The 52,500-nt window shown below is 41.6% G+C and overlaps 1 protein-coding gene across 1 annotated transcript; it reads left to right on the forward strand.

The window, feature by feature from the left end:
- Positions 1-5,025: 5,025 nt before the first annotated feature.
- Positions 5,026-24,523, forward strand: LOC145418784 (uncharacterized). Its single transcript, XM_080287117.1, has 3 exons — positions 5,026-5,095; positions 12,350-12,502; positions 24,321-24,523. The coding sequence occupies exons 1-3, from the start codon at positions 5,026-5,028 to the stop codon at positions 24,521-24,523; spliced, it is 426 nt and encodes a 141-aa protein (XP_080143243.1).
- Positions 24,524-52,500: the final 27,977 nt, after the last annotated feature.

Raw genomic sequence — 52,500 nt, forward strand, 5'->3', positions numbered from 1 at the left:
CCTCACCCCTACCCTGCCTGCCTCACCCTGTCACCTGCCTCACTCGACCCTGCCTCACCTTGCCTTCCCTTACTCTGCCCTCACTCTGCCTTGCTTTACCCTTCCTGCGTCGCCTTACCTTGCCCTGACACCCTACCCTGCCTCACCCTGCCCTGCCCCTAACCCTACTTTGCCTTACACTACCCTGCATTACCCCTACCCTGGCACCCTACCCTGCCCCACTCACCCCTGCTTTGCTCTACCCTACCCCGACCCACTGCCCCTCTCTCTCTCTTCATCCCTCATTATCCTACTGTGCCTCACTTTGACCTAACCTACCTTGCCCCTGCCCTAATCCTATCCTGCCTTACCATGATTTGTCTCACTCTGCTTTGCCTTACCCTGCCATGCTTCCACATTACCTACTTCATCCCTACCCTGCCCCTCACCCTGCCTTGCCTCGCCTTACCCTACCCTCACCCTTCCCTGCCTCCCTGCCCTGCCTCACACCTGTCTCACCCTACCCTGTCTCACCTACTGCCTCAACTTGGTGACTGGCTTCTTTTTCTGAGTGTTCATTTTGTGTTTCTTTCCCTGTTTTTCCTCTGTACAGTATTTCTCTCTAGAAGTTTCCCCCTGCATTATAAGTAGTCGTATTCAGGGCTTTCTCCCGATTGGTCTTTACTAGTGTTTTTTTTTTTTTTTTTTTTTTTTTTGCTTTGCTGTCTTGGCTTACAGCACACACACATACATGCCCACGTGCATTACACACACACACACACACACACACACACACACACACACACACACACACACACACACACACACAGATACATAGAAAGATAGATGGATGCGGTAGAAATAATTTTGAGGTACGTCGAGAGGGAGGATAGTTTGATCCGAATGTGTGTGTGTGTGTGTGTGTGTGTGTGTGTGATGGTCTTTTAACTCCATACTCAACTTACGTTTGCCACTCTGCACCACACACCACACTGACTCGTCCATAAACTGTATTTCCATGTGTGTGTGTGTGTAATATTCACCGGGTCGGTCAGGATCACTTGATGGTCAGTGATCGTCAGCTTTTACCCTCCCGGAAAAAGAGAGCTGATAGCTCATATAGTCCGAAACCCCTAAGGGCAAGAGCTGTGAGCCTTCACACACGCACCCGTCCCCTTGCTCTAGGGGGACAGTAACCACCCACTTCGTCAGTGGAAACTTTTCGCAACCTGAGGCAGAGGCGCTTGAACTCCCGTCCACCAGATGGCGAGCGAGAACGCTACCACTGAGCCAGCAGAGCGGTGTGTGTGTGTGTGTGTGTGTGTGTGTGTGTGTGTGTGTGTGTGTGTGAGAGAGAGAGAGAGAGAGGAGAGGAGAGAGAGGTGACTGCAGTATGTCTGTGTGGGTGCCAATGTATGTGCGTGGGTCCGAGGCAGGTAGGTAGGCTGTGTACTGTATGTTATGTGTGTAGATAGGTATATATGTACTGATTTTCCACCCTCACACACACACACACACACACACACACACACACACACACACACACACACACACACACACACACATCCACGTCAGGCGATAAGAATGCCTAGAATTTTACGGGCTCTGAATTTCGCTTACCCCTCTCGTGGTAGGCACAACTCTATTTTCTTTTCCCACCGCCAAAACCAGACGATTTTATTCAACTAAGAGTGAGTCGTAGGAGCCTGAGAGAGAGAGAGAGAGAGAGAGAGAGAGAGTCGTGGGATTTTGAAGTGTTTTTGACTTCGACTTTGACCCATATTCCTGTCGGTTAAGGAAACCCCTAACACCTCTTCCCAGGCGATTTATTTTGTTATTCCACATCGTTTCTCACGAAGTGGAATCTTAGGCTAGGTCATATCCTTCCGTCCGTCCGTCCGACCGTACATCCGTTCGTCCGTTGCACGCTGGATCTCAGAAACCATTCGCAGGAATTTTCTCATGTTTTGTATGACTGTAGGGCCATATAGGATGATGATGCCCGCCTCTTCGAAAGTTTGAAAAAGTCCAAGATGACCGAGTTATGACCAATTTTCTTGTTTTGAAACTTAAATCCTTTATATCTCCTTTACGTTAACAGGTTTACAGGTTGTAATAAACTTATACAGGAAGTCGTGTATCGTGAATCTAAAAATGATGTCAGATTTCACCTGTGATCTTTCTTTGAAGGTCATCTTCAAGGTCGAATGTCAGTTTGGACAAATGATAATATTAATCGTCTCAATATTACTTCCCTCATATTTACTGGGAATTTTAGTAAATGTGGCATTGACAGACTCCGTCAGGTTGAATCTATTGTCCAATCCTTTGGCATGAACCAGTTTGTAAGCCAACACAGACATCAGCAGGAATAGTAGATCTGCTGTTCACCAGTATCAGAGGTCCTCACTGTTCCACTGTATTTTACTGATCAGCATATGATTGGTTTAGGATTTTAGATTGTTGATGAATATTGTTATATATTTATATTTATACAAAACAGTGGTAACCATGAATAAATTTGTTTGCATAATTACAGTCTGTTATAAAATTAATTACATGTGCAAATAATATGAGATAAAATAGTCAAAAATTAAAAGAGAATATGTAGAAGAAAATTAGTCACAAAATAAAATATTTATAAAAAACACATGTAGATACTGAAAGAGGTGGAGTTTGTAATGGACGGCCACCACAAATATCTTAAAGTCCTGGAAAATATATAAACATCAAGTTCATTTAAGTTTATTGTTAGATTGAAAGACAGATATAGAAGAATAGCAACTGTAACAACAACATTACCAGCATGCTCAAAATAACGGTACAAGCCTGTTTAACTGTTCTCCATATAATTGACTGGGTTGCACTGACACAATACAGTGATTCATCAGTTTTTCTATGAAGTGGATATAGTCTCTCTGGCATTTGTTTTTTACCCCTGACTTTCCTTTTCTGTTTCTTATATAAATCCTTCCAATATCGCCACACACTGCATAAATGTTGTACAGAAGGATACTAATAACCAGCTGTATCCAAAAATAAATCGCAAAGAAAGAGGTGTTAGGGAGGCTTATTACCTGACGAGAAGACGGGCCAGTGTCTTGTACAGTACCACGTCACCTTAGCAAAGTATGAAGAGCTACATATTTCCTCCGTCTCTCTCTCTCTCTCTCTCTCCCCTTCGATTTTTTTTTACACTTTCGCTTACTCTGTTCATTTCTTTTTTCTTCGTCTTCTTCGGACAGGCTGTGATGGCGGGTCGGTGGCTATGGGCGGCCCTTTCTACCCTGCTGGTCACACTGGCACTGCAACTAACGCCGGGTAAGTAAAGAAGAAAAAAAGGAAAAAATCCTAGGTTTCTCTCTCTCTCTCTCTCTCTCACCTGCGTCCAAGAACCAGGTTAATGGGAGTAACGTAAGCTGGACTTGCTTTTGCTCTGGATTTTGTTATTGTTGTTGTTGTTGTTATTGGGGAACTTTGGGAAATAATATTCAAGTACTTAATAATAACAAAACCAATTTTCATGGGTTATGCTTGCCTGGTACTGCCTCCACCTCACCCCCACCCTCTACCTCCCCCCGTCCCACCCAACCCCATCCCTCACCCTACCCTACCCTACCCTACATTACTCTTACCTGCCCCACCCCGCCCAGATACTTTCATTCTTGTCATAATATCAAGACTAAAAACAGCCTCACCTGTGTGGGGCTCAGACCCACCTCGGCACTGTATGTTTAAACACACACACACACACACACACACACACACACACACACACACACACACACACACACACACACACACACACACACACACCTATGATCTCCAGTCTTTTAAACGCAGTTTGTTCAGGCATCTCGAAATGTACGGAGCTTGAAGTTACCTATCTGGTTATTTTGTTTTTATTTTCTTGGAGGGAACAACCTTGCAGGTTTGTGGCCTTTGGTTCCTTCTTCCATTAAAAAATCTGGGATAAATTGACTCTGGTTATTTTTTTTTTCTTGCGGGACGAATCTTCCGGGCAGGCCTTTGGTTCCTTCTTCCATGCATTAAAAAAAATCTGGAATACCTGACCCCCAGATCGATAAATTCCAAAATAAATGAAAATCTCGATAAAGAAAGAAAAAATTATCAAAAATTATGAAATACGTCATCTAAGGAAAGAGAAAAAATAAAAGATCCTTCTAAGCAATTTGAATATTTGTGAGCCTCCATGAATTTGTTGACGTTTATGAGGCAGTGAAAGAAAACTATTGAATCAGTTTGTATATATATATATATTTTTTTTCATTGTTTAAGATTTCGATATTGGTAATAAGGTCCATACAGGGGGGTGGAAAAATCTGGAAACTGATGGCTGTGAAAATTCCTCTATGTATCATTACTTTATTTCTTCACTACATCTCTTCAGACATGGCATTCTCTCTCTCTCTCTCTCTCTCTCTCTCTCTCTCTCTCTCTCTCTCTCTCTCAGCTATACTCCTTTCATCTTAACTTGGCCCAGATTTTCGTCCTTTTGCAGCTTATATCACGAAGATCACTGGCTTAAGGACATTGATACCACTTCCTCGTGACTAGCATCATATTCTACTGTCGCTATATAAGGTAGTGTTCAAGATGGAGGGATGGCAGTTTTAGGCCAAGTTAAAGTAGAAATAGTATGGAAGTATAACAATGATACGGGTTACCTCAAAATATTTACACACACACACACACACACTTAAACACACACGCCTACACACAAACAGCGCATAAACACACACACACACACACACACACACACACACACACACACACACTTCAAAACACACAAACAGCGCATAAACACACACACACACACACACACACACACACACACACACACACACACACACACACACACACACACACACTGTAAATATATGAAATACAGGCTAACGCATCTGACACGTACAATTCTAACTTAAATTTCCTCCATCGATTTTTTTTTTTTTTTACTTTCGCTCACGCTGTTTTGCGAAGAGAACATTACATTTCTTTTTCTTCGTCTTCTTCGGACAGGCTGTGATGGCGGGTCGGTGGCTGTGGGCGGCCCTTTCTACCCTGCTGGTCACACTGGCACTGCTACTAACACCGGGTAAGTAAAGAAGAAAAAAAATTAAAAGAAGAACTAGGTTTCTGTGACTCTCTCTCTCTCTCTCTCTCTCTCTCTCTCTCTCTCTCTCTCTCCAATTTTCACACCCCTAAGTTTCCATAAAATTTTCACCCCCTGTATGGACCTTATTACCAATGTCGAAGTCTTGAAGAAAGAGAATATATATATATATATATATATATATATATATATATATATATATATATATATATATATATATATATATATATACACACACACACAGCACGATCCAACAGTTTTCTTTCACTGCCTCAAAAACGTAAAAAAAAATCATGGAGGCTCAAAAATATTTAAATTGGTAAGAACGATTTTTATTTTTTTTCCCCTGGCTTTTCGTGGCGTATGTAATAATTTGTAATAACTTTTTTCTTTCTTTACCCAGGCGATTTTCATTACCCGTTTCCGGCCCGGAGGGGCTCAGGAACGGGTATTGTTTTCACTCGGTTTGTCTGTTTGTATGTTTGTCTCTCGGTCTATCTGTCTGGCTGGTAGCAACTTTACGCGAGAACTATTGGTGCGATTGTGACTAAAATTACAGTGGTGATGGGCTATGACTCTCTGATCACCTGATTAAATTTGGGGCCAAATTGGGCCAAGGCCCAGACTGTAGGGCCAAAGAATGTAAAAAACAATGTAAAAAATGCGTTTTTCGTCATAACTACTTTCAAATCTGTTATATCGACATGACACCAAAACCTAAAGAAGCATCTTTCAAATATGCATCCTATAACTTGCCTTATTACATCAGGGGGGTCACCCCCCAGTTAGCGATAGGGAGGGTCAGTGTCACGTGGGTCGGGCCTAAAATTTCTAATGGACATAAAATCGTCAATTTTCACCCGATTTATTCCAAATTTGATATGTGACATCTTTGACTAGATATCCTGTTGTTTATACGTCAGCACTAAAATGACTGCCGGGGATGGGTTTGCTGTGCCTTGGCACCGCATCTTGTTTATTTTAGAATTTATCGATTTGGAAGTCAAGTACTGGTATTCCAGATATTTAAAAATCAAGGAAGAAGGAACCAAAGGCCTGCCGGGAAGATTCCCTCTCCACCCAAAAAAAAACAAACCAGAGAGCCAATTTATTCCAGACTGTTTTAATGGAAGAAGGAACCAAAGGCCACAAACCCACAAGATTGTTCGCTCCAAGAAGAAAAGATAAACGTAATAACCAAATAGACAAATTCAAGATCCGTACATTTCGAGACGCCTGGACACACTGGATTTAAAAGACTGGAGAGCATAGGTGTGTGTGTGTGTGTGTGTGTGTGTGTGTGTGTGTGTGTGTGTGTGTGTGTGTGTGTGTGTGTGTGTGTGTGTGTGACAGAAAAAGAGTCATAATTACGTGACGGCCATACATCTTTTAGAACTACAGTGCCGAGGTGGGTTCGAGCCCCACACAGGTGAGGGTGTTTTGATATCGATATAATTGGAAGAATGAAAGTGTCGGGGTGGGGTGGGGTAGGGTATGGTAGGGTAAGGTAGGGTGGGGGGAGGTAGGGGGTGGGGGTGAGGTGGGGGTAGGACCAGGAAAGCATACCCCCTTAAAATAGGTCTTGTTAAGTACCGTACTTGAGTGTTATTTCCCAGACTTCCCCAGCAACAACAACAACAACAATAACTAAATCCAGAACAAACACAAGACTAGCTCACGTTCCTCCCATTACCCTGGTTCTTGGACGCAGGTGTGTGTGTGTGTGTGTGTGTGTGTGTGTGTGTGTGTGTGTGTGTGTGAGAGAGAGAGAGAGAGAGAGAGAGGAGAGGTTTAAAGTAATTTGAAGACATGTTTAAGGAAGAAACTAGAGAGAGAGAGAGAGAGAGAGAGTCATCAATCATGCACCAGCCCGAGGTGTTCCGGGCACAGATTGAAATCCCAAAGAGTCTGAGAGTAATGGAGTAGGAAGAGCAAAGGTACTCTCTCTCTCTCTCTCTCTCTCTCTCTCTCTCTCTTAGCTGAATAAAATCGTCTGGCTTTAGCGGGAATAGGTTGCTCGAGTAGGCGAGCATGAGAGGACGAAGACCCGTATTTTCGTCGGGTAAGGAGGCTCCCTAACACCTTTTCCTTATCGATTTATTTTTGGATATGACTGGTTAATATCCTTTTATAGGTTTATGCAGAGTATGACGATATTGGAAGGATTTATTTAACACAGAAGAGGACAGTAATGTGTAATAAGCAAAATAAATCTCTTAGGAAAAAGATGTATGGGAGTTTCCTCAAAAGAGGTGAGTAAGATGTATTAAGCAAACCCGATCGCCTAGGAAAAGGTGTTAGGGAATACGGGCCTAAGTATTATCCTAGTATTCATCAGCATCTTAGTAATTATTCAAGTTAGGTAAAGAAGGAGATTAATCCGAATGTGAATAACTGAGGCCTGCTGAATAATGAATGGCAATGTGTGTGTGTGTGTGTGTGTGTGTGTGTGTGTGTGTGTGTGTGTGTGTGTGTGTGTGTGTGTGTGAAGTGAGCCCGTGGAAAGTTGTTACTGTCACCACCACCACCACCACCACCACCACCATCACTACCACCTCCACCAGCACTACCACCACCACCACGTTCCCCCGTCTTTATGAGTTTTATATGATTTTCCTGTATTTTATCTCGTCTTTATGCTCTTTTTTAATATCACCCGACGAATTTATTATAACTAGAATATTTTTTTGATGATGCCCTGTTCTTTACGATGCCACCTCTCGCCTCTGTTATGTCGTATGTTCCCTGTCTTTCTGAGGTTTATGTGATTGTGTTGCTTTTTTCTCGCTTTTTTTTTTTATATCACCAAACGAATATATTATACCAGATTCTTATTTACGGTGTCCAGTGCATTAACTATATCACCTCTCACGACTTTATGTCGTACGTTCCCCGTCTTTCCGAGTTTTATGCGATTTTCCTGCATTTTTTGTCTTTTTTTTAATACCACCAGACGAATTTATGATAAGTATAATTTTTTTTATGGTGTCCAGTGCAATAACGATGTCACCTCTGTTTGTTGTACGTTCCCCACTGCTATGATCTTGTTTGAATTCGCTACATTTCCTTTCTTTCTTTCATTTTGTTTGTGTGTGTGGATAAACTCGTGTGCAGACAGTAAGAGTTTCACGATGCCGCCTCTCACCTCTATTTGTAATGCCTCTCCCGCTGCTCTGAGTGTATTTGAAGTAGCTATGTTTGTTGCTGCTGTGTGTGTGTGTGTGTGTGTGTGTGTGTGTGTGTGTGTGTGTGTGTGTGTGTTTGTATTTTCGTGTATTTTTGTATGAAGCATTCCCATTGACGAATTTGGATACAACCCTGGGCAGCCGTGGCCTTGCCACTCCCACCTGTCATAAGTTCTCCTGCAGTCCGTGCCAGATCCATTTTCCCAACAGCCCAGAGGACATCGAGGACAAGGCAAGGATAATGAACATGACCTTACATCGGCCTGCTACCATATAAGCCTTTGTTTTGACTCCTCTGTAACCTAATGATGACTTCTCATTAAAGTCTGTCTCATCCTAGCCAGCAGAGGAAAGGGACAAGTAGAGGTGAAAATAGGTGAACTTTTATTACAAGCGAGGGCGAAGCCCTTCCGAGTCTCTCGTCAAGTAGTGGCCTTTTTCACACGTGAGAGGCCCAACCCGGCCTGGCCCAACCCAGCCCGGCCCGGCCCAACCCAGGCCGGCCTGGCCGGCCAATCCCGGCCCGACCCGACCCTGCCTGACCGTAACGCTTTTGAGAAGCTTATAACTCAGCAGTCACAGGGCCGATCACTGCGTGGTTTGCACCATATGATAGCCCAGTTCTTTAAGATTTGTTGTTGACAGGTTTCATCTGTCAAAAACACACATTGCTCGTGAAACGCGCTAAGTGCAGCATATGGAAAATCTTCAGAAGAGGGCCACAGGCCAGACAGTTTATTGTAAAGGCATGAAACTTGGTAGGTAGACAGCCATCAATATACTCTAGGCATCCTCGGGGTGTAAGGCGAACTTCAGTGTTTTTGGATTTAAATGGCCTGCTCTTACCTCGCCGACAAAGGCGTTTTACTGGTATATATGGGCCGAGAATTATACCAAGCCTCTCGCAGCTTAGCAACAATAGCCAGCAGAGGAAAGTATGAAATAGAAGAGGTGAAATATAAGGTGACCATTTTTTGTCTACATTTGTACCTTGGATGTGAGTTTCTCTCTCTCTCTCTCTCTCTCTCTCTCTCTCTCTCTCTCTCTCTCATTCTGTTTAACCCAAATTAAGTGAAAGAAGACCCACTTTCTTTTCTCCCTCTCTCTCGACACACACACACCACGTCACATAATCAAGCAGCCAAATATATTCAGTGACTTAATTGTTTGCCTTCTTGCTTGTGACCCCGCGTTGCAAAGAGCCGAAGCGGATGATTGACATTTGCAACTCTCAACTAATCTGCATTTTGCCCCAGCACACGCACACAGAGACAAGCGAGCACGCACACGTACACACTGACTCAGACACACACACACACACACACACACACACACACACACACACACACACACACACACGCACGCACGCACGCACGCACGCACGCACGCACTCACACACACACACACACACACACACACACACACACACACACACACACACACACACACACACACACACACACACACACACACACACACACACACACACACACACACACACACACACACACACACACACAGTACTGAGGTCCCTTTAAACATGCACACACAAAGCTTACACGCAGTATTGCCTGCCTTTTACGCACACACACACACACACACACACACACACACACACACACACACACACACACACACACACACACACACACACACACACACACACACACACACACACACACACACACACACACACACACACACACACACACACACAGCCGTACGAAGCTCCTTTAAAACTCCTCTGGACAATTACTCCGAAAATCGTCTTTTAGTAGCAAAAGAAAATGAACGTCCTCCTCCTCCTCCTCATCATCATCATCATCCTCATCATCATCATCATCATCATCCTCATCATCATCATCATCATCATCATCATCATCATCATCATCATCATCATCATCAGGGTTAGTCAGACTAATGCAGAGCAAAGGCCTCTCCCATATTTTTTTTCCTCTCAGCCTGTTCCATCCAGTCCCAGCGAATCACCGAATTATATTATAGGTTTCGGTAATTCTTTCTTTATTACATGGATCTTACCGTCTAACAACAGCAAGAATTAGTAATCAAGGAGACACGCCGTTGTGTTTAAGTAGCTGAAATATTCAGAACAAATTAGAATATACTTAACCCTGCGTATAGTCCCCAAATCCTGGCAGTTGTAGTAGCTGTAATCCCAGGCTTATCTGAACGTGAACCCGGTGGACTGCAGGCTTAAGTTCCCCTCCTCTTGCAGTCCACCATCCTCCTTTCGGTGGACAAGCGTGGAGTTGAGTTTTTTTTTATAACCAAGCAGCAGAGCCAACTATACTCGTTTTACTCTAACTTGGCCAGAATTTGCATCTCTCCATCTTGAATTCCAAATTGTAGCACCATATTAACAATGGATTATGATGCTAGTCACGAGGAAGTGTTATGGAATGGGTGTAGAGTCGTAATATTGTCTTTTTCAACCACTGACCTTCGTGAAATAAGCTACGATAGGACGAAAATCTGGACCAGGTTAGTGTGAAAGAACTGTAGTCATATGGGTGCCACCGCGAGAAGGCTCCCACTCCAACGCCAGACACGCCATGCAGTAAATCAAGGTGTTTATTATTGTATGCGTTTAAAATTCAGTTATTCTAAATTATTTTAACCTTCTCTTTTAATCCCCAAGCTCTAAGGAGAAATAAACCCGTGCAACCTGGGCGTGTGTTGCAGAGCCTTGCCTGTGTTCCAGAAGGCGGAGTCCCTTTTTCTCAGGCGCTTAATTCCTCCCTTTGTCCTTTGCAACGAGGTAAAGGGCCCGGCTTTCTGGACCTGCAGTTTACATTACACTGAGCCTTGTGATTATCTGGGCAAGGGGTGAGGCTGCTGTTTAGACGAAGGCAGTTTTTTTATTGTGTGAGATGGGGGTGGGGGATAGGGAGGGGGATGTGGAAGTGGAGGGATAAGTGTGGGGGTTAGGGTGGGGGTGGGGTGAGGGAGAGTGGGTGTGGATGGGGGATGGGGGAATGTGCGTGGTGTTTGGGGGGGAATGTGTGTGGTGTTTTCGGGGGAATCGTGTGTGTGTGTGTGTGTGTGTGTGTGTGTGTGTGTGTGTGTGTGTGATACGAAGCGACAGTTCATCATCATCATCATCATCACCATCATCATCATCACCATCATCATCATCATCATCATCATCATCATCACCATCATCATCATCATCATCATCATCATCACCATCATCATCATCATCATCATCATCATCACCATCATCATCATCATCATCATCATCATCATCATCATCATCATCATCATCACCTCTCCTGAATTTCCTTCCTCATTTTCCTTCCCTCCAGGCTTCAGCGTGGAGTGTTTCCTCTGCAGCTACGCCTCCCGAACCATCACCATCATCTTCACCACCACATTATTCCTGATGTCCTACCCAATTTTCTTACCATATTTTCCTGATGTCCTACCCAATTTTCTTACCATATTTTCCTGATTTCCTACCCAATATTCTTACCATATTTTCCTGATATCCTACCCAATTATCTTACAGTATTTTCCTGATTTCCTACCCAATATTCTCGCCATATTTTCCTGATTTCCTTCCCAATATTCTCGCCATATTTTCCTGATTTCCTACCCAATATTCCTTCCATATTTTCCTGATTTCCTACCCATTTCTCTTACCATATTTTCCTGATTTCCTACCCAATTTTTCTTACCATGTTTTCCTGATTTCGTTCCTCATTTTTCCTACCAGATTTTCCTGATTTTCCTCCCCCTCAGGCCTCAGCGTGGAGTGTTTCTTCTGCAGCAACTTACCCCAAATAATCATCGTCATCAAATTTTTCCTGATTTCCTTCTCAGTGTTCCAACCCAATTTACCTTCCTGATTTTCCTCATTTTCCTGCCCCTCCAGGCTCAGTGTGGTGTGTTTCCTCTGCAGCTACTCTCCACAAATCACCATCACCATCATCATCATCATCATCATCATCATCACATTTTTCCTGATTTCCTACTCAATTTCCCTGCCCCATTTTCGTAGCTGATTTTCCTCCTTTTCCTGCCCCTCCAGGCCTCAGCGTGGAGTGTTTCCTCTGCAGCTACTCTCCTCGAAGCAACAGCTCGAGGATAGACGGCTGCATGGACGCCAACTTCACTGAGGAGCAGATCGAGTCCGGATCCTGCGACTTGGGCTGTGAATCGGTGACCGTCTACGATATTAATGGTGAGAGTGGAAGCTAGCTCTAATTTCTCTCACACTGGACTCTCGATAGATAGATGGACAGATTGACAGAAAGATAGATAGATAGATGGATAGATAGATAGATAAACTTCATATTGCTTGGCTGATCTTCATTGTGAGTTTCTGAACCATATATGAGACCGGATGAGACAGTGAACTCTCTCTCTCTCTCTCTCTCTCTCTCTCTCTCTCTCCAGTCCACACTGAGCCTTGGCGTGGTGCGGACGTCTCTGCCTGCCTCTCTTAGTCAGACCTCATTTTGGCATTTGAAGCAGAGAATGCAGGGGCTTCGGGAGGGGCCTCCTTACCACTACCTCCCATACCTAATTCGTTGACGACCTCTGAACCGCTTATGGACACTTCTCTTGATGAACACTTACCAACTACATCAACTATGCCTACCGACTACCATACTACACCCGCCGTCGCTGTCTCAGTTGCTCCCCCTGTATCCAACCCTTCCAACATTGCCACTCTACAACCTTACGAACCCTTCTCTGCCTCGACACCGAGCTCCTCTGTTTCAAATCTCCACCACCCAAAGTCCACTGCTACTGTTTTTTCCTCACGCATTCGTCCTTCCATTTTATCTAAAACCAGTCATTCATTTTCATCGTCGTTATTTGACCCCCAGAACTGGACCAAATATTTCACCATTCCCCCTCATGCTTCTCTAGCCTCAGATGATTTGGAGTTCCATCTACTTTTACTCCGTCATGTTGGGAAGGATGTGACATTTCGTTCCCTACGTGATGGATCTCGTATAGTTACTGTTCAGAATAAAGCCCAGGCTGATGCCATGACTACCTCATTATATAACACTGGTGCTCCCATTCCGACTTCCAGGGATTTACGCCTAAATTCTGTTGTTGGTACTGTCGCTGTCCCCCCATATGTACGATTAGGTGACAGGGAATTTTCTGATTGTTCGTCACATATCCAAGCCGCCCTTCAGGAGTTGGGGCATGATGTTCAGTCTGTCCTATGTTACACCATTCCACTGAGAGGAAACCGTACACGTCCAGTTAATATAGCTAAGGTCACGTTTAATTCACGATCTCTCCCTGAATATGTGATTATTGGTGGTATTAAGTTATGAGTGAGAGAGTATATTGATTCTCCTCGACAGTGCCGATCATGTTGGCGCTATGGCCATCCCAGTAAGTGGTGTCGCTCCGTGGCTGTTTGCCCCAGGCGTGCTCAGCCTGATCATGCCGAAGCAGACTGACCTGCTGCTGCATGTCGTTGTCCCAGTTGTGGAGGTGGCCATCCCGCCTACATACGTTCTTGTCCCACATACCTATTTGAGTGCGAGGTTTCTCGTACTCGTGCCCGTGATCCAATGTCACGTAGGGAGGCCCGCCAGATTGTCCGAAGTATGGGATTTGATGATTGTTCCACGTATGCAGGCCATATCTGTTGGTCGATCAGGATCCCTACCTGCTCCTCGACCCTTGCTCCTAGTACAGCTTCACATGTACCAGCATTGACTTCCTCTGTCGCCACAACTGTCCTCTCAACCCCTTCGCCCGTTGCCCAGAATTGTCCACCTTCTACCTCACCGACTTTGTCTACAGATGGCCAATTGCTTATGGCCACCAACGGAGTTCACGCTCAGCCTGCCATGTTCAGTCGATCCTTGTTTGTTCCACCGAAACAATCTCTCCGCCCTCCCCGTCATGTCCCCCCTTCCCTTGTTTCATACTCCAGTAAACAGCCTTCTAACCACCGTTCTGGTACTACTCGAATCCCTCATTTTCACCCTACCTCATCCTTGTCCTTTGCCCTTCGCTTGCGACCTGGTTTTTCCCGGACAACAACACCTCCCTCTCTAAACAGTCTGAAACCGCAGTGTTCGCCGTGTGAGTGTGTTTCTCGACCCACCAAGTCTAGTATGGGGGTATCATCTGTCAGAAGTTCTACTCAAAATTTGTCTCCCCTCAACACCAGTTGTTTCGGGGTGTTCTTCACGGGTCATACAGACATGTGTGGAGGTACATCCAGTGCCAGATCCCCTACCACCTACTCCTGTTCCTCCCTCCCCTAATCCGTCGATAATTCCCTCCCTTTCTGTTGTTTCCAATGACGCTCCTCCAGTCATTTTGCGTTCCCCCACTTCTGTTCCTTCCCCCATACTATCCTGTCGCTAATTGTGATTGCCCCTCCCTGGTTATTGTGTTCCACAATTAGTTTCTGATGTCCTTGGTTTTACCTTTATTTTTTAGTGCTTTTATATTTGTTTTATTGGATTTTATTTTATTTTATCTGTTAGTATTATGGCTTCCGTACTTCAGTGGAACATTCGAAGTTTTAATATGAATTGCTTTGAATTTAGATGCCTCCTTGCCAAGTATTGCCCATTGGTTGTGTGTCTCCAAGAAACCCGTCTTTCCATCCCTCCTGCTCAAATCCCAGGTTATGTTTTCATTAGTACGCCTTCTTCGATTTCTGAATCATCGATCCTCATTCACAGTACAGTCCCCCATGAACCTTCTTCAGTTTCTTCGTCACTTAAGTGCACTATAGTGAGGGTTTTCTTCCATCGCTGGATTACTATTATTTCACTCTATTTGTCACCTTCCTTCCCCATAGATTTCCCCGGGCTTTCACGTCTTTTATCACTTGTGCCTCCGCCTATATTGCTACTGGGCGACTTCAGTTGCAGGCATCCCTTATGGGGTGATAATGCCATTTCTGCTAGAGGCTGCCTACTTGATTTTTTTCTGTCTAATCATGACCTCCACATTCTTAATTCTGGCTCATTTACACATCATGATCCTCGCACTCATACATTTTCTTGTCTTGATATTTCTCTGCTCACCATCTCTGTCTTTAGATTTTACCTGGTCTGTACTGGATACCTGTTTGGTTAGTGATCACTTTCCCATTTTACTCACTAGTTCATCCTGTTCACCTGTTTGTCGTCCCCCGCGCTGGCTTTTTGACCGTGCGAAATGGGATGAGTTCTCTTCATTTTTCCACTCACTTTTAGTCCCCTCTTCCGCCCCAAGCGTGAATGATATAGTTACCTATTTTACAGACCTGGTGCTGGCTGCCTCATTGGAATCCATTCCCCAGACTACACGCCCCTTTGCGTCCAAATGCGTTCCATGGTGGTCCCCTGATTGTACTAGAGCCCTTCGGATCAGAAGGGTTCGATGGAGAACGTACCGATGAAGAAAGCATACTCCAGGCCGCCAATCTGCCTTCCTTGCATTTAAACGGGCTGATGCCATTTTGCATAGGACAATAAAGGCTGTCAGAAAGGCAGGTTGGTCGTCTTATGTGTCCAATGTCACGTCTTCCACGCCGGTTACTGTCCTGTGGAATTATATTCACAAAATTTCAAGCAAATACTCTCCCCCACCAGCTCCAGTACTTCATGTCGATGGTGAGTCTGTTGCTGATCCTTCTAGGGTTGCAAATATACTGGGAGACCATTTCAGTGAGATCAGCAAGGGAGTCCATCTCTCTCGGGAGTTCCATCACTATAAACACGAGGTTGAACGTACCCCAGTGCGTTTTACTCTGTCATCTGCGGAGTCATATAATGTTCCATTTTCTATGTCCGAGCTTCTGTCTGGGATCCAGTCTTGTGGCAACACTTGTGAGGGCCCCGATGGTATTCATTACCAAATGATAAAACACCTACCCCGACCAGTATTATCCTTTCTCCTGTCACTTTATAATACGATCTGGACAGATGGTGAGTTCCCTGACGCCTGGCGCATGGCATATTTGCTTCCCTTTTTAAAACCTGGTAGGACCGGTCACTCTCCACAGGATTACAGACCTATTGCTCTTGTCAGCTGCTTTGGTAAGTTACCGGAATGGATGGTCAATGCTCGTTTGATGTGGTATTTAGAATCTAAGAATCTTCTTTCCGATTTCAATATGGGTTTCATAAGGGGCGTAGTTCTTTAGATCCCTTAGTGAAGCTAGAGTCTTATATCCGTCAGGCTTTTCGTTGCAAGCAATCAGTTCTCGGTGTCTTTTTTGATCTTGAGAAAACATACTACACTTCGTGGAAGCATCATATTCTCTGTACTTTAGTCCATTTTGGAGTAGTTGGTAATATGGGTGTTTTTCTCGACAATTTTTTGAAAGCTCGAACCTTTCGGGTGCGTGTTTCTGGCAGTTTATCGGCCACCTTTCCACAGGTGGAGGGCGTTCCACAGGGGTGTGTTCTGAGTACGACTTTGTTCCTTGTTGCAATAAATGGTATTTTCTCTTCCTCCTAGAGTCCATGCTTCCGAATATGTAGATGATTTAGCAATTTACCTTGCTAATGCTGGCCCTTCTCGTCTCGGTCAATGTATGCAGTCAGCTGTGAGTGTTGTGTCGACTAGGGCAACTTCTCATGGATTCCGCTTTTCGCCATCTAAATCACGAACTATGATGTTTTCCAGACGGCGTGTTATTCCACAGCCATCACTATATCTATATGACACCCTTCTTCCATATCATCCTACTACTACATTCTTGGGTTTGTCTTTTGACTCTCGGTTGACTTGGTCTTCACATATAGCTACCGTGAAAACATCTGCCTTTCGACGACTTCAACTCCTACGGACACTGAGCCATCTCAGTTGGGGCTCTGATCGCACTCTACTCCTACGTTTACATATCGCCGTAGTTATTTCTGTTCTTGATTATGGTTGTCAAGTCTATGCCTCTGCATCCCCTGCCACTCTTCGCAGGTTGGATGCAATCCATCACGAAGGCATTCGTCTTGCTTTAGGGGCATTCCGTTCCACTCCTGTTCAGAGCTTGTATGCTGAGTCTGGTTTGCCCTCCTTATCGCATCGTCGTGATGAACTGACCCTTCGTTATTATTACAGACTTAATCAACATTCCTCGTCCGGTTTTCTTTCTACATCCGTTCCATCCAATCCATCCCGGACACCTTTCTACCAACGGTACTCCTTTTTACATAGAGTAGATAATTTCTCCCGCTCTTTATCTCTTCCTCCTCCTCGCGTTTTTCCATATCACCTTTGTTCGTTTCCTCCGTGGCTTATTCCACCCCCAAGTATATGTTCCTCTGTTCTCCCTGCAACTAAATCCTCTACCTCCCCGTCTCACCTACGATCTCTCTTCTATCACCATTTGTCTTGTCATTCGTCAGCCACACCCATTTATACAGACGGCTCGAAATCCTCTGGTGGCACAAGTTTTGCAGTTTTGTTTCCCAATAGTTCATATCAATCCCGTCTCCCTGATGTTGCTAGTATTTTCAGTGCAGAATTATTTGCTCTTTTGATTGCTGTTCGATATATTTTTTCTTCACAGATCTCATCTTTTGTTATATTCACAGACACCCTTAGTGCCCTTTTTAGGCTCCAGACCATTCCCGCAGCCAACCAACTTGTTCTTAAAATTCAGGAGTGGTAGTACAGGATTGCTACCAGGAAGAAAGTAGTCACCTTTTGTTGGGTTCCGAGCCATGTTGGTATTGCAGGAAATGAACAGGTGGATTTTTTGGCCAGGTCAGCAGCGTCTAACACATTATCCTCCAGCTGTCTCACAGTATGTGACTTTTTTCCATCTCTCTCTTTGTCACTTAAGCGTCGATGGCAATTGGAGTGGTTCCATGTTACTAATAGTAAGCTGCGTTCCATTAAGCCCACTGTTTCGCCTTGGTCATTTTCTTCCTTTCCTAACAGACGGTGGGAGACAGCGTTAGCACGTTTGCGTTTAGGCCATACCCGTCTTACACATGGCTATTTGATGGCTGGTGGAGTACCTCCTCTTTGCTCCTACTGTCAGGTTCTACTTACTGTAGAGCATCTCCTACTGGACTGCCCTCGATACTCTGCTGAGCGTCACCGTGCTTTCCCTTTCCTTGGTAACTTACGCCATCCACATTCACTTGCTGATCTTCTAGGTGAATCCACCCACGTTTCGGTTACCGCTCTCATATCCTTTTTGTCACGTATCCGTATGCTTTCCTCCATATGATTGCTTTACCTGACCGATATCAATTATTTCTTGTTTAGTGCCATATGGCCTTTGCTGTCTGGCACTAGTTTTCCTATTCAATCAATCAATCAATCAATCTCTCTCTCTCTCAAAATGCTTCATATCATTCATTATCCCCATTCTGTTTACATCTGTCTCTCTCACAAAAAGAAGTCTCTCTCTCTCTCTCTCTCTCTCTCTCTCTCTCTCTCTCTCTCTCTCTCTCTGTTCTTTTTCAGGACCTTTCTCGAGTTATGAGTTTAATTAACCACTCTCGCTTCAAGTTTATGGTGTATTGAAAAACTTTAAAAATGCGTGAAGGAGCAATGGACGTAAAATTTTTTCTCTTATTTGCCGCTCGAAAAATGGTGAAGTGGTTTAGATTTGGTTATTGGCACTGTATTTTTTATTACATGGTAAGAGTTGGTTATTGAAGACTAGGTGATAAATGTAGTAATAATGATAATGCTGTTGTTGCTGCCATTGCTGCAACTACTACTACTACTACTACTGTTAGTACTGGTGCTACTACTACTACTACTACTATTGCTGCTGCTGCTTCAACTACTACTGTTATTACTACTACTGTTACTACTACTACTACTACTACTGCTACTACTACTACTACTACTACTGCTAATAATAATAATAATAATAATAAGTAATGATGATGATGAAGAAGAACGATGATGATGATGATGACGAAGAAAAGTAAGAATCAGAAGTATAATACTCCCAAAAAAAATCTTTAATAAATGGTGAATGAGTAAAGGTAACAAATTCACCTTTATTACACCTCATGGATAAAGTATTGAAACTTTCCAATTCGTCTTTTACCACAGTAGTTTGAGATTTTAAAACCCTCAGTTTGAATCCTTTTTTTCATTTTTTCTTTTTGGTTAAGGAGAAAGAATTATTTTAAGAGTGGTAAGAGAGGAAGAGGGAGGGTTCTAAGAGGGGAAAAGGCGGGGTTTTAAGAGGGGAAGAGGGGGGTTCTAAGAGGGGAAGAGGAGGGGTTCTAAGAGGGGAAGAGGGGGGTTCTAAGAGGGGAAGAGGGGGGGTTCTAAGAGGGGAAGAGGGAGGGTTCTAAGAGGGGATGAGTGAGGGTTCTAAGAGGGGAAGAGGGAGGGTTCTAAGAGGGGAAGAGGGAGGGTTCTAAGAGGGGACGAGGGAGGGTCCTAAGAGGGGACGAGGGAGGGTCCTAAGAGGGGAAGAGGGAGGGTTCTAAGAGGGGAAGAGGGAGGGTTCTAAGAGGGGAAGAGGGAAGGTTCTAAGAGGGGACGAGGGAGGGTTCTAAGAGGGGAAGAGGGAGGGTTCTAAGAGGGAAGAGGGGGTTCTAAGAGGGGAAGAGGGAGGTTTCTAAGAGGGGAAGAGGGGGTTCTAAGAGGGGAAGAGGGAGGTTTCTAAGAGGGGAAGAGGGAGGGTTCTAAGAGGGGAAAGGGAAGGGTTATATAAGGGATCAAATGGAGAGATAAAGAGAGAGCTTCGTGGATACGGGAATAGAGGAGGGTAGAGGATATAATCAGTACAATCCAAAAGCATAAATGGATGTGGGCAGGTCACGTCCTTCGTAGAACAGATAACAGATGGACAACCAGGGTAACTGAGTGGCAGCCCAGAGATGGAGTGAGAGGAAGAGGCAGACACGGGCCGAGATGAAGAGGTAGAGTGAGAGGAAGAGGCAGAGAACAAGATGGAGAGATGGAATGAGAGGAAGAGGCAAAGACGAAGATGGAGAGATGGAGCGAGAGAAAGAGGCAGACAAAGAATAAGGAGAGATAGAGTGAGAGGGAAACGCAGACAGACAAGAAGACAAAGCGATGGAGTGAGAGGAAGAAGCAGACAGAGAAGAGATGGAGTGAGAGGAACAGGCAGAGAACAAGATGGAGAGATGGAGCGAGAGAAGGGGCAGACAGAGAACAAGTTTGAGAGATGGAGTGAGAGGAAGTGGCAAACAAAGGACGAGATGGGGAGATGATTTTGCAGATTTGCTGGGATTGGATGGAACAGGTTAATAGCTAATAGGTCAGAGTGGAGAAAAATGAGAGTCTTTCGTCCTGTTTTAGAATGATGATGATGATGATGATGATGATGATGATGGTGATGATGGTGGTGATTATGATGGTGATGATGATGATGATGGTGGTGGTGATGATGGTGATGACGATGATGGTGAAGATGAAGATGATGGTGGTGATGATGATGATTATGTTAATGATGATGATAGCGGTGATGATGATAGTGATGATGATGATGATGTAGGTTAGTAAATCGGGGAAATACCTACGAATAAATATAATATCTGTAAGTAGGTCTACTTGTAAGTACAGAGAATGAAGGACAGCCTAGAGTGGATACGTTAGAAAGATTAAGTTGACATGGTAAGTATTGTAAGTAGGTTTCTTAGTGAGTTAGTATATTAGAGTAAGTAGGCCTTGTGTTAAGTAGACAGACAAGCCTTAGATTGAGTGAGTATACTCGCGTAAGTAGGCCACTGAGTAAGTAGATTAGTGTACCACAGTAAGTATGCCTGGGTGTAAGTATGATAGTATATCAGAGAAAGTAAGTTGGTTAGTATATCAGGATAATTAGGTTAGTATATCAGGGTAAGTAGGTTAGTATATCAGGGTAAGTAGGTTAGTATATCAGTAAGTATGTTAGTATAGAGTATGTTAGTGTTTCAGAGTAAGTAAGTATGTTAGTATATCAGAGTAAGCAGGTTATTATATCAGAGTAAGCAGGTTAGTATACCTGAGTAAGTATGTTAGTATATCAGAGTAAGTATGTTAGTATATCAGAGTAATTCGTTAGTATATCAGAGTAAGTATATTAGTATATCAGAGTAAGTATGTTAGTATTTCAGAGTATGTTAGTATATCAGAGTATGTTAATAGTTCAGAGTATGTTAGTATATCAGAGTATGTTAGTATTTCAGAGTATGTTAGTATATCAGAGTAAGTATGTTAGTGTATCAGAGTATGTTAGTATATCAGAGTAAGTATGTTGAGTATGTTATTATATCAGAGTAAGTATGTTAGTATATCAGAGTAAGTATGTTAGTGTATCAGAGTATGTTAGTATATCAGAGTAAGTATGTTGAGTATGTTAGTATATCAGAGTAAGTATGTTAGTGTATCAGAGTAAGTATGTTAGTATTTCAGAGTATGTTAGTATATCAGAGTAAGTATGTTAGTATTTCAGTGTAAATATGTTAGTATATCAGAGTAAGTATGTTAGTATATTAGAGTAAGTATGGTAGTATATCAGAGTATGTTAGTGTTTCAGAGTAAGTAAGTATGTTAGTATCTCAGAGTAAGTATGTTAGTATATCAGAGTAAGTATGTTAGTATTTCAGTGTAAATATGTTAGTATATCAGAGTAAGTATGTTAGTATATTAGAGTAAGTATGGTAGTATATCAGAGTATGTTAGTGTTTCAGAGTAAGTAAGTATGTTAGTATCTCAGAGTAAGTATGTTAGAATATGAGAGTAAGTAGGTTAGTACAACAGAGTAAGAACTGTATGTTAGTATATCAGCGTCAGTAGGCAGTGTCTAGCGTGGGCTATGTCGTGCCGAGCATATGAGGGTAATGGGTTGGAGTCCACTGGCAAGGCTATACACACGGATGCATGCATACATACATACATACGTACATACATACATACACACCCGTACCGTGGATTGTTATAACTGGATACAGCGAGCATACATACATGATACGTAGATGATACATACATACATACATACATACAGTACATACAGTACACACATACATACATACATACATACATACACCCGTACAGTGGATTGTTATAACTGGATACAGCGAGCATACATTCATGATACATAGATGATATATGTGTGATACAGGACACACATACATACATACATACGTACATACATACATATATATACTTGGCTATTATAACAGGGACTAGAAGGATCCAAGGAATATGGTGAGGATACATACATGATATGTATATAATACTGGCCACACACACATGACGTTTGTGAAAAGTCTGTATACAACAGATATGACTAGGTAGAAGGAAGTTTTAAGGTGTCGTATGTATATATAGATTGATAGATAGATAGACCGATTATATAGATAGATAGATAGATTGTGTGTGTGTGTGTGTGTGTGTGTGTGTGTGTGTGTGTGTGTGTGTGTGGCCATTCATGCATGCGAATGAATGTCTGAGTGGATGAGCAAATTGGGAGTGTGTCGTCCTGTCTCGGCTACCACCCTTTACTTTGGGGAAGCAGCCTAGATTTATAGATAGATAGATGTATGTGTGTGTTATATATATATATATATATATATATATATATATATATATATATATCCAATCCTACGTTGCCCCATGAGGAGCGGAGGAGCCCGGGGCTAGGAAGTTGGTCCTGACATTTAAGATGAGTGACCAGCCTCACTCATCCCTGAGTGGCATTGCGTGAGCAATAAACCCCAACCACCCCTTGGATATAAACCTTCACCGGCTCAATCCGATTGGAGCACAGTAATTACCCACTAAACCACCAGGCGCCAAAATTTGGTTATATGGTTACCACCCAGCGTAGTAAATGGTTTCCTGGTGAACAGGAAACCATTTGGCTTGTCACTCAGTGCAGAGTCACCCATAGGCAGAAGGAAGAGGAAAGAATGAAGGAATGAAAGACAGAAGAGGGAGTGTAAAGTCACCCGTAGGCAGAAGGACGAGGACAGAATGAAGGAAAGAAAGACAGAAGAAGATGGAAGGATAGAAGAAGATGGAAGTTAAGAGAGGGATGGAGGAGAGGACAGGGCAGACACCAGAGAGCAGCATTACATTAAGTGAGTGGATGGTGAGCGCCCCCACCTACCACCAAGCATATATATATATATATATATATATATATATATATATATATATATATATATATATTGTTGTGTGTGTGTGTGTGTGTGTGCAGGCGGAAAAAAAAAAATCGGTGAAAATTTACGAAAATAACGCTGTAAAACTTAACAGCATCCTCTTCAACAGTCCCGTGTCAACATACTGGGAAGTTTGACCTTGACCTGTGACGTGAAAAATACACCATTTTTGGCCTCACCTCCACCAACACGCTTTGACATGACCGGGAACTTTTATGCACAATATAGTGAATCTCTGACAAACAGTTTCGGGGACAATTTTATCATGAATTTATAAAAGAAAAAAACAGGGATAAATGAAATAAAGAGTAAACTGAAGATGAGATGGAGGGATGAAGTAGAGAGGTATAGAGAGGGGGTGCGAGCTGGGGGGAGGGCAGCGTAATGACAGGGGACAGGGCTACATGGTAATCAGACGAATTTTTAAAGAACATTTTTATAATTACCTGAAAAATAAACTATAAAATAATTGTAATCAATAGAGATAATGGAAAGATAATGAGAAATTTATAAATGAAATACTGATTAAAAAATGGTTAATATTAATTCATGCCAATAAATTACTAACCAAACCTTCACTGACTGCTGTTCATGCAGGCTGGGAGTATATTACGTATGCATGGTGACTCTCTCTCTCTCTCTCTCGTAATATTACGTCCCGACCGTCTAAAACGGATAGAATTGTCCGCGTGGTCTATAGGTCGTATTTAAAATATTTTGGTTATTCCATAACACCTCTTCCTTAGCGATTTATTCCAAACATTACACTCATGATTCTCGTATTTACTGCAGTCCATATTAAAACGATTAAAAAAAAAAAAAAAAAGCATGCCAGGAAATATTAAAAGCCAAGTATGCAAGATAATCGGTATGGAAAGGGAGCTGCGACGCCTCCCTATAACATAAACCTCTTCTTCTTCCCCTCAGAGGAGGTCGAGAGCTTCCACCGAAACTGCGCCACCAACGACACCATCATGACCAACACGTGCGAGACCTACACGACCCGGGTCCTCATCCGCCGGGTCTGCTCCTGTGACTTCTCCTACTGCAACTCAGCCTCTAGTCTACGGTGGACGGGGCTAATAGGAGTGGTGTCTCTAGCGGCGGTCCTCTATTTGGGGTCTACCTGAGTCCCCCATGATGTTGCCTTCTCCATTTTCCTTTTTCCGTATCCCATTTTCTCTAAGGTGTGACCGCCCTCTTTCTTTTTTCCCTCTTTCATCTCATTTTCTCTAAGCAGTAACTATTTTCTCCCCTCTCAGCTTTGACTACCATTTTTCCCCCTCTCTCTTCTCGTTTTCTCTAAGCTGTGACTGTCCTTTTTGTTTTTTCCCATCTTCCTTCTCGTTTTCTCAAAGCTGTGACTATTTTTTTCTCCTCTCAGCTTGGCAACTCTTCTCCCCTCTTGTCTTCTCGTTTTCTCTAAGCCGTGACTACCCTTTTTCTTTCCCTTGTTTCTTCATGAGTTTCTCTGCTTATTTTCTTTCCCCTATCCCATTTTCTCTTTGCCTTTTTTCATTCCCTTTTTCTTCACGTTTTCTCTAAGATTTGACTTTTTCTTCCCCCTTGCTTTTTCTTCATGAGTATTTTTCTTCATTTTTGCTTTTTAGATTTTTTATTTCATTGGGTAGTTCTATGCCTATGATTTACATGAGACCCCCCCCCCCTTCCTATTGCAACTTCATCACTTGTTTAGCCTCTCGTCTTGTTTCGCCTTTTACCATATTTTTCTATCTTTCTCCACGACTTTCCTTGTTTCCTTCCTCGTCGTTTTCGTCTATATGGTGAAGGTCTCTATCTGGGATCTACACGAGTCTCCCCTAATGTAACTTCTTTGCTTATATTTTTAGCATGTCTCGTTTTCTTTAAGCATTCCCTGTCCTATTCTCTCCTCATATCCTTTCTTTTTTTTCTGCATACTTCCTCTCTCTCTCTCTCTCTCTCTCTCTGCCTCTCTCTCTATGTGAGCTCAATCCTCTTTCGAAAACCCTAATGATAAAGACAGCCCACCTAAGTGTTTGAGAATTAGAAAGGAAAAATAGAGAGAGGCATTGGGAAGGAAAATAAAGAGACAAATAAAGAGAAATTAAGAAGGAAAATAAAGATTAAAATAAAAAGAGGAATTGGGAAGGAAAATAGAGAAAAATTAATTGAGAAAATAGAAAGGAAAATAGAGAAAAATAATGAGAGGAAATGGGAAGGACAATAAAGAGAAAAATAAAGAGAGTAATTGGAAGGAAAATAGAGAAAAATTGTGTTGGAAAATAAAGAGAGAAAAACAGAGGAGTTGGGAAGGAAAAATAGAGGAAAATTGGGAAGGAAAAGTAGAGAGAAATTGGGAAGGAAAAAAAGAATGAAATTGGGAAGCCTTACAAATAGAACTATGGATCAGGGAGGAGAAGTGAGCCAAAAAGGGATGAGATTTGAGATGAGATGAGCCTAGCCAGCAGTGTGAGACGAGATTTGAGATAAGAGAAGTGAGCGAGAATAATTAAAAGTGAAAAATGCCTTTCGACGACTGGAAAAAATGGATCAGAGAAGAGAAGTGAGCCGAGGTGAGAAGAGATATGAGAAAAGTGAGATCTGTTGTGAGCTAGAATTATGAGGAAGTTAAAATCTGGAAATCTGGAAGCATTACGACAACTGGAGCTGTGAATCGGAGAGCGGAAGTGGTCTGAGAAAAGTGGGATCGTTTGCGAGCAAAAATTATAGAAGAATATGAGACTAAGTTGAAAATGAATGAAAATGAGTGAAGTGACATGAAGTTCCAGGGTTGACAGAATAGTAAATAGCATGAAGTGACTAAAATGAAGGGAAGGGAAGTGTGGATAAAGTGGGGTGAGATAAGGGAAAGTTTTGAGATGAAAGAATGAAGGAGAGAAGGCTAAGGAAGTGACAAGAAGCAATGTCCTAAAACGATCAGAATATTGAATAAGAAAAATGAAGTGAGCTGGAATGAAAGGAGAGTTAGTGATATGCTAAGGAAAGTTTAGTTAAAAGGGCTTATAAGTTAGAACATAGAAGAAGGAACTGAAACTCTGGAATGTTAGAAAGTGTGAGGGTTACTTAGGTGAGTTTGCTGAGTGAAGAAGTTGATATAAGCTGTCTGTGTGTGTGTATGTGTGTGTGTGTGTGAGAGAGAGAGAGAGAGAGAGAGAGAGAGAGAGAGAGAGATGAAGAATTGAAATCTAGAGTCCTGGAACCATAGATGAAGAAGTGTGAGTTGAAATAATTTGAGTGAGTGATGTGAAATATAGTTAATACATCCGAAACAAAATGAAACTGGATATCTAAAAGACGATAAGTGAATTAATGAGAGATGTATCCTATTTCAGAGTGAGAAAGAGTATGAAAATTTTAAATGTAGCTGTCGATGAGTAAACTGATATGTTAAGTTTAAAAATGAAAAAAAAAAAAAAAAAAAAAAACTGAAAAAAATGAAAACAGTACAAGTCGATGAGTAACTTTATATATATTTTTAAGTTATGGAAATATATATATATATATATATATATATATATATATATATATATATATATATATATATATATAAAGGAATCTGAAAGCTCTACGATCTTTGGAAACTGATCATGGAGCTGAGGTGAGATAAAGCTTGACGTGAGATGAGCATAGTAAGACGAGTGAGCAGATGGATATGAGAAATCTTTGTGAGTTTGAGAGACAGGGCGTGAGGGTTGAAGTTAGCTGGGATGATTGAGATGAAGTGAGAGAAAGTTGAAAATAAATGAAGATGAGTGAAGTGACATGAAGTTCCAGGGTTGACAGAATAATAAATAGCATGAAGTGACTAAAATGAAGGGAAGGGAAGTGTAGATAAAGAGGGTGGGGTAAGGGGAAGTTTTGAGATGAAGGAATAAAGGAGAGAAGGCTAGGGAAGTGACAAGAAGCAATGTCTGGAGTGCCTGTAGGTTAAAATGATATGAAATGTAAAGAAGTGAGGCGAGGGGAGGAAAGGCATGAGATGAGGTGTATGAAGTAAAGGGATGTTAGAGAAGAGAAATTAAATTAGTAGAAAAAAATTGAACATGAGTAAAAGTTAGTGAAGAGAAACAGTGTCAGCAAAAGTTTTGTGAATAGTTGAAGTGAGGGAAGAGACATGAGAGGAGTGAGGTGAAATTAATATCCCTTCACACCGATGATCTGTATGTTCTATCTTCAGATGTTTTTATTCATCTCAGGAAGAGTTAGATGGATCCTTCCTTAACCCCTCCTCTTCTATACTCCTTTCCCCTCTAACTTGGCTTAAAAATTGCCGTCCTTCCATCTTCACTGCCGAGATGTGGATTAGATTAACACTAGAATATGATGCTAGTCACGAAGAAGTGCTGTGGAAAGGCTGCAGAGCCGTTGTACCGTCTCTGAAATACACTGCTAGTCACGAAGAAGCGCAGTGGAAAGGGTACAGGTCCGTAAAACTTTTTTTTTCTAACACTTACTCACGTGAAATAAATTGAAAAAAAAAAAAAAAAAAAAATCTGAGGTTAATTAATAAGTTCAGTATATTGCAACTTTCACATTTTTTTTTTTCACTGCTAAAAAATTCTTCCTTGGCTCAATAAAACCGTCTGCAGAGAGAGAGAGAGAGAGAGAGAGAGAGAGAGAGAGAGAGAGGCGGATTCGAGTTTCCATTGAAAACTGAAGGATGATTTTTCTCCCCATTGCCAATTCCAGACGATTGTATTCATCTTTAAGACAGACCATTTTCTTCACAGAAGGGGTTAGGTAGTCAGTAAACCCCTTTAGTACAAGAGGCCTTTTTTCCAGAGCTGAATAAAATCGTCTGGAGGCAGCAAGAGTTAAAAAAAAAAAAAAAAAAAGTCCTGGGAGTGAGAGGTAAAAAAAATAAATAAATAAATCTGTGAGTGGCAGGTTGTAGGCGGATGGACTGGGATGTAAGACTTGTAACTGTAGGATGATGTGGACTTGGAAAGATTCAGTTATTCATTCCCCTTGTCTTTCCAGTAAAACGAGTCTTAGTTATGGCAGGTAATTTATCGTAAATCTGTTTGTGAATCCACGGTAAAATATTCGGAAGGTCGACAGAAGAATATTTGTCATAGTAAAAAAATCGAGAGAGAGAAAAAAAAACATTATTGTGGGTTGGGCTGCTTTCCAGAAATTATTATGTAGGGTTGATTGACTTGGAGTGTATTGAGTGTATTTTTATCATTTTATCTGGCACATCTGGAGTGTATTCACCTTTTGACGATGGTTTAGGTGATCAGTACTGAAGTTAGGTGTTGAATTGTGGTCACTGATGATGGCATGAACACTGGGTCAAAGGTCAAGCTAAACAACCATTCTGATTTAGTGGGATATTTAGAGAGCTGAGTAATTTGACAAGACCATTAACTACAGACAGTCACTTTAGTACTATACTTAAAAAAAGGACCCTACTTGAAAACAACACCACTTTGAAACACCACTTTGATATTGTGTCAAAGGGGAAACCAAACAACTGTTCCTCTTTGATGAGGGATAAGTATTTCGACAACACTATTAATGCTGTCACTTCAGCACCATTGCTCAAAAAAAGTACCATTCTTCAAGACAAGATCACTTTGAAACAAGCTTCAAAACAAAATTGTGGTTTGAAATACAATAGTTCGAGTCAACATCATTTTCCGAAACACCAGACATCCAAGCAACGTCACACTTCAAAGCAACACCACACTTCAAAACAACGTCATACCTCAAAGCAACGCCACACTTCAAAGCAACACCACACTTCAGAGCTGATCATGTAAGTCAGTCCTTTGCTTGTTGAGTTTGAGTGCCATAATGGGTTCTTATATGCCCAAGTTCATGTCCTTATACAGCTACAAGAGTAAGTTAGATATTTCCTTTATATTGTCCCGGTTACTAGTGGGTTAGGATGACGACGACGATGATGATGACCGTTTCTCATTCGTTAGTGGGTTAGGACGATGATGATGATGATAATGATGGCTACTGTGGAAACATTTCCCCGAGAGGGAGACATGCTGTGTGTAGCGGCATACGCACATCATTCGATATAGTTGTGCCTGTTGAAAGCAGAGGAATTTACCAGAGAACGTATTAGTGCTGAATCAAAGAGGTTTAATAATCTAGGAATTTGCCCTAGTTTTCTGGTTAATAGTCTTCATTATTAATAAATTAAATGCTACTGCATTTAACCTTTTTTGGACAACTACGATGTAAATACGTGTATAAATACCTATAATGATAGGAATATTCCATGTACATGACTGAGCATGCGTGGTATGATGACATGGAAAACGGAAGAAAGTCTTATATTAATGTAGATAATATTTGGTTTTAGTTTTAGTTTTGAACTAAGATTACCTTGTTAAGGTAGACCTTCCTTGTAAATTTCATGAAGCAATTCAGTGTGTTAAAATAATTGTAATTAAATAATATGTGGCATCTCTGACTTCAGTGAAGGAGAATATACGCCATTTTTTAGTTAGTTTCGTTCAAGCAAGCTAGCTGACGGGAGCGCACTGTATATAGCCAGCACCAGGACTTAAGGATTCGACCCATGCAACCCAGCCAAGACCGCAGGTCCGTCACTGTCTGTCATTCGGACACTTATCTAGCTAAGTATCCTTAAAGATTTGGCCAAACTGAGGGGAGCAAACTAGGATCAAGGAGATAATAATAGGTGAGTTAGGGTGTCAGTTATACCCCAATCATTCAAAGAGACTCCTATTACTTAATTTTAACATTTGGTGTCTTTAAAGAAGAAGAATCTAAAAATTTCTTACGACAATTGCTAAGAGTGTTTTGTGGTTTTTCATCTCTCGAGGCTGCTTTACAGGATGGATTATGAAGCACTGTGTTAAATCAGAAGGAAGTATAGATAGAAGATTGAAGTATTAACAAAAGACTACTTGAAATCTGATACTCCACACAAGCGAACTGAACCACTACTTCTTCTTCAGCAGATTATTCCAGTGAACTAAGTATTTTGGTATGCACTATGCTCACCTGACGCAAGTATGCTTGGAACAACTCAGAAAAGTGCCATCCTCTGAAACACTTTGGATCAAAACAGCACTTCAAATCAACATAATGCTTCAAATCATCAAAAGGCTTCGAAACAGCATGCTTTGAATCAACTCCAAGCATCAGAACAACACCTGACTTTTGAAACAACATAATGCTGCAAAACTCTCCAAGACACGATGCTTCAGAACACCGTAACTTCAAAACTACTTACCCAGTAATGCTTCAGATGACTATGCTTCAAAACTGCATTAGGTATGTCATCAAAACTATGTAACCTTGAAACCACACACCCAGTAATGCTTTGTAATGCTCCAGAACGTCATTTTGCTTCGAAACTGCATCAGTTAAGCCACTCAAAACAATGTAACTTTAAAACAAACACCAAGTACTGTTTCAAAACATCACTTTGCTTCAAACTGCATCAGATAAGTCATCAAAACAATATATATTTAAAACAACACACCCAGTAGTGCTTCAAAACATCTCTGCACTTCAAGATGGCATCAAGTAAGCCGTTAAAACAACATAACTTCAAAACAAGCCCAGTAATCCATCAGAAATTGGGTGCTTCGAAACTACATCTTGTGAGTCAGCCTGTTTTTTTTTGTGTGTTTTTTTTCTACCTCACCATTTTGGCACATCACTCCCCATGTGGGAAGCCGTCCACTTTACCCTTTCAGTACCACAACGTCCTTAATTCTTGCTGACAACAGACGATTTTATTCAGCTTGGGATGGCACCTCTAGTAATGTTGGGAGGGGTTGCCATTAGCTACACTGTTTTTACCCTAACTTGGTCTACATTTGCAAACTCCCTGTATTGAATGTTGAGTCGTAACACCAGCACTAAAATAGAATGCTAGTCATGAAGAAGTGCTATGGGGAGGGATGTAGAGCCGTATTTTTTGCTTACATCTACCATTGAAAAAATAAAAATCTGCAAAGAAAATCTGGGCCAAGTTAAAGTGAAAGAGGTATAGCTGTGAAAGACATTGCTCCTAACTTACCACCTCACCCATCAACCCAAGGCCATTAGAGGTCAAGCTGAGGAAAATCGTCTGAGAGCAAGAGTGAAATTCATATGTCCTGGTACTGATGGAATGAATTTTACGTTCCAACACAGGTAACCTCACAGCGGGACCCGGTGTGAGATAACTATTTCAGCTCGACGCCTTTTCTTTTTTTTTTGTTCTTGCTACCTTGTTGATACATTATTTTTTTTAGCGTAGGGGTGTGTGTGCCTATGAATGGGCTTATGAAGCCTATAATTAACCTCATTAATTCAGATCATAGGGTCAATGAAGGCTGTAAATAACCGCTACAATTACATGATGGGATGATGACTAACTAAATAAATGTATAAATAGGGGTCTTGAAGGCTATACATAACCCATACATTTTAAATTATGGGATTAATTAAGACTAGAAATATCCTCTGTAATTCAGCTGATGGGGATTAATGAAGGCTTTAAGGATGAATAAGAAAACAATTCGGTTAATGGGTTAATGATGGACATATATATTATCCTTTGCAATGAATGGGATTTTTATGAAGGCTATACATAACTCCTGTAAATAAATAAAAACATTCAGTATCTGGCTACAGGGAGGAGTGAAAAGATTGCTATATATGGAATGTAACTTAATCCAGTAACTGAAATTACTGTGAAACTAAAATGGATAAATATTTTTGTCCACGAGCAGTAAATAAACAAAAACAAACTCAGTATCTGGCAGTAGGGAGGGTTGAAAAGATTAATGTATTTGGAAAGCAGCGAAATTAAACTCAATAAAGTAGAGTGAAAATAGAATGACAAACACCACTTTACCTGTGAATATTATCGTTCATCCATTTCAGTATCCATAGCAACGTGAGACAGGATACATGTTATCGAATTTCCCCCCACGCCTAAATGCTGTGTCCTGTTTATGGGTTATTTTATTTTATTTGTTTTGATATGAATCTTTCCAATCTCATGACAGTTTTACAGTTATATTCTTGCTATCTTCAGACGATTTTCTTCAACTTAAGGGGAGAGTTCTGGTTGTGAAGGGGTTAATGGAGGCAATTTTTATCCCTCTCAACACAAATATTTTATACCAAGTTAAATTTTAAAAAAGTAAAGGGAGCAGGAATAATATGTAAAAATGTCGGATCTAAAGATTTAAGTCCATAATGACAATAAATTTCTGAATAAAAGTTTAATGTAAATTTTAACAACTTTACTAACATTTATCCCTCCTAAAATGAATAGAAATAGTCAGGACTATGGTCAGACTCAAATATGAAGTCCGTTTGGGTGGGGCCCGAGAGGGAATTTCCCTCTCTACAGCCCTGCCGCATCAACCCCAGTACCTATCTCTCTCTCTGTCATATGTCAGCTATTTACTATCTGAAATTGTATATTAAATATTCTGTACTTATTAAATATATTAAATAAGGCTATATAGTGCTATGAATGTGTCGCTTTTTAGGATAATAGCAATGATTTGTATAAATTCCACACCACGTGACAACGTCGCTTTCCGACGTTGCCAGAGGTCAAGGACACCCACCTCAGACTACAGGTGACCGGTCACTTCTTCCCTGATCCCCACCCACGATGGCAGCTACTCCGACTCGCTCTCGTGTGCTCCACAGTCGGGAGAAAGAACTTATTTACGATGTGAACAAGTATTTTCTAGAAGAAAGATCAGAGAGGACTTATGCCTACTGGGGAAACCTGTATAAAAAAAAACGCGCCAAGACTTTTACCTCAGCGGTGGTGTGGAAAAAAGGTCTAAACAATATAGAAGAAAACACAAATTATAAATATATAAAAACTTTCTCAATCAACTGAGAGAGAGAGAGAGAGAGAGAGGAGGTTTGGCAGAGCTGTAGAGAGGGAAATCCCCAAGCGGGCCCCACCCAAACGGACTTCATATTTGAGTCTGACCATAGGCATAGATAAGAGACATGGTTTTGAAAGGATGTGAAAGACGTGATTCTTAAGTGGTCAGTAACCATTCTCTTACAATCCCCTTCAGTGCTAGAGATGTTTACTAGATTAAAGATATTGCCCAATAGTAATAAGAACAGAAATGTGATGGAGAGAACTGGTGTTAGAAAGGTTTAAGAATCACAATTGTAGCTTTAGCTACGACACACGAACTAGTGATGAACGCTGTGAAGGGATGGTGGAAACTGTGGAAGGGTATTGAAAGCCTAGAAAAGGATGATGAAAGCTGAAAACTATGGTGAAAACTGTGATAAAGTGAAAAACTGTGACCCGATGATGAAAAACTGTGACAGGATAGTGAAAACTGTGACAGGATAGTGAAAACTGTGACAGAATAGTGAAAACTGTGACAGGATAATGAAAAATTGTGAGAGTGGTGAAAACTGTGAAAGAATACTGAAAATTATGGTGAAAACTGTGAAAAGTGAAAAACTGTGACCTGATGATGAAAAACTGTGACCTGATGATGAAAAACTGTGACCTGATGATGAAAAACTGTGACCTGATGATGAAAAACTGTGACCTGATGATGAAAAACTGTGACCTGATGATGAAAGACTGTGACAAGAGAATGAAAAACTGTGAAAGAATGGTGAAAACTGTGAAAGGATACTGAAAATCGTGAGAAGAGAGTAAAAACTGTGAAAGGAAGGTGAAATCTATGAAAGGTCGATGGTGTTAGGTTTTGGTGATACAGGTGTTGTGATATACGAGAAGCAACCCACCTCGCCCCCTCTCACTATACTCTTTTCACCTTAACTTGTCCTAAAATTGCCATCTCTCCATCTTTAAAATGCTTACCTGTAACGAGAGACTAGAAATACGGTGTTAGTCACGAAGAAGAGCTGCGTAAAGCATGTAGGAGCCGCCGTAGTATTGTCTTCTGCCATTGAGCTACAGGGAATAAGTTGCAAAATGTTGAAATATTTGGCCAAGTTAAGGTAAACACACTATATGTACAGTTTTGATAACACCCCCACCACTTCAGTGATCCTTTTTTCATGCCAACTGTGTCCTAGGTGAGAAGTAGATAGAAAAGTAAATAGATTTTTATATACAGAACACAGGTTTGTAACAGATATGAAAGAGATGCGTGTAAAAATTTATGTAATATGTATAAAAATAAAGATGGTTATTCTCCCTCTCTCCCACCTCTCCTTGGTTACCTGGCCAAGGGAAGAGTTGTGTATCTCACTAAGTTTTTTTTTTTTTTTTTTTCAATAAAATTTGACAATGTTGTTAAATAAAGACAGTGTATTTTTATCCTCATAACGGTTGTCTTTATTTTTTTTTTCGGGGGGGGGGGGGGAGGGGGTGGTCACCATCAACCACTCACTTGATATACAATAGTGCTTACTTTTCTTCCTTCACCTTTGTCATTCTTTTTCTGCGTCTGCCCTCCTCTCTTCCTATTTCCCCCGCCTTTCCTGTTGCCTCTTATTACTCTTTTCTCCATTTCAGGTGGCTTTACATTGAGTGACAAGCCTAATGGTTTCCTCTAATCCAGGAAACCATTTACAACGCTAACGTGTTCCCTACATGTCAACAAGTGGGTTGGCGGAGGGTTAGTGCCCCTCCCAGTAAAACAACTAACTCAAAGACAAACGGCCACCCCTTATGTGATTATGGCGTCGGGCTATAGATATTATTATTATTATTATTATTTCTCATATTTACTTTCTTATAACAGGAATAGCGTTGGAGAGGGACGCCTTCACGTGGTGGCACTAATATAACAGTCGGCTCCATTACCCCGTAAAACAAGCATCCCTCAACTCCCTCCCTATCCTCCGAAAAGATGATGGTGGACCACAAGAGGAGGGTAACATCAGCCTGCAGCCCACCGAGTTCGCATCCTGAAGAGCCTGGGAGCAAAATAACATGAAAAAAATAAAAAAGGTACGTGAATATCATGATGACAAGAAGCAGATACAAAGTACTGATGACTAACTTTTTATTTCTTTATGGAACTTTTTTTTTTATTTCTTTATGGAACTTTTTTATTTGTACTAGATAATTTTTCTCTCTTATGCAAGCCTCTTATTTGTTTTTTAATCCATGATATCTCTTTATGATGATTTGCAATCCCAAGATGATTCTGTTTACCAGGAGCGACTGCTTGCCTGCGTTGATGGGTCTGCTCCATCAGACAGATAGGGGTAACATGACAACTGCAACTATATTATCTCCAAAAGTCATTAGCATATACAGTAACTCTTACTTAAAATTAAAAACATCTGAATCACTCTCTCAATTTAAAATTGCTAGAAATCATGCAAAAGCTGTAATAAATCTAGCTAAATCAAACTTCAAAAGCAAGCATCAAAACTACTTAACAACCCTAATGATAATAGAATATTCTGGTCAACTCTTAATTCTTTCAATAATAACTTTAACAAGTCATCTTCCATTCCCCCACTAAAATCTTCAGATGGCGACATTACACATGACCCGCTTGGGAAAGCAGATATCTTTGCCAGTACATTTGCCAGAAACTCTACCATAGGAGAAGCCAGCCAGAACGTCCCAATACTGGAACTTGACCCTCCCGAAATTGTTCCACTTAAAATACAGACAAGATACGTAAAATCCATCCTAGACAATTTACCTACCAACAAAGCTCCAGGCCCAGATGGAATTCCGCCAATTGTTTTGAAAAAGTGTTTCCCTGAACTTGCCTCTGTTCTAGCTAAATTATTCAGGCTATGCATTTGTACTTCTTCATTCCCAAATTCATGGAAAGAAGTCAATATCCACCCAATTTCGAAGAAAGGAAGTTCCTCTGACTCCTCTGATTACAGACCAATAGCAGTCATATCTTCTTTTGGTAAGGTATTTGAAACTTTAATTAATAAGCACATTGTTAAACATCTTGAATCCAACAACTTAATTAGTGATAGACAATATGGTTTTTGCCATGAAAGATTCACCATTGACATACTCAGTCTCCTAACTCGTACCATCCATCAATCAATCGACCTACATGGAGAAATTCATGCCGTAGCCCTTCATATTTCTAAAGCTTTTGACAGAGTATGGCACCATTCCCTGCTGTCCAAACTCCCTTGCTATGGACTAACGCCTTTTGTTCTTTTGATTTCCTCATATCTCAGTGACAGGAAAATAAAAGTAGATGATGTATATTCCAATTTCCACTCAACACCAGCGTGCCGCAAGGATAAGTTCTGGTGCCAACCCTATTTCTGGTTCATATTAATGATCTCTTATCTGTCACCCACAATCCCATCCACTCATATGCAGATGACGCAACACTACATAGTTCATTCACACTCGGACACCCATTTACAAAGTCTAATATCTCTACCTCTCAACTCAGCCCAGCCATCTCCATAAATCAAGACCTATCTACGATCAGTGAATGGGGACAAACCAACCTTGTCTCATTTAATGCTAGTAAAACTAAATACCTGTATATACAATTTACTAATAGACAGTATTGCCAGATTCGTATATTACCTTCAGTGCTACTAATATTCCCATCTCCAAAAGTATTGAAATTCTTGGCATCTCACTTAACAATGTCCTCAGCTGGACCTCTCATGTCAGATCACTTGCTAAAACCGCCTCAAAGAACCTTGGATTATTAAACAGAGTCTGTAACTTCTTCGCTGATGAGCAGTTGGCTATTATTTATAAGAGTCATGTGCGCTCTCAGCTTGAATATTGCTCACCCTTGTGGAATGGTTGTGGAGAGGTTGCATTAAAACAACTAGACAAAATTCAGAACAAAGCTGTTAGAATTATTAACAACCCTGCCATTACAAATAAACTACCTCCCCTACAAGTAACACGGAATGTTGCCTCCCTTGCATTATTTAACAGGTATTTTTATGGCAAATGCTCAGACGAAATTGTGTCCATTGTGCCACCTCTCCATGCCTTCCATCGTGCTACACGGGCATCTGGAAACTCCCTCTACTGTTGTTTGCAGATGATACTGTGTTGTTAAGTGAAGACGAAGAGGAGCTGCAAGGCTTGGTGGATGAGTCTGGCAAAGTGTGTAAGAAACGGAATCTAAAGGAGAATGTGGGGAAGAGTAAAGTGATGGTCTCTGAGAGAGGTAAAGTCAGTGAATGTACAGTGAGGTTGGATGGTGAGGAAATGGAAAATGTGAGTACGTTTAAGTACTTGGGTAGTGTGATGAGTAAGGATAGATGTTTGGAGGGTGAAGTGCTTGAAATGGTACAACAAGGAAGAAAGGTTGCTGATTCCTTGAAAGCAGTGATAAGAAACAGGGAAGTGAGCATGGAAGTGAGAAAGTTATTACATGACAGTATTGTGATACCAACTCTAAAGTATGGAAGTGAAGCTTGGACATTGTTGGACGGACACAAGTCAAGAGTGAGCCCAGTGGAAATGAGTTATTTAAGAGGAGCCTGTGGAGTCACATGGAGAGACAGGCAGACAAATGAGGATATAAAGCAGCATTGCACTGTGGATGTGGATGTGATAGGAAGCGTTGAGGAACACACTGAGGTGGTTTGGCCATGTGGAGAGGATGGAGGGTGAGAGACTGACGAGGAGAGTGTATGTGAGTGAGGTGGAGGGGGGAGAGGGAGGAGGAGGCCGAGGATGAGATGGAGGGATGGAGTGGAAAGGTATATGAGAGAGGGGGGGGGTGAGTTGGGAGGGGAGCAGGGCAGTGAAATTGCGTGGGACAGGGCGACGTGGAAGCGATTTGTTTGTGGCCACCCCGTACGGGGTTAAGGCGTCTGGCAATAGATAGATAGTGCCATCCCTCCATGCCTTCCCTCGCGCTACACGGGCATCTGGTAGCACTCATGACTGGAATGGCACTCAGCCATATTGCAGAACTTCTACCTATCAGAATTCTTTCATTCCCCGAACTGCATCTCTCTGGAACTCGCTTCCCCAGAGTTGTTTCCCTCCAGACTAAAACCTACAGCTGTTCAAGTCCAACTGTTACAGATATTTTATGAACAGAGGACACCAGTAATCAGGTGTATGGATTATTTCTTTTATTCATTTGTTTTTTCCATCCTCTGTTCTGTTATTTAAAAAAAAAAATACTGCTACTACATAATCTCTCTGCTGCTACTACTACTACTACTACTACTACTACTACTGCAGTAGTAGTAGTAGAAGCGGCAGCAACAGTAGTAGTAATGTTAGTAGTAGTAATAGCAGTAGTAGCAGCAGTAGCAGCAGTAGTAATAGTAGTAGTGGTAGTAATAGTAGTAATAGTAGTACTTGTAGCAGTAGTAGTAGTAGTAGTAGTAGCAGTAGCATGAGTAGTAGTACTACTACTAGTAGTAGTAGTAGTAGTAGTACTAGTAGTAATGATAATAATATTGTTATTATTATTATTATTATTTTATTATTATTATTATTGTCAATAACAGCAACAACAACACTAGTACCCCATGGGGTGTAGGGCCCCGGGACTAGGCAAGGGCAATCCAGTAAATTTAAGGGTAGATGACCGGGCTTCTTCCCTTAATGGGGTTACAGAATAAAAAAAAATAAAATAAAATAAAATAAAAACTCCAGTCACCCCTATGGGGATCGAACCTGCGCAAGGCCGACACTCCCACTGGGTCGTCCTGTCCACTAGACCACCAGGCTACTCCTTGAAGTGGGTAAGTCCCGAATTTTCGAACTCAGATTAAGATTTTCGAACTAAGATGAAGATTAAACATTCATTACTCCCTTCAATAACCAAAGCACTGTCTTATGGTAAATCATATAGTGAGACAGACAAAAAAGAAATAAAGAAATGGGAATGAAAAAGGTAATGTACAGAAAAAAAAAAAAAAAATGTTAGTGAGCCAACCCCATCGCCTTGTTGGACAGTACTCTATTTATCTATCTGTTTATCTATCTGTCTCTCCGTCTCAGTCTACCTATACACTTATTTAGCTCAACCCCACACAAGTCAACCCCAGCCAAGTGTAGTCAGCACGGAAGGTCGATTTGACTAGTGACCAAGGAGACTCATTCCTACCTCATAAAGGATCATGGAAGTTCGTGTCATTGAGTGCCGTCACACACACACACACACACACACACACACACACACACACACACACACACACACACACACACACACACACACACACACACACACACACACACACACACACACACACACACACACACACACACAAACGATAGCGAGTGCCCCTGTCTACAGTTTCTTCAGACAGATGTATAAGTAGGTAGAGATGTAAATAGATAGACTGATAGATAGGTAGAGAGATAGAGATTTAGGAAACTGAAAGAGAATGAAATGGAAAGACGCAATAAGGTAGGTGATTCAGAGAAAAGTTTGGCGATGGCAGTTGGGTTGTTGGTGAGGGTTTGCAAGTTACCCCCACTGACTGACAGGCGGGAGGGAAGGTAGATGGGTAGATAGATAGATATTTGGGTAGGTAGATAGGTTGACAGATGGAGATGGATTTATAAGGTTGAGCTGGGTTGTTAGTGAGGGTTTGCAAGGTACCCTCACTGACTGACAGGCGAGAGGGAAGATAGATAAAAAGAAAGATAGATAGTTCCGCCTCTTGAGATGATTCTAATCCGCATCTCCAGATGATTCTGTTCCACCTCTCGAGATGGCTCTGTTCCGCCTCTTGAGACGATTCTGTTCCTACATTTTTCCACCCTCGTTCCCCCTGTTGAGATGATTCTGTTCCCCCTGTTGAGATGATTCTGTTCCCCCTGTTGAGATGATTCTGTTCCCCCTGTTGAGATGATTCTGTTTCGCCTCTTGAGATGATTCTGTTCCCCCTCTTGAGATGATTCTGTTCCCTCTCTTGAGATGATTCTGTTCCGCCTCTTGAGATGATTCTGTTCCGCCTCTTGAGATGATTCTGTTCCGCCTCTTGAATCTGTTCCGCCTTTTGAGATGATTCTGTTCCGTCTCTTGATTCTGTTCCGCCTCTTGAGATGATTCTGTTCCGCCTCTTGAATCTGTTCCGCCTTTTGAGATGATTCTGTTCCGTCTCTTGATTCTGTTCCGCCTCTTGAGTTGATTCTGTTCCGCTTCTTGAGATGATTCTGTTCCGCCTCTTGATTCTTTAAAATTACTTCAATCCTGTGACGCATTTTTTGCAATATTTTATAACAGGGAGAAGAAAAACTAAGCACGCGCTACTCTCACATGCCAAAAGCCAAATTTCTCAGTAGTATTACATGCCAAAAAAATCGCCAATCGGCAGAAAAAAATAATTCCTCGTATACCAAGATTTGAATAATTTTGCCTATAATAAATTGAAAAAATATAACCTAGCTTTTCATAATTATTTTTTTTGCTCCCTTTTTTTTTTTTTTCCTTTTTCTTTTGGGCAATGGATCTCAGAGGAATGTATTTTAATTCATAATTCGAGAGCATTAACATTTTTATCCTAGTTACCCGCGTTAGTGATAAAGAAAACGGGTGAAGAATGAAAAATGGTGGTGGTGGTGGTGGTGGTGGTGGTAGTGGTGGTAGTGGTGGATGTTTGTAGTAGTTGTTGTTGTTGTTGTGGTGGTGGTGGTGGTGGTGGTGGATGATTGTTGTTATTGTTGTTGATTGTGGTGGTGGTGGTGGTGGTGATGGTGGCGGATGAGTGTAGTTGTTTGATTGTGGTGGTGGTGGTGGATGATGATTGTAGTTGTTGTTGTTGTTGTTGATTGTGGTTGTGGTGGTGGTTGTGGTTGATGTTAGTGTTGACTTATTAAATATTTGTAGTTGTTGTTAATTATGGCTGTTTTTGTTATAACTTCTTGTGATTGATGTTATTGTTTGTAGTTGTGATTGTTATTGTTATTGTTTGTTCTTGTGTGTTGTTATTGTTATTGTTTTAGCTGTTATTGTTTTAGCTGTTATTGTTAAAGTTATGATCTTTGATTTTGATGGGGATGATAATGATGATGATGATGATAATGATGCTAATGGTGGTGGTGATGATGATGGAGATGATGATGATTTTAACAGCATGCAACAGGGAAGCAACTGACGGCCATGCAGGAGAAACTAAATTGCTAAGGGAGGTGTTATAGCTCTCCATAATGGCCCACACAGCCTATCAGATGCCGTAAATCCTCTTCCTAAGCGATTAATTGTATGCCACGCTTCACAAGTCACTGGAATAACATAGGGTGGTATTCTAAGTATTCTAAGTAGATAGAAGGCTCAATGACGCTGTTCTCGGTGTTTTATTGTGTATTTTACCTCTCTCTCTCTCTCTCTCTCTCTCTCTCTCTCTCTCTCTCTCGTTTTAGTATCGGCATCTGGCAATAGATAGATAGATAGTATCGGCAAATTACTTCATTGAAATAAAAGATGATTCTGAGGTTTAATGTGCAAAATAATTCGCTTATGAAAAGGTGTTAAGAATGACACACACACACACACACACTCGTAAGTAATTTATTCCAAGCCAGATTATCATGCGAGTTACAAAATACATATTAGAGCAAAAATCAAGAGACTGAAGAGTATTTCCAGCTTGAAATTTATTGCTGAAAATTAATGGCCGGAAGTACCCTGTACAGTAATTCCTGGATTCTGGGCACACGGGTCGACACAGGATTCTCTCTCTCTCTCTCTCTCTCTCAGGTTTAAATATACGTCGTTCGTAAGCTGCCAGTAGACTTTTAAATCGAGGAAGAGAAGCCGCAGACATTTAAAAAACAGTACAAGAGTCGGGAAAACAAAGTGCTTTCTGGCAACTGCGTGGGTCTCTTTGCATCATCCATTTTTCATATTTTCACAGTTTTACAGCGTTCTTGTTAGGATTATGCATGATAGATGAAACTGCAATTATTTTACCTATGTCTTTTGTGTCTAGAAGTAATTATCTGCAACATAAAAACCGGGAATGGATTTTAAAAAGGTGGCTTGTAATAGAGTGTTGCCATATCCTCCGCCTCTTACATTATTCCTACCACTCGGCACTGAGGCTGGTCAGTGCACATCAAGACTCGAGAGGTTGGGTGTACGCGTGTGCGGGGATTCATTACTAAAACCTAACGCTTGACCGGGGAATTAGTGACTCACAAACTACTATGCGACTTCGAAAGTTTACGTTGATGGCAGTGATAGTGAATTTAACGAAACGGTGGAGTCGTAAGAGGAAAAATTGTGATCTTGTCTACCAAGAGGGTGGACGCGCGGAGTTGTAATGGCGGAAGGTAAGTTGGTTGAAATTCCTTGTTGAACTTCTATCTTCCTCATTTTGAGTTTATTTTTACTCGTGGATGTTATTATTTTTATTTTTTCTAATTGAGCCAGGAATGTAAAGACTTCATAAGGGAGCAAAGGAAATTGGCATATACTGTACGAGTATTTTGTTATTTCCGCATAATTATTAATTTATTGTTTTCTTGGTTTGATCTGTAGATTGAATACATGCTTTGTATAATTAAATGATTGTGGTGATGATGATGATGATGATATTGTGGATGTGTATGTTGCGTTCGCAATTCTTTCATCTTTCACTTCCATTTTCACCCTTACATGATTCATCTCCCCCCTCACATTCCTCACCTCCCTCCTCCCTCCTTCTCCTGTTCCTCTATCTCCTCCTCCTCTTCCTCTCTCCCCTCCTCCTCTTCTTTCTCCCTCTTCTCCTGTTCTTCCTCCCTCTCTTCGTCTTCCCCCTTCCTCCCCCGTTTCACCTCTTCTCCCTCCTCCTCCTCTTCCTCTTCTCCCTCCCGTCTTCTCCTGCTTTTTCCTTCCTCTCCTCCCCTTCCCCCTCCGTCTCTCCTCTTCCTCCTCCTCCTTTCTCCTCTTCCCTCTCCCTCCCTCCCTTTCCTCCTCCCTTCTCCCCTTCCCCCTCCCTCCCTCTCTCTCCTCCCTCCCTCCCTCCTCCCTCCCTTCCTCCCTCCTCATACTTCTTCCTCTCCTCCTCCATCCTCCCTCTCCTCGTCGTATCGCTCCCTCCCCCATCTCCTTTTCGTCTTCCCCCTTCTCCTCTTCTTCCTCCCTCTCCTCTTCCTCCTCCTTTCCCTCCTCCCTCCTTCTCTTCCGCCTCCTCGCTTCCTCTCCTCCTCCTCCTTCTCCTTATAGGTAAAGTATTATATAATGTGACTTTTCCATATCAGTCTTTCCTATAAAATTTCCATGTCAGTTTTTCCATGCTGCATGGTGGTCCTTCTCACTTTTTCCTGTCAGTTTTAACTGGAGGGTTTGGTGGCGGGCGGATCCTTCTTGCTTTACTATCCTTATCCTTCAGCATGTAGAAGTAGATCTTGTAGTCATAGTCTATCCTGTAACAAGCAGCCTCGAAAGGACCATGTCTGTTGCTGTTTGTTTTTCTTTGTATTCCTCCTCCTCCTCCTCCTCATCATCATCATCATCATCATCATCATCATCATCATCATCATCATCATCATCATCCCCTCTCCGTCGCCTCACAGTCTTCCCATCCTCTTTCGCTCCTTTCTTTTTCTTCCCTGTTTATTTTTTTATTTTTTTCCTTTTTTCTGTTTTTTCTATACTTTTTCTGTTTCATTCTCTCTCTCTCTCTCTCTTTATTTCATTTTTTTTTCAATGTTTTTTTTTCCTTTTTGTTTTCCTTTATATACTGGTCACCGGTACTGTTGTTTTTCTTTTCTATTTATTCATTTTCTTTTTTTCATTTTTGTATAATTTTTCTTTTCTATTTTCTATTTTTTGTTTTTCTTTTTCTTTTTAGTTTTTGTTTTTTCCTTTGTTTTCTCAATTTTTCACCCAATTTTTTTCTTTTCTATTTTTTCTTTTCCATTTTTCTCATTTTTGTTTTTTCTTTTTCTCATCTTTTTTCTATTTCTTGTTTTATTCTTTTTTCTTTTTCTCTATTTTTCCCTTTTTCAGTTTTTTATGTTCTGTTTTTTCCACTTTTTTATATTATTATTCCCATCTCCTCACCGTTAGATTCAGCTGACTTTCGAAATTGGAGGGGTATATTCACCTTGAGAGAGAGAGAGAGAGAGAGACTTTTCGAACTGGAGGTGTTTGATAGAGCCTTAGTTAACCCATTCAGCACGAGTGGATTTTCTTAAACTGAATTAAAAACCGTCTGGGAGCGGCAAGATAGACAGTAAAGGGCATCACTAGAAAATAAAGGATACGCGAGAATTATGTGCCAAGTAGAATAGTTACCCATTAAACGGAATAAAGAAAACGGAGGGAGTTATGGAGGTGTGTGTGTGTGTGAGTGTGTGTGTGTGTGTGTGTGTGTGTGGTAGGGGATGAGAGGGATCTGTAGGAAGAGAGGGGAGGGGGGTGTTCAGGGAGGTAAGGGGGATATAGGGGTAGGGGGAGGGAAGAAGAGTTGGTATGTGGCAGGGGTTGTTGATGAGTAGGGAGAGGCAGGGGATATGGTGTATGTATGGTGCATATGCTCTAGAGATGATATATGTATGGGGTATAATTAATCACAGTATATTTGGTGTACAGTGCATGTATGGTGAAGTTACGACGTATGGATGGTGTATGTATGAGGCTTAGGTGCTGTGTGCGATGTGTACGTATGTCTGTATGGTGTAGGTCTGTGTAGCTATGTGTATGTATGTGTGGTGTAGGTCGGAGTATGTGTATATGTATGGTATAGGTCTGTGTGTGTGTATGTATGGTGTAGGTCTGTGTATGTGTATGAGTGTATGGTGTAGGTCTGTGTATGTGTATGGTGTAGGTCTGTATGTGTATGTATGTATGGTGTAGGTCTGTGTATGTGCATGTAGCCTATGTATGGGTAGGTCTGTTTATGTATGTATGGTGTACTGTAGGTCTGTGTATGTGTATGTAGCCTATGTATGGGTAGGTCTGTTTATGTATGTATGGTGTAGGTCTGTGTATGAGCATGTAGCCTATGTATGGGTAGGTCTGTTTATGTATGTATGGTGTAGGTCTGTGTATGTGTATGTCTGTATGGTGTGGGTCTGTGTATGTTATGTAGGTGTGTGTATGTATAATGTATGGAATAAAGGGAGCAAGGAGTGTCCGGATTTCGCATCATGTCCTTGAGTTCCTTCTTTCTTGCATTACATAAAAAAAACCGTGTGTGTGTATGTGAGGCAGTGACCTGGACCCGTATTCTCGTGGGGCAAGGAGGCTTCCTAACACCTTTTCCTTAGCGATTCATTTTCCAAACTACTCATTAATATTTCCAGGTTTGCTTCTTACGTCTCTTCAATATCGACATAGATTGCATGAATAAGACAAGAATATATTAACGGAACAGAGTCAGGAATAAATCGGTAAGGAAGAGGTGTTAGTAAACTTCCTAACTGTACTAGAATACAGCCCTTGGAGTGGGTGTGTGGGAGGGAGAGGGGTCTAGAGGGGAGGAGAATGGAATTAGCGGAGGAGGAAAAGAGATGGGTATATGAGGTAATGAGTTTAGTGAAGGGGAAGGGAGAAGGGTAGGGGTGGGGGAGTGGGAGAGGGAGAGGGGGGAGGATGTGGGAAGGTGAGGGGAAGGTGACGGGGGAGGGAAGGGGAGGAGGAAGAGAGGGGAGCTAAAAGTAAAAAGGAATAATGGTTAGTGAGAGGGGAGTCGAAATTAAAAATAGCAGATGATGATGATGATTATGATGATGATGATGACGATGATAAGGGGCTTTTTTAGATTATTTTTCCCAGGATCTTCGTTCATTACCCACTTAGCTGTGTGTGTGTGTTTTTGTGTGTGTGTGTGTGTGTGTGTGTGTGTGTGTGTGTGTGTGTGTGTGTGTGTGTGTGTGTGTGTGTCAAAAGAGCCAGCACCCCCTTAAGCTGTGTGTGTGGGCGGAGACGGTGGGTGTGGTTGCGGTGGGACGGGGGGGAGTGGGGTGCGTGAGAGCCCTTGCATCTGGCTTGGTAGCTGGGCCGAGAAGCACCTGAGGCTGTTCTGGACTTAGAATGCTCCCTTCTGCTGCGTGAATAATCATAATAATAATAATAATAATAATAATGATGATGATGACGATGATGATTGATGATGGTAGTAGTAGTAGTAGGTGCAGTAGCTGTAGTAGTAATGCTGCTGTTAATAATAACAATAACAACAAGAGCAATAATAATAATGATAATAATAATAATGAGTAACAGACAGTAACAAAGGAATTCACTAGCTCTCAGACACGCCTTCACAATTACAAAAAAGTGACATTAATTCATTTACACTACAAGCCATATACACAAAGACATCAGCCAATTTATTTCCGCATATTGGCTGCACCTTAACGGAATTGTCCCTTCAGTGTGTGTGTGTGTGTATGTGTGTGTGTGTGTGTGTGTGTGTGTGTGTGTGTGTGTGTGTGTGTGTGTGAAATTGTTGTATACATGTACTTGTTTCATCCTCACTGTAATATTTTTGTGGTTATTATTAGTCTTACATTTGGTTTCTTTGTGGGACTGCCGTGAAGAGAGAGAGAGAGAGAGAGAGAGAGAGAGAGAGAGAGAGAGAGACAGAGACAGAGAGAGAGAGAGAGAGAGAGACAGAGAGAGAGAGAGAGAGAGACAGAGAGAGAGACAGAGAGATCCTACCATGTCCACAAGTATAGGTGATAAAGAGCCTCCCAAGTCCACAAGTAAAGGTGTTAGAGAGCCTTCCAAGTCCAAGGGTAATAATAGGGTCGTTGTTCATGGTCGTTGAGTACCTCCTTGAGTCGCAATGGTCGTGATGCATGTTAACATTGGCCGTAAAAATGGCCCTTCCGTGTTTGTGCTGCTAATGACGAGATTGGATAAGGAGCCAGAGAAATTGTGTTACCTATTTCTGTCATAACGTATTTATTCATTTATATATATTTGGGTTATTCGTGCCACTTTCATGCGATATTATTTAGGCTAACTTTGGAAATGAGATGATGGGGTACGGTAAGGAGCCAGAGAAAATGTGTTAAGTACTCGTATTTCTCTGTTTATTAATATTTGGATTTTATGCTACTCTCATGCCCCCCCCCCTTTTTTTTAACTTGGAAAATGAAATTGAATAAGGAACCAAAGAAATTGTGTTAAGTATTTCTTTATTATTATTTATGTATGTATTTATTTTAGGTTATTCGTACTACCTTTCGTACTGATGGGGTTAATGACACTATCTCTAACCCCTCCAGTGTGAAAAAAGATATAATAAAAAAAAAAAATCGTATGGGGATATTACTAATGGCGAGATGGGATGAGGAGGCAGAGACATTGTGTTAAGTATTTCTGTATGATATATAATTCATCCCCAGGAGTTGTAAATATTTCTCTGCTATAACATTTTCTTTTTTTTTTATTTCTCTACGATAATTTTTTCTTTTTTATTTATTTTATGAAGTAAATATTTCTCACCTAAAACCTCTTTCTTTGCCTTTCTCTTCTTTATTTATTCTCTGATGTTAAGTATTTCTCTATGGTGACTTATTTATTTCTTTATGTAGCTTATTCTTCCTGTGGTACTCCCAGACGATTTTATTCAGCATAGGAAGGAGTCTTTAGAAGTGGTGGGGGTTGGACAGCCTTACTTCATCCGGTCGAATTTTTTCTCCCAATCGTGCAGTCTCCAGACGATTTTATTCAGCATAGGGTTTGGGTGTTGGCGTAGGTGTGGGTGTGGATGGATGGGTGTGGATGTAGGTGTGGGTGCGTGGGTGGGTAGGTGAGTGGGTAAGTGTGGTTGTAGGTGGGTAGGTAGGAGTGGGTGAGTGTGTGAATGTAGGTGTGGGTGGGTGGGTTGGCGAGTGGGTGGGTGGGTTGGTGTAGGTGTGGGTGGGTGGATGTATGGGTGGGTGAGTGGGTGGGTGGGTGTAGGGGTGGGAGAGTGGGTGTGGAGCTTTGAAAGTGAGCGGGTAGAGGCAGATTGACATGTAGCCTAAGTATGATATCATGTAAGTATGAAAATGTGTGTGCGTGGGTGTGTCAGTGTCTCCTTGTAAGTAGGAACCCATGAATTAAGGCATGTGTGTGTCCATGAAAGTATATGGTCATGTAAGTATTAAAATTGTGTGTGTGTGTGTGTGTGTGTGTGTGTGTGTGTGTAATAATGTAAGTGTAGACATGAAAGTATAGGGACAAGTAAGTAAGATATCGTGTATGTATGTCGCTACGTATGATATTGCATGTGTGTGGGGGGGGGGTGTATATCGCCCTGTAAGTATGTGGCCGTGTAATAAAGTCACATGTGCGTCTTCAAATGTGTGTGTGTGTGTGTGTAAGTGAGGGTGTAAGGGGGAGTGACATGCAAATTGATGGGTGTTGGATGGGGGCCAGGGCAAGAGCTCCTTTTCGTGCCTCCAACCTCCAGTCCATTGGGGTAGTGCACCAGAAATCACACTCCATTTTACACTAACTTATGTCTGTCTATCTATCTATCTATCTATGTCTATCAATCTGTCCATTTATTTCTTTCTATCTGTTTATGTGTCTGATTATATACCGGTACTTCTTTCTGTTATTACACTATCATAGATTACTTTTTATGATCTGGCTCAAACTGTTTGGTCACTTACATCTCTTAATCCCTCCCTACTTTCCAACAGCTCCCCCTCCCTCTCTTCCTCAATCTCCCCTTCCCACCCTTCCTCCCTCCTTCTCCCGCTCCCTCCCTACCTCCCTGCATCTCCCCCTCTCTAACCCCCACACATTCCCCCACGCGGTCCCAAACAAACCACTTCACAATCACAACCAACACCTGTTCCGAAGCTTCACATATACCATTCCGAAACACTGACTCACTTTTTTCATGCACGCTTAATTAAATGCATGGAAAATCACTCTTAGCAACGAGGCTGTTAATCTATACGTATATTTTGGGCTATTTTGAAATTTTGGGGCTTTTTTTTTGTTTTGTTAATGGCTTGTTTTCTTCAGAGGAGTTCATAGACGTTGACCCCTCCCCCCCTCTCTCTCTCTCTCTCTCTCTCTCTCACACACACACACACACACACACACACACACACACACAAAACACCTTATATTTATTTATTTATTTATTTATTTTTCACAGGATCAGGGAGTCAGCAACAACGAGACGCCATGATGCCAAGGTATTTAAACACTGATATTAATTAACCTCATTATCAGTGTCAATTATTTTCTCATTTACTACGATAATTTCTCTTTATCTTTACTTGTCTAACACTGGACGGTTTTACTTGCTTCTTGTTATCCTTCGACGGTTTATTAAGATTGGGACAGGCAAGAATTGGAGGGGTTTAGGTAACACAGAGGAGGATAGTAAGGTTTAATAAGCAAAATAAATCGCTAAGGGAAATTTGTTAGGGAGCTTCCTTAATTGTCTGAAGGGAACAAGAATCTATATTATCTATCTGTGTCTGTCTATCTGTTTATCTATCTATCGATCTTTTGCAAGAAGCCTTAATACCGTAAGTGGTAACCACAAACAAATCGCCTCCACGTCGCTGTCCTCTGCTGTTTGTCTGCCCTCCTTCAAACTCGCAACCTCTCCACTCCATTACGCCATCTCACCTGTGGTCTCCCCCTCCTGCTATGCCGCTCCACATCACTCTCCTACGCTCTTCTAGTCAGTTTCTCATTCTCCATCTTCACGTGGCCACACCATCTCAAATAATTTCTCTCAACACTTTGTCACGTCCACATCAACACCACAACACTCCTTGACTTCCTCATTCTCTCTCTCTCTCTCTCTCTCTCTCTCTGTATGTGTGTGTGTGTGTGTGTGTGTGTGTGTGTGTGTGTGTGTGTAGTGATGATGTGTGAATAGCCAGTGTTGGGTATGGGTGCTGGATATTCCATTTTTCGTGGATTGTGATTGACACGTGACAGACATACAGACAGAGAGACACGTGTGATGACAGATGGCGTGCTAGGTGTGTGTGTGTGTGTGTGTGTGTGTGTGTGTGTGTGTGTGTGTGTGCAGGTTATTTGAATGTATGTATATATGCAGTTGTGTGTGTGTGTGTGTGTGTGTGTGTATGTGTGTGTGTGTGTGTGTGTGTGTGTGTGTGTGTGTGTAAGGACAAAAACATACCTGGTAATAAAAAAAACTATATAACTGAAACTTTCATTATTTTTCCTTTTTCTTCATTATCATGGTCATAGCCATCCTCAGTATCTTTTTTTTTTAAATCTGACGGAACTAGGTCATCTCCACAGTTTTAATGAGTCTCCTTGGTTACTAATCAACCTGTCCGTCCAGTCTGACTACACCTGGCTGTCACCTGAGCCAAGAGGGGTTAAAGCTATTTGACAGGTTAGAAGACAGTAAAGGTGCTTTGATCAGTTTTGGGGTAATGCGTGAGGATAGGTAATAATGATAATAATAATAAAACATTAATACCGTTAATAATAATAATAATAGTAATAATACAGTAATAGTAATAAAAATGATGATGATGATAATAATAATAATAATGATAATAATAATAATAATAATCCTACATCCACGCACATTCGTAGACCTAGTCTCTGGTCTGTCTCTTTTTAGGAACTAAAACAGAGGAGGGGGTCCCTAGTCCCATCACGCCGCCCCTTTTAGTCGCCTTTTACGACACGCAGGGAATACGGTGGCAGTATTCTTCCTAACACAACCTGGCCGCAGAGTAGTAGTACCACCCCATAGTGCGGCCAGGTTGTGTCCCCCCCTACCACAAGGGGTAATAATAATAATAATAATAATAATAATAGTGATAATAATAATAATAATAATAATAATAATAATAGTCCCCGCCGAGCCGAGAGAGACCAGGCATCACAGAAAACGGGGAGGCGTGAGTCGAACTACGGAAGGAGACACTATTTCCAAAGTTAATTCTAGCAATATTTCCATATCCCAAAGACTAATATCAAGCTTAAGATATATTTCAGTATTTTTTGTATATTTCTTGAGTAATTTCGTGAAGATAAGTTGATAATAAATGATGTTTTTAATGTTTTTTAGTAAGTTACGTAGCCATGGGGGGGGGAGGGAGGGTCTTTGCGTTTCCTGTCAGATCTTTGCCCCCCTCCCCCGCTGCGCCCCGCGCTTGAAATTTCGAATTAACTAATTTGTGGACAATGTTTAGCACTGCCTGCCCCCCCCTCCCCGCCTCGCCAAAAAAAAAAAAAAAAAAGGCTTGGCACCTCCTTCCCCCCTCCCCCCAGTCCTTGGAAACCTTGCTACGCCACCGGTTTGGGGGGGAGGGAATTTAGGGGGATTTGTGAATTTGGGAGGGATTTTAAGGGCACTTGTGAATTTGGGGAGGGATTTTAGTTTTTTTTTTTAAATTTGGAGAGGGATTTTAAGGGCACTTGTGAATTTGGGAGGGATTGTAGGGCCATTTGTGAATTTGGAGAAGAAATTGGGCCCATTTATGAATTAGGAGGGATTTAGAGGGATTTGTGAATTTTGGTTGGGATTTTAGGGGCACTTGTGAGTTTTGAGAGGGAATTTAGGGGCAGGTGAATTTGGAGAGGGATTTTAATGGCATTTGTGGATTTGGAGAAGGATTTTAGGGAAATTTGTGAATTTTGGGATGGATTTTAGGGGTAGGTGAATTGGGGGAGGGATTCGGGGGGAACTTGTGAATTTGGGGAGGGATTAAAGGGGCATTTGTATTTTGAGGAGGGAATTTAGGAGCTTTTGTGATTTTATGGAGGGGATTTTAGGGGGATCTGTGAATTTGGGAAGGGATTTTAGGAGCATTTGTAATTTGGGGGATTTTAGGGACTTTTATATATTTGGGGAGGGATTTTAGGGGCATTTATATATTTGGGGAGGGATTTTAAGGGCATTTATATTTGGAGAGGGATTTTAGAGGCATTTCTGAATTTGGCGAGGGCTTTTAAGGGCATGTGTGAATTTGGTGGTAGATTTTAGGGGGATTTGTGAATTTGGGGAGGGATTTCAGGGGATTTGTGAATTTCCTCTGGCATCTGTGTTAAAGTGAGCCGCAGTGATGACGGAAAAACCTTGAAGGAGATGATGGCTGGACGACTGAGAGAGAGAGAGAGAGAGAGAGAGAGAGAGAGAGAGAGAGAGAGAGATTGGAAGGGAGGAGAGAGGGTTGATATGGAGAGGATATCCGTGGAAGCGAGGAAAAAGAGAAGAAAAGAGAAGAGAAGAGGAGAGAGAGAGAGAGAGAGAGAGAGAGATTGGAAGGGAGGAGAGAGGGTTGATAGGGAGAGGATATCCATGGAAACGAGGAAAAAGAGGAGAG

The sequence above is a fragment of the Coenobita brevimanus genome, chromosome 116, assembly GCF_032717465.1.
Source record: "Coenobita brevimanus isolate Jiangsu-jjx chromosome 116, ASM3271746v2, whole genome shotgun sequence".
In the NCBI taxonomy this organism is placed as follows: domain Eukaryota; kingdom Metazoa; phylum Arthropoda; class Malacostraca; order Decapoda; family Coenobitidae; genus Coenobita; species Coenobita brevimanus.

Bases quoted from the DNA above. Each gene is read 5' to 3' on its own strand.
- LOC145418784 (XM_080287117.1), top strand. From the start codon at position 5,026: ATGGCGGGTCGGTGGCTGTGGGCGGCCCTTTCTACCCTGCTGGTCACA. The intron at 5,096-12,349 runs GTAAGTAAAGAA...CTGCCCCTCCAG, and splicing joins GGCACTGCTACTAACACCGG to GCCTCAGCGTGGAGTGTTTC. The intron at 12,503-24,320 runs GTGAGAGTGGAA...TCTTCCCCTCAG, and splicing joins GACCGTCTACGATATTAATG to AGGAGGTCGAGAGCTTCCAC.